Source organism: Carettochelys insculpta, chromosome 32 (assembly GCF_033958435.1).
Source record: "Carettochelys insculpta isolate YL-2023 chromosome 32, ASM3395843v1, whole genome shotgun sequence".
Lineage (NCBI taxonomy): Eukaryota > Metazoa > Chordata > Testudines > Carettochelyidae > Carettochelys > Carettochelys insculpta.
Genome location: NC_134168.1, coordinates 10167014 through 10237537, shown reverse-complemented (window position 1 = coordinate 10237537; position 70524 = coordinate 10167014). Strand labels below are relative to the sequence as shown.

General features: G+C 52.6%; 2 long non-coding RNA genes across 9 annotated transcripts; both read left to right on the top strand.

The window, feature by feature from the left end:
• The first annotated feature begins 21268 nt into the window (after positions 1-21268).
• Positions 21269-52328, top strand: LOC142005030 (uncharacterized). Of its 5 annotated transcripts, none has more exons than XR_012643049.1 (4): positions 21278-21317; positions 27195-27367; positions 34818-36100; positions 38206-38828. It is a non-coding gene; the product is annotated as an uncharacterized LOC142005030 (long non-coding RNA). The 5 variants fall into 5 exon arrangements; XR_012643050.1 differs by lacking the exon at positions 21278-21317 and adding an exon at positions 23899-24053 and having other exon boundaries at positions 24590-27367; XR_012643051.1 differs by lacking the exons at positions 27195-27367; positions 38206-38828 and adding an exon at positions 51617-52328 and having other exon boundaries at positions 21269-21317.
• Positions 52329-62706: 10378 nt separating this feature from the next.
• Positions 62707-68552, top strand: LOC142005089 (uncharacterized). Of its 4 annotated transcripts, XR_012643069.1 has the most exons (5): positions 62707-62905; positions 63191-63256; positions 63835-63974; positions 65719-65879; positions 66524-68552. It is a non-coding gene; the product is annotated as an uncharacterized LOC142005089 (long non-coding RNA). The 4 variants fall into 4 exon arrangements; XR_012643070.1 differs by lacking the exon at positions 63835-63974; XR_012643067.1 differs by having other exon boundaries at positions 62707-63256.
• The last annotated feature ends 1972 nt before the right edge of the window (positions 68553-70524 follow it).

Sequence of the window (70524 nt, the reverse complement as noted above, 5' to 3'; positions counted from 1 at the left end):
GAGGGACCCTCCACCCCCAGGGTGCAGCACGGGCAGTGGGACGCAGGTGGCTTGGGGGAGTGTGGGGGGGCGGGCAGCGAGACCGAGGGGTGTCGGTGTTTGGCATGTGGTTTGGGGGCCTGTGGATCGTCTGTGAGGATGGGGGCACCCATGGAGGCTGGTGGTGGCGTGCCCGGCTCAGATTGCCTGGGTTTTCAGGCCTAGTCCTGCAATCCCTGCACATGTGGTCCTCAGCAGCTCCATGGGGCTCCGGGGGCAGCCACAGCCAGAAGAAGAGTTGGAAGCTTTGGTGGGGACCCAGGGCACAGCTGGGCCATGAGATCAACACCTTTCTGGAGGGCTTGGGGCTGCAGCCATGCATGGCCAGGTGTGGAGGGGAGGGGGGACCTGGGGGCAATGAGAGCTGATCGGGGGCAGTGTGGTGAGGTGGGGGGACATGGGAGTGGATGAGGGACAAGGGGGCGGGGAGGGGGGATCTGGGGGTGATGGTAGCTGATGGGAGGCAGAGGGGTGGTGAGGAGGGTCCTGGGGAGGTGAGGAGGTCGTCAGGCCACGGGGATCTATGGGGACACAGGGTGTCAGGGAGGTGCAAGAGGTAGTGGGATCGTTACCCACATTCTCCATGCCCCACTGCCTTGTGGGTTATCCTGGGAAGGAGCAAGGCTAAGGGGAACAGGGATAATGCTGCCAACTGAACAGCTGAGTTTTGTTGACAAACTTGCAACAGAATGCTTTAACTGTGTAGATGTAGCCATTGAAACATTAGAAATTCTCATAAGATGGGATTTAATTTCCCCCATCAGCTCTGCCTTTACTGAAATAGTCAATAGTCATCCTATAGGAAAATACTCACAAATGGCAGTTTTCTGGATTTTCCGAATATCCTTCCCTTATCTTTCAAATTGCTCTGTGCACTGCAATTGCTGTTCTCGGTAGTGACGTATGGCACAACAAGGAACAATGGTCATTACTGGAGAAGAGCTAGGTTGGATATTAGGCAAAAAACTATTTTCCAAAGAGGGTGGTGAAGCACTGGAATGTGTTACCGAGAGAGGTGGTGGAATCTCCATCCCTAGAGGTTTTTCAGTCATAGAATCATAAAGCCGTAGAATTCTAGGGCTGGAAGGGACCTCAGGAGGTCGAGTCCAGTCACCTGCTCAAAGCAGGATCAACCCCAACTTAGTCATCCCAGCCAGGGCTTTGTCAAGTAAGGACTTAGAAAAAAAAATCAAATCCCCACCTGAACTACACTGCTATAGCTTGATTTGCATACAAGCAATGATACCCGCTGATGCCCTGAGGGTGATTGGGTCCAATGACATATTTATGCACAAAATCTCAGCAGATTTCAATTTCAAGCATCCTGAAATTAAGGAAAGCAGAAAAAATGTATTAGATTCACATCCACATTTTGATTTGTCTAATATTCAGTGTACTCCTTTGTCCCCTCCTACAGATGATCAGTTCTGAGAGCCTCTCTGGAGAGAACCAGACTAGCTCTGATGTGTTCATCCTGGTGGGGTTTTCAGACCTCAAACAACTGCAAATCCTTCTGTTTCTGGTGTTTCTTGTCACCTACCTGTTCACCTTGGTGGGAAACCTGCTCATTATCCTCCTCATAAAGCTAAACCACTCCCTCCACAGCCCCATGTACTTCTTCCTGGTGAACCTATCAGTCTCGGAAATCTACTACACAACCAGTGTGGTCCCTCAGCTGCTGGCTCACCTCCTGGTGGAGGAAAAGACAATTTCTACTGCAGGCTGTGCAGCCCAGATGTATGTCTTCTCTATCACTGGGCTTACACTATGCTGTCTCCTAGCAGCCATGGCCTACGACCGCTATGTGGCCATATGTCACCCCTTGCACTACACAACCATCCTGAGTGGCAGAGCATGTGCTCAGCTAATGAGTGCTTCATGGGTTATTGGCATCTTGGCGGCAGGAGCTCAGACCACATGGCTCTTCAGCCAGCCCTTCTGTGGCTCCAACCGCATCCACCATTATTTCTGTGATTTCCGAACATTAGTGAAGATGGTATGCAACTACACATGGGAGCATGAGGTCATGGTCTTATCTGCGCTGAGAGTATTTGTTATGGGCTCTTTTTTCCTGATAATCCTGTCCTACATCTGCATTATTGCCACCATCCTCAAGCGGCCATCCGTGGAGGGAAGAAGTAAAGCCTTTTCCACCTGCTCCTCCCACATCATGGTAGTGACTTCGATCTATGGAATAGGCCTTTTGACTCATGTGACTCCAAAGTCAAACTATACCCCAAAGAGTGATCAACTGATTTCTCTGTTCTACACCGTTCTCTCACCAGTGTTAAACCCTGTAATATACACTCTCAGGAACAAAGAGGTGAAGGGAGCCTTTAAAAACACAATCGGAAAGGCCATCTTTTCTCATAATCGGAGATGTTAGTGTATGAAAAGTAGAGTTAATTAAAACATTGGGAAGGAAGGACATTCATTAACATTTGGTTGGAGTCTCTCCAAATAAACCTCATTTTTTTAAGTGTGGTTTCCTTATGTGTGAAATAACAACAAGTTTTAAATCTTGTTGAGGTATGGATGCAGAATCATTGTCTTATACTGAGTGCCATCTTTCTCATATGTAGTCGATGAGGGTTCAGTTCCTTTAGGTCTTTCTTTCCATTGACTTTTTAATGGCCCATAGCAGCAGTAGGTCTACACAGCAAATTTATTTTGAAATAACTACCCTAGCATCTAAACAAAGCAACCATTATTTTGAAATAATTTCAAAATAGCAGTTGGCTTATTTCAAAAGTGGTAAACCTCATTGAACAAGGAATAGTGCCTATTTTGAAATGGGCACTTTTAAGATGGCTTCATCTACGTTAGCAAGTTCTTTTGAAAGATCCCACAGACCATCTATACACAAAGCGTTCTTTTGAAAGTAAATTGAAAGACTGTGGCACTCCTTCTGAAAGCACTCCTCCATTCCCATTTCAGGAAGAGCACCTTCTTTTGAAAGCTTTTTTGAAAGAAAATTTCTGTTGGCGCTCCACTGTGCCCTTCTTTCAAAAGAGCAGTCCTCCTGTCACCTGATTGTTCAATCCCTGGCCTGTTCTTTCGTAAGAGTGGGGCTGTGTGGATGCTGTCTTTTGAAAGAGCAGATCACGCTTTTCTTCTGCTTTTTTGTGTGTGGACACAATCCTTTGAAAAGTTTTTTCAGAAGATGTGTGAGCGAAGGTCTTCCTTCGAAAGCGCTCTGTGGTGTAGACGTAGCTGACAGGAGAGAGAGCCTAGTTTGAAACAAGCCATGGTGCAGCCAATGGCTTTATTTCAAACTGGGCTTGATGTGTGTAGATGTATTTCAAAACAGCTCAGTGCCATTTCAAAATGCATTTTTGTGTGTAGCAGTCTTAGGATGGCCTGATCGGTACCACACTTTGCCAGAAATCCCACTGATCGCTATACTTACCTACACGCTTCTAGCTTCCATCCTGCACACACAACAAGATCCATTTTTTACAGTCAAGCCCTTACATACAATTGTATTTGCTCTAATCCTACTGACAGATCAAAAACTACAATATCTTCACCAAATATTCATAAACCTGAATTACCCACTAGGAGAAATAAAAAAAAAAAAATCGACAGGGTCAGACGAATACCCAGAGACCAGCTGCTCCAAGATAGGCCCAAAAAAGCCAAGAACAGAACACCACTGGTCATTACCTAAAGCCCCAAGCTCAAACCACTGCAATGTATTATTAAGGACCTATAACCTAGCCTTAATCAGGATGCCACACTCCAGAAGGCCCTGAGTGACAGGCCTGTTCTCTCCTACAGACAACCTCCCAACCTCATGAGGATTCCTACCAACCACCACAGTCCATACCACAAGAACATCAGCCCTGGAACTTTACCATGCAACATAGCCCACTGCCAACTTTGTCCACATATCTATTCTGGAGATACCATCATTGGCCCTAACCAGGTTATTCTCGGAATCACGGGTATGTTCTCATGTTCCTCATCATATGTGCCATCATGTTCCAACGATGCCCAGATGCTTTGTATATTGGACAGACTTCTAACTCTCTTAGACAAAGAATTAATGGACATAAAACAGACATAAAAACACTCCTGATTCACAAACCTGTCAGTCACACTTTAAAGGAGTGGGCCATTCTATTAATGACCTGAAAGTTTGGGTCTTAGTGAAGAGGAATTTTTGCAGCCGTTTGGAAAGAGGCTGCTGAACTCTCTTTTATATTCAAATTCAACACATTAACACGTGCTTTGAACCGGGATGGCAATTTTCTAGCTTATTATAGGGGCTCTTTTACATACTTTGCTTTGTCTAATTCTTGACACACACACACCCCCACCACCCCTCTCCTCTCTGATTTGCTCACCTTGATAATATTTTTCAGATTTGTCAACCTTGATTACTATTTTTGGTTCTCTGTGCCTTAAATATTGAGTCTGTTCTGGTCTGGTTATGGATGGTCGGAAGAAATGTGTCTATCCCACGAAAGCTCATCGCCTAATAGATTATTTTGTTAGTCTTTAAAGTGCTACTGGACTGCTATTTTGTTTTGATATTATATAGACTAGCATGGCTTTCTCTCTGTTACTTTTTTGAAATAAATTATTCCAGAATAGCTCTTCTGGAATAGCTTATTTCACAATAAGGCTACTGTGTCAACACACTCTAATTCTGTCTACACTAGTAAGGTTGTTTGGTTTTTTTTTCCCAGAAAAGCCAGGTCTTTATAGAAAAAAAAACCCATGGAGTATCTTACATACAAAATACGGTCTTTCAAGGATGCGGCCCTTTTTCCAGTGGCCCCTTTCCTCTCCCAGCTGAGGAAAAGCACCTTTTTCTGAAAGATTCTTTAAAAAAAACACATATAGATGCTCCATGGTCCCGTCTTTCAAAAGAGCAGTCCTCATAGTGCCAGACTTTTCATGCCTGGCCTGCTCTTTTGAAAGAGCGGGGCCTGTGTGGATGCTCTCTGTTGAAAGAGAGGATCAATCTTTTGATCCATTTTTTTGTGTATTGAGGTGATCTTTTGAAAAGTTTTTTTTTTTTTTTGGAAGATCTTTTCCAAAAGAACTTCCTTCAAAGGATCACTGTAGTGTAGCTGCACCCTAAGATGCCAGTCAGTGAAGAACAGAGTGATAGATATCTGCAATCCTGATGCATTAAGAACCACAGGTTTTTGAATGATTGTGGAACTCCGTGGAGCTAGGTGTGTCATTGAGCATTTAGAGGGAGGTGGATTGGTAGGGAGAGGAAGCAGATTAATTACAGTGCATTTTCTCTTAGCCTGAGGGGAACCCACAAGTCATGCCTAATAAAAAGCGGTTACCACTCTTTAGAAGTTTAGGGGAATCTAGGAGCAGGTTATGTTTCCAGCTGATGCCACTTCTGTAACATTGGTTTCTGTAAATACACATTGGGACCTGACTTGTGTTAGACAAGAGAATTGTTGGATTATAGGAGGTCAGTATTGTCTAGCATCATTACCAACACTTTGACTGCTTATTGGGCTCTTAGACATTTGGGGTAAATTACAGCTAAATAACAGCACAGAACACCGAGAGCCAGGACTGGTGGCTGGAAACAAATTTTATGGAACCACAGGAAACCTGGCTGCACCCATGATAAGTGGTTGTCCAGCTAGCTAAAATCATGCCAGGTTATGGATGTTGCAAGAGAGTGTTGGATTAGAAAGGTTCAAACTGTACAGTCAAAATGCTTATTAATCCTTTTTTGCCTAATACAGCATTCTCTTTTTTTAAAACACAATACACAACAATTCAAACAATAAGATTTACAGTGTAAGACAAACAGCAAACACAATCCAACTCACAACAGTACTTCTGTGGTATTTTCTTAAGCTGGTACCAGCTCCTTCTGGTTTTCCTACAGACAAAATGAACATTTTTCTACCCCCTTGGGGGTGTCAAATTATATCTTAAAATACTTCTTTCTTTCAACCATATGCTTGCTGATTCCTCTCTTTGACTATAATTACCCCAATAATCTGCTGTACTGTTGTTCTATGGGAAGGCCATGTTTCAATGGCTTCTTGCTTTTTAGGGGCTTAGACTGAATTATCCACTAAATTCATGAGACAGTGTACCTCTGTTTCCTTACATACCTCAGATCAGGTGTGATTCCAATTACCAGTCCAGCACGCTTAATTTTTTTTGTTTTCAAAAGAGTATCATCTAAATCAGTGCTTCCCAACTAGCGTGGACCTCATTCAGACCCTCTTAACTCTTCGCAACCCCTCCCACCCTCCTGGCCATTGAAGCGAATTCTAGCCACCATATATACTTCATTAAATGAAAAAGGAAACCACAACATAGAATATCAGACAGCAATTAATCATTTAATCCAACAACCACCTCATCACATTGGGAGGGGATGACCTGGACGATGTGGAGCAGTTCACCTACTCAGGGAGTGTTATGGGCAGAGAGAGAGGAAAGGACAAGGATATCAGTGCCAAAATAGGGAAAGCAATAGCTGCATTCAAGACTCTCCATTCTATATGGAGTTCACAAATAATATCTGCAAAGGTGAAACAAAAGCTCTTCAACACACACGTGAAGAGTGGCTCTTGAATGGATGCGAGCCCTGGCACACTAAAAAGTCTTCAGATCACAAGCTACAGACATTCATAAACAGATGCCTGAGGAACATCCTTCACATCATACGGCAAAACTTGGTCACAAATGGAAGCTTTGGAACAGAGCAGGACAAAAACCACTTGATGTTCAAATCCAGAGATGAAAGTGGAGATGGTTAAGCCACACACTCAGAAAATGAACATCTATCAAGCTTGCACATGGAACTTGCAAGGAAAACACAAAGGAGAAGGACAACACAGAGATCTACACAGATTGAAAGACAAAAACTGGGATACACCTGTGGTGAGCTAGAAGGTTTGTCCCAAGACAGAGTGAAGTGCAGGATACTCTTGGATGGCCTATGCATCACACAGAATACAAGAGGTTTAAGCCAATTTATAACAATATTGGAAGATATTTAATTTAAAAATTATAAATTGATGGCAACTTTGCAATTTATGTAAAACTTATTTTCTACTACCATTTTTATTTAATTTTTTCACAGACCTCCTGCAATATCCTCAGGTCTGCAGATGCCAGGTTATAAACCCCTGATTTACATTATATATTATTTCAGGGTTGCTCATGAGCGTTCCATTTGACCCCATGCTAAACTGTAACTTTGGCATCAGATCTCTTCCAAGTGGGTGGTTATCTTGTAGCATTATGCCTTTTATTAAACAATATTTTCTTTGAGGCCAGTGTCTGCAGTGCTTTCTTGAAATCATTGCATAAGCTTTAATGTATCCATATTCCTGAGGTTCCCAGTATCCACCCCCAGATCCCAGCACTGTGCACACACAAAATGCCTACCCTTCCCACCCAGGGCCAACCTGCCTTCCTCCGGCATCAAAGCCCAAGAGCCACAATCTGAGCCCCTGACCTCATGCAGCAGCTCCATCCCTTTCACACCAGCCAGGCAATCTTCATCCACATGGCTTGCTTTTGCATTCAAAGCTGCAAGCAGCTCAGAGACCTTGTCTTAAAAGGAACCCAGTTAACTACCAGAGTTCTGATTGCCTTTCCCTTTCAAGGCCTGCTCCCACAACACACAGCCACCTGAAAAAGAGAACACAACCTACTGTGGCTCCCCTTTGGAGCCCCAACAGGAGTCCAATCCAGTAGTGCGTCTTGTTTGTTTTTCTTTTACCACTTCTACAATATATTTTGAATATTATAAGAAATGCATATTCCTTCCATAGTTTAACTTCCATAACATTACATTAGCCCATGTGAAGAGTTTATTCCCTTGTTTAGGTTGCATGCATTTCCTGATGTCCTGTACTTCCCCAGTTGGGTTACATGCCCTGTAGTAACACCTGGTGGGGGTGTCGGTTTCCCTCAGTTTCTCTAGGTCCAGCATCAGTGCGTAGTGGTCAAGGGAGTTTCATCATGATGACTTATTCTGCCATCCCTCACCAGTGAGAACAGCCCTTCTCCATCCTCTTTGGAACCCCTTTCAGGAAGTTGAAGGCTGCTATTAAATCACATCTCAATCTTCTCTTCTGCAAACTAAGCCCAGATCCCTCAACCTCTTCTCATAGGTCATGTGCTCCAACGTCCATATAATTTTTGTTGCCCTCTGCTGGACCTGCTCCAATGCACCCACATCCTTTCCATACTGGTTGTCTCAGAGCTGGATGCAATACTCCAGATGTGGCTTCACCAGTGCCAAGTTAAGGGGAACAATAACATCTCTGGATCTGCTGAAAATGCAGCTCCTAATGCACCCCAATATGCCATTGGCTATGGTCTGAAGAAGTGGGTCTGTCCCATGAAAACTCACCTAATTATCTTGCTAGTCTTTAAAGTGCTACCTGACTGCTTTTTGTTTTGATAGTGTATAGACTAGCATGGCTCCTTCTCTGTCACTACTGTCTTATGTGCAATTGGGGAATCAGAAGCCAGGGCTTCGCTAGACATTCAAGATGATTGTAGATACACAATTCTAGCTCTGGCACTTGTGTAGCTAGCACTGAATGATCTACAGCTGATTTACCTGGCCATCACCACAGGAGGTCAACAAGTGAAACTTTCCCATTGCCCTTAGTCCTGGTGGTATTGAGGGGCAGAGAGGTCAACTGTTGACCACAGATCACTTGATTTCATGTAACAGCAACGAAGGGTCCTGTGGCGCCTTATAGACTAACAGAAAAGTTTTGAGCATTAGCTTTCGTGAGCACAGACTCACTTCATCAGATGCTGGTCTTGGAAATCTTAGACCAGCATCTGATGAAGTGAGTCTGTGCTCATGAAAGCTCATGCTCAAAACTTTTCTGTTAGTCTATAAGGTGCCACAGGACCCTTCGTTGCTGTTACAGATCCAGACTAACACAGCTACCCCTCCAATACTTGATTTCATGTGTTCCTCTTAAGCTTGTGTGTGTAGCCCAGAGATAGAAGTGCATTGTGGGTAGGGGCTGTGGAGCAGGACTGAGTGAGACCAGCAGAGCACTGTTGGTGTGTAATCCAGAGATGGAAGAGCATTGTGGATAGCAGCTGTGGGTCAGGCCTGAGTAGCACGGGCAGAGCTCTGTTTGTGTGTGTAGCCCAGAGATGGAAGCACATTGTGGGTAGGGGCTGCTGGCCAGGACTGAGTGGGACCAGCACAGCTCTGTGTGTGTGTAGCCCAGAGATGGAAGGGCATTGTGGGTAGGGGTTCTGGGTCAGGACTGAGTGGGACCAGCAGAGCTCTGTAGGTTGTGGGGGGGGGGGCAGAGATACAAGTGCATTGTGGGTAGGAGCTGTGGGCCAGGACTGAGTGGGACGAGCAGAGCTCAATGGGTGTGTAGCCCAGAGATGGAAGTGCATTGTGGGTAGGGTCAGGCCTGAGTGGGACCAGCAGAGCTCTGTCAGTGAGTAACTGTTAGCCGGTGGCCGGGTAATGTGCGGTGAGGTACCAACTATGCCCTTGTTACCATCCGAGTCTTTAACCACTAGAGTGCAGGGCTCCTTCGCAGCGGGCAGCCTGGGCAAGGCTGATGGATGCCCCAGGGTCCTAAACACCCGAGTCTTTTACTGCTAGAGCAGGGAGCTCCGGAGCAGCGGGCAGCCAAGATTGACTGACGGGTGCCCCAATGGTAGCACTAAGAGCCTTTCCACACCCGAGACTTCAACTGCTAGGACGCACTGTCCCGTCGCAGCGGGCAGCCAGGATTGGCTGATGGGCACCCCAGGAGTCTGCCCCGTGGAGGTGGCACAACTCTACGCTAGGCTCTCAGCACTCTCACCTACGGCCAGGCTGTGGTAACCAAACGGTTAAAGTTCTTTTGATTGTGCGGGCTGTGTTGCAGTGACAAAAGGGTTAACAGCAGCCAGGCTTAGATCTGAACTAGTTACAAGTTTATTAAGCTACAGTTATAAGTGTGCAGTTACAAGATGCTATTGTCTACTTCTTATATGCTAGCAGAGTACAGGTGTTAACAGGTTAAGTTACAATCCAATACAACGACATCTTAATACAATGACATCTATCTATAGAGCTCTAATTCTTTAACTGTGCACACCAAAAGGAGACCTTAATATGGGTACATCTTACCCTCCTTGCATCTCTCGATACCAGCATAGCCAAGCCAGGATTGGTCACTCAATTCCACGGAAAGACGAATACGAGGTTGCGGACCTCGGGAGGCAATCACCTGACCCGACCAGCAGGTAGTTGGTGAAGATGCACTCAGAGTCAGTGCTGCTGGGCCCATCTTTATACCCCCTGGGTCACATATCCTCTTTCTTATCTATGGTGCCAAATCGTACTGGTCTGTCTTTTGTGACGCCAGTTTTTACAAGGGCAATTCTTACTTAATTTGCACTTGTAAGACAGGAGATAAAGCATTTGGGAGTACAGGACATTCTTTTACAAGGGCGGAGATTTCTCTTCTGGGATAACTGTGTGGGTGCATCACTCCATTAATGCCAGCCAAGGGCAGTTCTCTGAGGCCCTTTGTTAACGGTTAGCCTGCTATCCCTCTATCTGTGTTTTCAGTTCCTCAGGGTCACGATGAGCCAGCACATCTGGGCCCCTTTAGGAAGGCATCAAAGATTGTGCTGTTTAACTGCTGTTCAGTGCCCTGTGTGCTCTGAGGCACCTTAGAGGGGAGGCAAAAGCTGGTCTGTAGTGGGAAAATTTTGTCTGGCTACAGTAACCCAGAGATAGAAGAGCATTTTGGGTCGGGGCTGTGGGTCAGGCCTGAGTGGGATGAGCAGAGCTCTGTAGGTGTGGAGCCCAGAGATGGAAGTGCATTGTGGGTAGGGGATGTGGGTCCGGACTGAGTGGGATGAGCAGAGCTCTATGGGTGTGTGTAGCCCAGAGATGGAAGTGCATTGTGGGTAGGGGCTGTGGGTCAGGACTGAGTGGGACCACAGATCTCTGTGGATGTAGGAAGGGGGTCTCAGAGATATAAGTGTATTGTGTGTAGGGGCTGTGGGCCAGGACTGAGTGGGACCAGCAGAGCTCTATGGGTGTGTGTAGCCCAGAGATGGAAGTGCATTGTGGGTAGGGGCTGTGGGTCAGGACTGAGTAGCACAGGCAGAGCTCTGTGGGTGTGTAGCCCAGACATGGAAGTACATTGTGTGTAGGGGCTGTGGGCCAGGACTGAGTGGGACCAGAAGAGCTCTGTTTGTGTGTAGCCCAGAGATACAAGTGCATTGTGAGTAGCAGCTGTGGATCAGCACTAAGTGGCACTGGCAGAGCTCTGTGTGTGTGTAGCCCATAGATGGAAGTGCATTGTGGGTAGGGGCTGTGGGCCAGGGCTGAGTGGGACCAGAAGAGCTCTGTTTGTGTGTAGCCCAGAGATACAAGTGCATTGTGAGCAGCAGCTGTGGATCTGCACTAAGTGGCACTGGCAGAGCTCTGTGTGTGTGTGTGTGTGTGTAGCCCATAGATGGAAGTGCATTGTGGGTAGGGGCTGTGGGCCAGGGCTGAGTGGCACTGGCAGAGCTCTGTGGGTGCGGACGCAGAGGTGGAAATGTGGTGTTGGTAGATGCTGTAAGTCTGGACACTGAGGACACTAACAACACTGAGTGTCATGGCCTGGACTGCAAAGCCTGTCCCAATCCACACACACTGACTCATCTCTGCTACTGAGGCCTTGAATCCCAGAACTGCCTGTTATTCCCTGCTCCTGGAACCTGCTGCCCTGGCCAACCCAGTGAGAATCTCCAGTGTGTTTGTGTGTCAGTGTCACTGGAATCCACATGCCCACTGCTTCCCCTTGCTCGGTGGGACTGTGGTGTGTTTGTATGTCAGTTTCACTGGAATTCGCACACCCACTGCTTCCCCTCACTAGGTGGAACTCCAGTGTGTTTGTGGCCCCCATGGATGTAGAGGCCCTTTACACCAATATCCCACGTGAAGATGGACTCCAAGCTGTTAGGAACATTATCCCTGATGAGACCGAGGCACAAATGGTGGTGGAGCTTTGTGACTTTGTCCTCACCCACAACTATTTCAGATTTGAGGACAAGTTATACCTTCAAATCAGTGGCCCTGCTATGGGCACCCACATGGCCCCACATTATGCCCACATTTTTATGGCTGACCTGGAACAACACTTTCTCAGGTCTCGTTCCCTAGCGCCCCTCCTCTACCTGCGCTACATTAATGACATCTTCATCATCTGGACACATGGGAAGGAGGCTCTTGAAGAGTTCCACCGTGATTTCAACACCTTCCACCCCACCATTAACCTTAGGCTGGACCAGTCCACACAAGATATTCACTTCCTGGACACGACTGTGCAAATAAGTGATGGTCACATAAATACCACCCTACACCGAAAACCCACGGACGCTATGCTTAGCTACACACACCTCCAGCTTCCATCCAGGGCATACTACCTGATCCATTGTTTACAGCCAGGCACTAAGGTATAACCTTATCTGCTCTGATCTATCAGACAGAGAGAAACATCTACAAAACCTTTACCAAGCTTTCCTCAAACTACAATACCCATCTAAGGAAGTGAGGAAACAGATTGATAGAGCCAGTCGGGTACCCAGAAGCCACCTGCTCCAGGGCAGGCCTCACAAGGAAAACAAGAGAGCACCACTGACCATCACATACAGCCCCCACCTAAGGCCTCTCCAATGCATCGTTACTGATCTGCAACCCATCCTGAGCAATGATCTTTCACTCTCACAGAGCCTGGGAGGCAGGCCTGTCCTCGCCTACAGACAGCCGCCAACCTGAAACAAATCCTCACCTGCCACTACAAATCACAAACCAGTGACTCTAGGCCTGGAACCAGCCCCTGCAACAGTCCTCGCTGCCAACTCTGCTCACATATCTACACCAGTGACATCATCACAGGACCTAACATTAACCACACCACCAGGGGTTCCTTTACCTGCACATCTACTAATCTAATATATGCCGTCATGTGCCAGCAATGCCCCACTGCAATTTACATTGGCCAAACTGGACAGTCTCTCCGTAAAGAGAAGAAAGACATGAGAAACAGTAATGTACAGAAGCCTGTGGGGGAACACTTCAATCTCCCTGGACGCTCAGTGGCAGATTTAAGGGTGACAGTTCTGAAAGAAATTTCAAAAATCAAATGGAGAGAGAAATCTCTGAGCTGCAATTCATTTGCAAATTTGACTCCATTAACCAACGATTAAACAGACTGGGAGTGGCTCTCATCTTAGAAAACCAGCTTCTCTGCTCAAAGGCTCACATCCCCCTGTCTGGTCTGACTTGTTTTTTCCTCTTTTGATAAGTGCTGTTGATACTGGGCCATTTCCACCTTGCTGAATAGACCTTCTCAGCTCTGGCCCTCCCTCTTACTGGGACCCCACTTTTTAAATACCTCTCTGAAACCCCCCACCCCACTCCCACTCATGCATCTGATGAAGTGGGTCTTTGCCCACAAAAGCTTATGCTCCAAAATATCTGTTAGTCTAGAAGGTGCCACAAGACTTCTTGTTGTTCACACACCCACTGCTTCCCCTCACTAGGTGGGACTGTGGTATGTTCGTGTGTCTGTTTCACTGTAATCCACATACCCACTGCTTCCCCTGGCTAGGTGGGACTCCAGTGGAATGTAAGAATGAAGGGTTCACCATTCACAGGAGCTGCCTTAACTGTCCTGACCCCTTTTAAGTTACACATGGGGGGGTCCCAGCTATAGAAACAGTCCTTTTCCTTTCTTTGTCTAACTAGTCAATTCCTCTGATTTCTAATCAGCCCCACTGGGACCACTGCCTGCGAGCTGCATTTCCTAACAAAGATACCATTCTAACAGCCTCTGGTGGGACCCATTTAAACAAGTAACTTTGATGGTGCCGCTGGCTCTTAATTGGTTGAGAGGTGTGTCAGATCATCTGGCTCTTAATGAGCATCACATTTCTCAGAGTGCTCATTAAGACTTGAGAAGTTCTAACGAGCTGAGTGATCTCCTGTAAATCCCTACAGACCCACAGGTGCTGTCTGGCTCGTTGGAGAGATTTCCCTTTAGTAGCTGTGTTGCTAATGAGGATGATTTTAACGAGAGATAATGAAGCAGGGCTCCTAGCAGATTATTATTTTTATCCCAAGCAAGTGGCAATGAAATTAACATGTTGCAGATGACAGTGATCAGTGTTTGTTTGCAGGTCTGTGACCAGACCTATAGAAACAGATCTATCCTTAAGGACAAATATCTTACACACTATGGCCAAACTATTCATTTGCATTTTCTGACCAGCTGCTACTGACAGTGGTAGCTCTTGTTACAGTCTATCCCCATGGCACAGCCTCCCTTAGCAGGGTGTTACACTCACATAGCCCCTTGTCAGCTCAGGTTCCCACCTGCTTTGCCTGTGAAATTAGCTACAGATACAGCTGGAAGGAATGTGCATTTTAATTACCTAAAGTTCATGAGGTGTTTTAAAATTAACTTTAGTGTCCATGACTGAGAAAAATCAGCAGCTCCTGACAACTAATGTCCACTTCCCCTAGAGATGGGCTAGTTTGCAGCACATTAGAGAGACAGGAAGAGGGACAGTCAGAGGGAAGGAGGAAGGAAGGAAGGGCAGGTGATGTAGACTCCATCAGACAACTGGACAGAAGGACCCATTAGACAGATGAACAGATGACAAATAGAACACAGGTGACTAAATAATCAGGTGAATAAATAGCAAAGGGAGGAAAAACAGACAGACAGATGGACAGATAGACCACAGGATGGACACTTAGGTGGATGGACAGATGATTAAGGGGCTGGACTCAATGACCTCCTGAGGTCTCTTCCAGCCATAGGAGTCTGTGGTTCTACAGATGGACAATTAGACGTTGGACACTTAGATGGCTGGATAGGTAGATGTGTAGGAAAAGGAAAGAGCCTGAAGCATTGTCCCTAGTGCAAGGCCTCAGACCTGAACCAAAGTCAGCCAGAGTTACATTGTGAGTAACAGGCAGGTCCTGTCAAAACCAGACATTTGCCTGCATGTTAGTGCCTGGGACGTGAACTCAGCACTGCTGAAGCACATGGACCATGTCAGCAGGACAGTACAAGCATGCCTCCACCTAGCACGTGATGAACTAGTTTGACAAAAGTGACCAAGAGCGATATATTGTCTGAAACATAGAAGCCGTGTCTACACGTGCACGCTACTTTGAAGTAGCGGCACTAACTTCGAAATAGCGCCCATCACGGCTACACGTGCCGGGCACTATTTCGAAGTTAACTTCGGCGTTAGGCGGCGAGACGTCGAAGTCGCTAACCCCATGAGGGGATAGGAATAGCGCCCTACTTCGACGTTCAACGTTGAAGTAGGGACCGTGTAGCCGTTGCACGTCCCGCAACTTCAAAATAGCGGGGTCCGCCATGGCGACCATCAGCTGAGGGGTTGAGAGACGCTCTCTCTCGAGCCCCTGCGGGGCTCTATGGTCACCGTGGGCAGCAGCCCTTAGCCCAGGGCTTCTGGCTGCTGCTGCTGCAGGTGGGGATCCATGCTGCAGGCACAGGGTCTGCAACCAGTTGTCAGCTCTGTGTATCTTGTATTGTTTAGTGCAACTGTGTCTGGGAGGGGCCCTTTACGAGAGCGGCTTGCTGTTGAGTCTGCCCTGTGACCCTGTCTGCAGCTGTGCCTGGCACCCTTATTTCAATGTGTGCTACTTTGGCATGTAGACGTTCCCTCGCAGCGTCTATTTCGATGTGGTGCTGAGCAACGTTGAAGTTGAACATCGACGTTGCCAGCCCTGGAGGACATGTAGACGTTACTCATCGAAATAGCCTATTTCGATGTTGCTACATCAAAATAAGCTATTTCGATGTAGGCTTCACGTGTAGACGTAGCCTTTAAGTCCCAGCTGGACAAGGTCCTGGCTGTGATGACTTAGTAGGGGTTGATCCTGCTTGAAGCAGGGGGCTGGACTAGATGTCCTCCTGAGGTTCCTTCCAGCCCTGTGTTTCTGTGATTCTGTGAACTCAATGCTCCATTTGAAAGAGCTCTTCCATGCCTGTTTCAGGAAAAGTGGCTTATTTCAAGAGAAAATGTGTAGACACTCCATGCCCCCCCCTTTTTTTTTTGAAAGAGCAGTCCTCAAGGCACCAGATTTTTTGATCGCTGGCTCATTCTTTTGAAAGAGTGGGGGCTGTGTGGATCCTGTCTTTTGAAACAGCAGATCTTTTTTGATCCACTCTTTTGTGTGTGAACACACACTTCTGAAAAGTTCTTTTGGAAGCGATCATCCAGAAGGACTTCTTTCGAAGGATCGCTGTAGTGTAGATGTAGCCTTAGAGTGCATCTGTCTGTATGCAAGACCCTCTGTCCATGCCTGTCCATGCCACAAACCATGTGAGCTGGTTTGTTCAAGAATACCTCCTAAACGGTAAGATTTAGGACTATCAAATTTGGTTTGCAGCTTCCTCTTACTCTAAATTAAGCCAAATTAGGGTTTAGTTGTGCCAGGAAAACAGGAAGTGCCTGGAGTCCAGTGGTTTTCCAGAACATGAGAAGGGAGGGGCATAGAGAAGAGAAATGACATAGTTCAGACTCAGTACTATGGGGCAGTGAGCACACGGAACAGTGATAAGGTAGAATGACCACTGAGGGAAGCCATAGTCAGAACACTGTGGCCAGCTGTGGCTGGAATGCCACATGGTCAGCCACAGGAGATAGTAAGTGCCCCCCGGGCTCATCCCCCAAATCCACTGAGAACAATGGCCCTAGAGCCCCTGCCCTTTGCCTTAGCGCTCAGGCCAGAACAAGAGCAAGTGGCCTGTTCCCACCCCACATTTCACACTGGGACTAGGAAATATGGGCCAGTCCCAGCTGCAGCCCTGGCCTCCCAGAAGAGGCTGGGCCTGAAGCCACAGCATGTCCCACCCACCCAGTCAGGTGACATACTCTCTTTTAACAACAAGCTCAGCGTTAATTTCACTCTGGAGGCAATTCCAATTGATCACTGGTAAGAGGCCCAAGGGAGAACCCAGCAGCAGAGGTGGCTGGGGAAGGCTGCTTTCCCCAGTAAAGGCTGTAAGGATCCAGGACAGGGAACGTTACAGATCTGAGTCAATGAGACAGCGAGCCAGGCAGAAAGAGTGACCCACCCACCACAGCAGAATGCAGCTCTCTCCCCAGGAACTGAGGGGCCAAGGCTGTCTGTGAGACTTGATTCAGTTCATGTCGATGGAGCGGTCACAGCCTCAGGCTGAGGTTTAAAGGTGAGTATGACTGGTCTTGAGACACATCTCCAAATGCTTCCTCAGACTCAGACCATAACAGGAAGAATGCTCCTACTGGTCAGTGTCTTCACTACCTGGGAATCTTGCCAGAGTAAGAACTTTAGAACATGCTCATGATTCATTGCTAGAGAAACTGATGACAAAGGAGATCTGTCTAGCCCCCTCACCTAGCAGTCTCTCTAATCAACCCTTTATTCATCCCTCTAACCCCTTCTCTTTACTTCAATCTAGCCTCTCACACAAGCTTGCTTCCTGTCTTTTTATTTGTCCCTCTACCAACCCCATTCACATCTCTGTATCTCTCTTTCTGCTTAGACGTCCATAAATCTCACTATTGATTCCCTTACACATCTATCAATCTATCAGTCCCCATACACCGTATCTATCTATCCCCATTCACCATATCTAGCTAGCTAGCTATCTCCATACACTGTATCTATGTATTTATCTATCGCCATACACCATATCTATCTATCCCCATACACTTTATCTTATCTATCTATTATTGCCTTACACCTCTCTATTGCCATATATCAGAAGGGTAGCCATGTTAGTCTGCATCCCCAAAACCAATAAGGAGTCCTGTGGCATATTAAAAACCAAGAGTGTGTCTACACCACAAAGTTATTTTGGAATAATGGCCGCAATTCCGAAATAACTTTGTGAGCATCTACACAGACGACTGCATATTTAAATTTCAGAAAACTTCATTCTATAAGGAATAGAGCCTCTTCCAAAACAGATAGCTGGAAGAAGGGCAGTTTAGAAGGGAGGAATAGCTTATTCTGAAATACCACTGCTGTGTACACATAGCAGTAGAATGTTCAGGGGGCACTTATCCAAATTAGGCTCTATTGTGTGTGGATATGATGTTTCAGAACATTTTGCTTATTTTGGGGCTTCCCTGTAGTGTGGCGTTATTACTCAAGACTGGTTTATTTGAAATAACTCTGGTATATGCTAATCCAGAATAACTGCCCTGACAGAACAATATGGGCAATTCATGGGCAAAACCCCACTTTGACATTCCTGAAAAAGTGGGGTTTTGCCCAAGAAAGCTTACACCCACTGTGGCAGGGTGGGGCCAGGAGAGGGGGAGCAGCAGTAAAAACAGGGCAGAGATGGAGCTGACAATCAAAGTAGGAGCAGCTGAGGAGTAGGCTTCCCTAAATCAATTTGGGCCAGTGGATCCCACTCAGGGCTACCTTTAGAAGCCCTTCCCCATGCAAGGCAAGGGGCAGGGTGGTTAAGGAGAGTTTGGAAGGTGAGTGAGGAGAAGGAAGAAGACTTAGAGGAACACCAGAGGCCACAAAAGAGAAGAGGTGCCTCAGCACCCTGGGGGGGCTGGAGAGAGGTAGATAGATAGATGTGTAAGGGAACCAGAGACTGTGAGGAACTGGTCGGCTGAAGGAACCAAACAAAGGAGGGGACTTGCTGCCATGGCTACCACTAGCGGAAGGAGGTACCAGGGAAATCATCTGGGGGAAGTTGCCCAGGGAGAGGAGCTACAGGGGCCAGGGCGAGGGGAGTCAGCCCTCAATGACACACTCTCCTTGGTCTAGGGAGTTTTCCCAGCCTGTGGTCCAGCGGAGCTGCTTCTGTGGTAGGGGATTCTGCCTCTCATATTCAACTTCCTGTCTACCTCGCCTTCATCCAAAGGAACTGTTTCTGAGGCAGGGGGTATGCCTTTCACATTCGACTCCCTTATCACCTCTCCTTGGGCCAGAGAAGCTGTTTCTTAGGCAGGGGGTACACATGTCAGATTCGACTCCCTGAGTAAATCTTCCTAGTCCAGGGGAATTGTTTGAGGCATTGGATTCACCTTTCAGATTCGACTCCCCAATAACCTCTCCTTGGTCCAGGGAACTCTTTCTGAGGCAGGGGTTTATCCTATGAGATTCGACTCCCTGACAACCTCTCCTTGGTCCAAGGGAGCTGTTTTTGAGTCAGGAGTTTAACCTCTTAGATTCATCTTCTGACACGATTTTTCGTATAGCGGACTTATCCTCTGGTCCAGTTTAGCTATTTCTGAGAAAGAGGCTTCCCCTCTCTCTGATTCATCTCCCTGACAACCTCTGCTTTGTCCAGAGCAGCTGTTTCTGAGATATTGGGTCTCCCCTCAGATTCGACTCCCTGACAACCTATCCTCGGTGTAGGCGTGATTTCCCATCCTTTTGTTCAGGGGAGCTGTTAATGAGGCACGAGGTTCACCTCTGAGATTCAACTTCCTGACTACCTCTTCTTTGTCCATTGGAGCTGTTTCTGAGTCGGGGGATTACCTCCTAAATTCGAGTCCTTAACAACATCTCCATGGTCCATAGGAGCTGTTTCTGAGGCAGGGGTTTAGCTCTCACTTTCGATGTCTTGACTACGTCTCCTTCCTTCAGAGGAGTTGTTTCTGAAGCATTGGTTTGACCTACCATATTTGACACCCTGACAGCCTGTCCTTGGTCCAGGGGAGCTGTTTGAGTGGCAGGTGGTTCACCTCTCAGATTTGACTCATTGACAAACTATCCTCGGGCCGGGGTGATATTTCTGACACAGGGTGTTGACCACTAAGATTCAAGTCCCATCCTGTGGTCCACGGAAACAATTTCTAAGAGAGAGGTTCTCCAATCAGATTTGACTCCCAGACTACCTCTCCTTCCTTCAGTGGAGCTATTTCTGAGGCATTGTGTTCGGCTATCATATTTGACTCCCTGACTTCCTCTCCTTTGTCCAGGGGACCTGTTTCTAAGGAATGGGGTTCCCCTCTCTGATTCAACTCCCTGACAAACACCCCTTGTCTCAGAGGACCTGTTTTAGAGGCAGGGGGTTCTCCTCTCAGATTCGACTTCCTGCCAAACTCTGCTTGGTCCAGGGGCTCTGTTTCTGTGTAACGGGTTCACCTCTCATACTTGAGTCCCTGACAATCTGCCCTTCCTCCAGGCGAGCTGTTTCTGAGGCAGGGTGGTTCACCTCTCAGATTCTAACTCCTGACAGCCTCAGCCTGGTTCAGTAAATGAGAGAAATCCATGCTAATCTATATACTATCAGAACAAAAAGCTCTCAAGTAGCACTATAAAAACTAAGCAAATAATTCATTAGGTGAACTTTTGTGATTTACACCCACATCTTCAGATCATAGCCGTACCAGAAAAGACTCAATATTTAAGGCACAGAGAACAAAAAATAATAATCGTTGACAAATCAGAAAAAATATCAAGGTGAGCAAATCAGAGTAGAGGGGAAGAATTGATGGGGGAAGTCAGAATTAAATATAACCAAGTCTGTAGAAGAGCTCCTATGATGGTGCAGAAAATTGTCATCTCGGTTCAAACCATGGGTTAATGTGTCAAATTTGAATATAAAAGAGTTCAGCAGCCTCTCTTTCAAGACTGTTGTGAAAATTCCTATTCAGTAAGAACCAGACCACACCAGTTTATGGATCAGGAGTGTTTTTATGTCTGTTTTCTGCCCATTAATTCTTTTTCTTAGAGAGTTTGAAGTCTGTCCACTATACAAAGCATCAGGTTGGCACATGATGGCACATATGGTGTTATTTGCGGAACATGAGCCAGTGCCCATGATTCTGTGAGTAACCTGGTTAGCTCCAGTGATGATGTAGCCAGAATAGCTATATGGACAAAGCTGGCAGCCGGCTTTGTTGCTAGGAAAAGTCCCAGGACTGGTATTCCTGCGGTATAGACTGTGGCTATGAGAATCCTAATAAGGTTGGGATGTTGTCTGTAGGAGAGAGGCCTCTCACCTAGGGACTTCTGGAGTGTGGCATCCTGATAAGTGTAGGTTGTAGTTGCAGTGGTTTGAGTTGGCGGCTGTAGGTAATGACCAGCAGCATAAAGGTTAGCCAGAAACCTGGGAGTAAAAGGGTTAACCTCCTTAGCCAGGTGGGGTTGGCCTATAGGAATGTAGGTAAGAATTGAATTTTGGCTCCTCCCTCTTCTGTTCTCTGTTGTTTCTGCTTCTTCTTTGCAGCCATGAGGGAGAGAGACACAGAATATCTCCCTCCAAGAACAGACCCTCCAATCTTCTGTAAGTGGGGTAAAATTTAGATAGATCCGTTCAGCTTTATTGTTTTATGGTTTGGGAAGTGAGATCTGATGTCTGGGCACTTTTTAGAAATGTTGTTTTACTCTCCTTGTAACTAAGTTCTAGGCCCATGGTGGAGACTCCCCAAGTGTTTTACTTTGTGAATCTTCCATCTAGTTATGTTGCAAGCAACACCAATACTGTTGTCAAAATAAGTTTTCTTTTTCTTTTTATTAACTTGGTATTGGTCAATGTTTGTTTCCTGGTTTTTACATTTGGGGCTGAGATTTCCCAAGTCGTCTCTCCCTGGTTTCCTTATGATTACTTCGGTGGTGGCAGCGAATTTTATCCCCAAAATCTGAGGTTTTTAGGATTTTTGGGGAAAGTTTACACCAAAACCTGGTAGATGAGGTTTTGGTGGTACTTTTGCTGGCCCCCACTTCTGCATTTATCTTGCTAGAGTGGGGAAGGAGCCATGACATGGTGGCAGTGGTGTTGAGAACCCAGGATTTTTAAAAGGACACAAGTTTTTCTTTTGTGCTGCAAGATTTGCAATTTTTTTCTTTTCTTTTTTTCCCCTTTGTTTCTGTTGTTTTTGTTTTTGTGCTGCCTCAGGGTGGGGCAGACAGAAGGTTAACTTTTAGCCACACACAGACCATCCCAAAGAGTTGGGTTTTTTTCCTAGCTTTCAGGACAACTGGATGGTTAAGCTAGAAGAGGGCAGAGAAGGAGCCCAGTACGTGCTTTTGCAATCGGGCAAAGTAGCCCTAGAGAAACCAACCCTTCCTAAACAACACCCTGAGGTGGAAGCAGCCTCAGAGCAAGGCAAGATGTCCAGCTCCAGGGAAGATTCACACCCTGGAGAGGGGAAACAGGAGCATGTTCTGATGAGTCCAAGGGGAAGTGACCTTGAGGAGGCAGGAGGGGTTGGCAGCTGCCCTACTTCCCCCTCCCCAGCTCTCTCTATGTGGGATTATGCCTCAAGTGCACGCCGCACTCTAACTGACAAAGAGATGGAGTTCCTCATGCAGATGGAGGACAGGCGTGCACAAGTAAAGCTGGCCAAGAGAGCCGCAGAGACGAGGAGCGCGGAACTAGAGGCCCAAGTTGCACTGGAAAAAGCTAAGCAGGTGGATGTTTCAGGTACTCCACACAACAACCCCATCACCATTCTGCCCCCCAGGAGACTCCCCGTGTACCAAGTAGGGGATGATGTTGAGGACTTTTTCCTCAACTTTGAGAGGGCCTGCCATGGGTACAACATTCCTCCTTGTCAGTACGTGATGGACTTAAGATCACGAATCACTGGTCCTCTACTAGTGGTGGCAGCTGACCTGCCAGGGGGCCTGGCAAATGATTATGAACTGTTTAAGCAAGAGGCCAGACTCAGGATGGGACTCCCTCCTGAACAGGCCCGGTGTCGCTTCAGGGCCTCCAAGTGGACCCCAACCATACCCTTCCCCAAACATGCCAGTTGTGCACTACAAAAACTGGGAAACATGGCTCTCTGGAAAGAGAGCCCACACCCAGGAAGAAATATCTCTCCTGATGCAGAGGGAACAGTTCCTTGAGGGCGTTCCAGGAGAAATTAGAGGATACATCCTGGATGGAAAACCAAAAACCCTAAGAGGCAGGAATGCTCAGTGCCCAACGGATGGAGCTGAGGGGGAAAAGCAGCCAGGAGAGTAGTCCAAGAGGGACCTTCAACAACCGGGGACCATCCAGACCCCCACTTTGCAGGGAAGAGCCCGACACACCTCCAGCAAGACTCTGGGGTTCCCCCTGTCCCTCCATTCCATCCCCTGGGAACCTTCCCCGCTCCAGTGGCGCACCCATGGTGCGATGCTTTAAGTTGAATGAAATGGGGCATGTCAAGGCCAACTGTCCCAAGAGTACCAATGGGCTGCAGCTCATCACTCTGGGGTTGCCTCCAGAAGCCTCAGGCCCCAATGTCTCACAGTTCCCCCCAGAGCAGCGGGAGACTGTGAGTGTGGGAGGGCGGGAGATCGTTGTATGGAGGGACACCGGAGCACAAGTGTCAGCGATCCACCAATCTCTAGTGCACCCCAAGGCCATAGACCCACAGACTCTGGTCACCATTCAACCCTTCAAGGATAACCCCTTTGACCAGCCTACTTCCTTGTTACCAGTGCAGTACAAGGGCTGGTCAGGGACTTGGACTTTTGCAGTCCATGATGACTACCCTGTTCCTATGCTGCTGGCGGAAGATTTAGCCAACCATGTGAACCAGGTTAAGAGGGTGGGAGTGATCACACGAAGGAAGGCTAACCAGACCTCCACACCTAAAACCTCTCCTGAGCCCAACAGGGATCAGGCTGTACACCCAGACACCCTGGACCCTGCAGTAATGGTGCCTGAACTCAGACCAGTAGCTGCAAACACAGCCTGTGACCCAGTTCCTGAGCCCCAGGCCAGGTTGGCTCCAGACCCAGAGGGGGTGGTACAGCCAGTGTCCGGGTCAGAGTTGGTCACGGGGGACACCATGGAGTCGGCGGGGACAGATGAATCTACAATGTTCCCCCATGCACCAGAAGAAAGTGATCCCTCCTCTGTACAGGTGCCCTCTGCTCCTACATTGCCTCTTGTGGGACCTGATCTGACATCTCCAGCTCTCAGAGACCAATTCCAGGCAGAACAAGGAGGAGATGAGAGGCTCCAAGGATCTTGGACGGTGGCCAGAAATGACCCACTGCCTCTCAGCCCTTCGAACAGAACCAGGTTTGTGGTAGAAAGAGGACTTTTATACTGGGAGTCCCTTTCCCATGGACACCAAGAGGACTGGCATCCTCAGAGACAGTTGGTGGTCCCTACTAAGTACCAGGAAAAGCTCTGAAGCTTAGCCCATGATCATCCTAGTGGCCATGCTGGGGTAAGCCAAACCAAAGCCTGGTTGAGAAGGTCATTCTACGGGGAGGAGATGGGCCAGGAGGCCACTAGCTATGTCCGTACTTGTAAGATGTGCCAGTAGGTGGGGATGCCCCGAGACGGGATCAAGGCACCCCTCCAACCCCTCCCCATCATAGAGGTCCCATTCCAGTGGGTAGCTGTGGATATTACGGGTCCATTCCAGAAGAAAACCCCCAGAGGGAAACAGTTCATATTGACCCTAGTGGACTTTGCCACCCGATGTCTGGAATCCGTGGCCCTAGGCAGCATGACAGCTAGAAACATTGCCCAGGCACTGACAGATATCTTTGCCAGGGTAGGTTGGCCCTCAGAGATCCTCACTGATTCTGGGACCAATTCCCTGGCAGGCGCAATGAAACACCTCTGGGAAGCTTTTAACCAGCTCAAGATGGCTCTGATGTCTGAGCCTGTGCTGAGGACCCCAGACTATGATATGCCTTTCGTCGTCACCACAGATGCTTCTGAGTGAGGAGTAGGAGCAATTCTGATGCAGGAAGGAGCAGATCAACAACTTCACCCTCTTCTATTTCTCAGCAAAAGATTGTCTGAAACAGAAAGCCTCTGGTCTGTCTCAGAGAAAGAGAGCTATGCGATTGTATATGTGCTAGTTAAGCTAAGACCATATGTTTGGGGACGGCGCTTCCATCTTCAGATTGACCACTCTGTTCTTCAATGGCTTCATTCAGTCAAAAGAACCAACAAGAAACTCCTTCAGTGGAGTTTGGCACTCCAAGACTTTGACCTTGATGTCCAGCACATTTCAGGAGTCTCAAATAAGGCAGCTGACTCCCTCTCCCGAAAGGAATTTCTGGACTCCATTACAAAGGACATTGTCTATATCTGTGTTGGTACTCCACGAATGTGGAAACATTTTGTTATTTCTCATGTAGTTCCTAAGAATGTAAAGAGGGCTTTGTTGCAGGGAAAGGTTCCAGGACTGGTGTTCCTGGGGTATAGACTGTGGCTGTTAGTAAGGATCCTCATGAGGTTGGGAGGTTGTCTGTAGGAGAGAACAGCCATGTCACCCAGGGCCTTCTGGAGTGTAGCATCCTGATTTACGAATAGGTTGTAGGTCTTTAATAATTGGTTGCAGTGGTCTGAGTTGGGGGCTGTAAGTGATGAGCAGTGGTGTTCTGTTCTTGGCTTTTTTGGGCTGATCTTGGAGTAGCTGGTTTCTGGGTATGCATCTGGCCCTGTCGATTTGTTTTTTTACTTCTCCTGGTGGGTAATTCAGGTTTATGAATATTTGGTAAAGTTTTTTAGTTTTTGGTGTCTGTCAGTTGCATCACAACAAATGCGATTATACCTAAGAGCTTGACTGTAAAGAATGGATCTAGTGACGTGTGCAGGATGGAAACTAGAAGGGTGTAGATAAGTATAGCAATCAGTAGGTTTTCGGTACAGTGTGGTACTGATCAGGCCATCCTTGGTTAGTACTGTAGCATCCAGGAAATGTATCTCTGGCACGTTGTAATGGAGGCATAAGTTGATGGTGGGGTGTAGATTGTTAAAGTCTCTGTGGAATTCTTGTAGAGCCTCTGTCCCATGGGTCCAAATCATAAAGATGTCATGAATGTATCGTAAGTAGAGGAGTGATAATAGGGGACGAGAGCTGAGGAATCGTTGCTCCAGGTCAGCCATAAATATATTAGCATATTGTGGGGCCATGCGGGTGCCCATAGAGTTCCACTAATCTGGAGGTATAAATTGTCCCCAAAAGGGAAATGATTGTGTGTGAGAAGAAAGTAACAGAGGTCAGACAGCAGATTGGCTGTGGTGGCATCAGGGATGGTGTTCCTGATGGCTTGTGATCCGTCTTTATGTGGAATATTAGTGTACAGAGCCTCTCCATCCATTGTGGCAAGGATGGCGTTATCAGGAACTTTTCCGATGTTTTGTAACTTCCTCAGGAAGTCGGTGGTACCTCGGATACAGCTGGGAGCGTTGGTGGCATAGGGTTTGAGGAGGGAGTCCACGTAACTGGATAGTGCGGTGGTAAGGGTGCCAATACCTGAAATATTCGGGCGTCCAGGGTTTCCAGGTTTGTGGATTTTGGGAAGTCAAGAGAATAATCCAGGCTGCGGCTCAGATGGTGTGTCTGAGTGAATGAGGTCCCGAGTAGCAGCAGGGAGTTCCTTCCGTAGTTGTAATTTCCTTTGGAATTCCAAAGTGGGATCAGCGGAGAGAGGTCTGTAAAATGTGGTGTTGGAGAGTTGTCTGGCTTCCTCCTGTTCATAGTCTGCCTTCTTCAGGATGACAACAGCACCCCCTTTGTCAGCTGGTTTGATTATGATGTCTTGGTTCTTTTTGAGACTCTGGACAGCATAGCGTTCAGCATAGTTGAGATTGTCTCCTTTGGCATTGTTTGTGTATCATGTCAGACTGAGCACGGTTGCGGAAGCACTGTACGTAGAAGTCCAGACTTGCACTACCACCCTCAGGGGGAGTCCACGGAGAGTTGTTCTTCTTTTGTTGTTGGTAGGGGGGTTCGAGAGAGTCAGACTGTTGTTGCTAGGTGTGCTGGAAAAATTGCTTTCGATGGAGGCAGCAAAAGAAGGCTTCAAGGTCCCCACAGAAATGTATGAAGTTTGTGGGGGAAGTAGGGCAGAAGGAAAGACCCCGGGATAAGAGAGACTCCTCTGCGGGGCTGAACTGGTAGTTTGAGAGGTTAACAATGTTGTTGGTCGAGCTACTGTTGTTGTGGTTGAAGTATCCTGAGGACTGAAGTAAGGAAGAAAATGTATTCTCTTTTCTTTTTTGTAGCTAGAGGAAGTGTGTTTTATAAATACCTTGTCTGGCACTGGTAAAGTTTCGTACTGTGGGGTCTTGTGTGGATGCCTCTTCATTGATGATGATTTCAAGTTCAGAGAGAGAGTCCTGAGAACTGATTCTCAGGTCTCCCACTTCTTTGAAAGCTGGCAGCCTGCATGCGTGCAAAAATTTTCCTTTTAGATCTCATTCTTGCCTCGCTGCTTTGACCTCCAGCCTCAGACCTTTGGGGGACACTGTACCGCAGGGGAAAGTGGCTTCCCCGAAAACTGGCGCTGTGAGAAGGATGGCTTGGAACTCCAGCTGGAGAGGTCGACGATGAGGAACAGGATCGGGCCACAGCATTCATTTGAAGGGTAAGGGATCCATTTAAAATCCCCTGGTCTGCCTCCCTGTTCTCATCCCCGCCTGAACCAGCTGGCGGTAAGAGTCATCTTTTGTTCTTAAATTTTCTACAGGAGGCTTGAGAGAGATTTAAAACGTTGGGTATAGCTAACATAAGGTATTGGGTTGGTGTTGACTGACTGGTGGCGAGTCCAAGCGCATGGTTTTGAGTGAGTGAAATCCAGAACAGAACCGCAGCTGCACTGAGACTGTCAGTGCTACTGAACAGCTGCTGAAAGCAAGAGAGGTTTCGCCCTGGCGCGTAAGAAGTGTGATTGAAGCTGACAGTCTGTCTGGACTCCCACACTATCCTTGGAGAGGGTTGTGTTGCTGGACGCCTGTGCTGCCCTTTGAGAGGGTAGTGCTGCTGGGCTACTGTGCTGTCCTCGGATGGGTGGGAATCCAAGTGATACATGATACTGTGTTATCATGGGTGGGAATGCTCCCTCAAGATGGTCTCCAACTTAGGGGAAAGGCATCTCATAGCCTGGGACTCCCTTGTCTCAGATGATCAGAACTTACAGTGAGCTAGGGAAACTGCCAGCAGGTTTGAAACTTAGGAGAAAAGAAATTGATGAACATTTGGAATGGCTATGCTTACGGGAATGCCTGGAAACAGTGGCCACTAGAGTGCATTTTTGATTTGGAAAAGCTTGCCTATCTTAGAGGTTTCCTCGAGGAAACACATCTTAACCAGATGGAATATTGGTACCTCTGGGAGGATGTGGCAGAAAAGAAGAACCACCAAAGCATAATGGCTAGCCAGAAAGACTTTATAGAAAAGCTGCAGCAACAATTGGGTACTCTAAGGAAACAGCCCGATTCCCCAGAATCACCGTCTGTGCCCCCCACTCTACTCAGAAATGGCACAATTATATCCTCAGTTGCCTGAGAATAAGGCGACCCCAGCCCCAGTCCCTGACCTGCCAGAGGACCTTCTGGATCTGTGGACAGCTGGCTACCGCCACCCCTGCCTCCCACACATCCACCGCCTCCACCAGATCAGGCTTCTTCTGCACAAATAAGCCAGACACTGTCTAATCAATCAGAGCAGGCCCCATCTCTGCGCCAGAGAGAAGCACCCTTCACCCTACTTGAACCAGGCCATCCTGATATGATTTATGAACCCATTAAGCCCCTAAGGGAACATACTCTTCAGGAGTTGATTCCTAGCTTTAACCCTGAGTTGCTTAAAGCTGGCTGGAAGCCAACCGGTATTTGCACGGACACAAACATTGTTATAACTGCGAAGGGTGCTCACCGATTTGAAGTTTCCTTTCAGCAACTCTGCTTCCCGACTTTATGTAAGAACTCCCAAGAGTTGTCACCAGCCATCGATATTTCTGATGAGGGAAACTCATCACAAGTCATAGCGGCTCCCCTTAGTATGTTTCCAGGGGCTTCAGGAGAGGCTCCACAGCGGATCCACATCCCATGGGCTGCTGCTGACATTTTCAACTTGAAGAGCATTTTGCTTCCTGTCCAAGACGACCCCCAAGGATTCCGTGAGGAAATACAAAGGCTTCTCAACATTTATAACCCCGCTCATCGGGACATGGACTGGCTCTTCAGAGGTAATCTGCCTCCACATGACTATACAGCTTTAATTCGGCAAGCTCAGTTAGCAGCCCCACATCATGAGGTGCTCAACGGCCAAATGATCCTCTCCCTGGTCCACCCCCCACTAATGATAATGAGCAAAATGATTTGAACAATGACTTGAAGGGATTCCTTAATGCAATTACAGAGGTTGTCCCAGTGCGGCAGGACTGGTCAAAAATACAAGCTGTTAAGCAAAAGCCAGATGAACCTCCTGTCTCATACATTGAACGCCTCCTGTCTGCCTTTTGAAAATTTTCCCTTTGACCCAGAAGTGGAAGATAATCATCCCATAATTATCACAGTTATAGTGGACAATCTCGTCCCTGAAATCAGAGACAGGATTAAAAATAATGTTGTAGGCTCGAGAGAGCACACAATCCTTCACATTCAGGGGGCAGCAATGCAGTTTTGGGAAAGCTTACAAGCTGACAAAGCAAAGAAAAAGGAATTAGAAACAAGTCTCATGGCCATGCAAATAGCAGATCTGCCAAAAAAGCAGAATCCTAAACAGCGCCCAACTTATGCACCGTCTTCACCTAGAAGCCGAAACTTTATTCCATTTTCTGGCCGACTGAACTTTCCCCAACAACAACAGCAACACTCACTAGCTCAGCCCCAGGGACCCCAAAGAACTGGGCAGTGTCATTAATGTGGCAAAAATGGCCACTGGAAAAATGAATGCCACAAACACCAGCAGGACATGGCACAACAAAATCGGGGTCTCTTACAACACCAGAGACAGCTCAATCCTGCTGCTGCTCCCTGGCCTGATCCTCCGAGCAGCCAAGATCTGCTTCCACAGACTATCCCCACGTGTTAGCCACTTGGGAACTGACCAACATTATGCCTGTAATTATTAACAGTGCCGTGAGGTCCTCACATTACCCCTTTGGACTTCCCCACAAGTTCCTGAACCTTTTACCTCAATACCTGTGAACGGACAACCCCACACATTTTTCCTTGACACTGGAGCGACCCTTTCTACTTTTAGACCATCTGAAACCTCCTGCCAAAAAGCTTCTTCTGTGATGAATGTTGTGCGAATAGGAGGTCAGTGTATTCCCTCTCCAGTCTCAGAAACCACACCTGTGACTCCTGGGCCCTTGTCAGCTGAACATTCTTTCCTGTTCTCTCCCTGTTCTCCTGCAAACCTTATGGGATGTGACTTGTCGTGTAAATTGGGAGCAATGCTCTATTGTAGAGAGGAAGGGATATTTGTTGACCTTCCTCTCTATCAGACTCCAACTTTGGCATTACTACTCTCAGCGGAATCTCAGATGTCCCAGAGACATTGTGGACAGCTGACACAAATGAAGTTGGGTTGCTTGCCTCTGCAACACCAGTGCAAATAACATACAAACACAACATGCCTTTCCCAAGGGTACTCCAGGATCCGTTGTTGAGGGAGGCAGAAGAGGGCATTAAGCCTGTAATCTCTTCCCTCCTTGAACAAGGGATACTTGTTTACACAACCTCACCATGTAATACACCTGAAAGCTGACCTTGATTCCATATCTCTCCCCTGTGGATCTAAACTGGTTCAATATGTTGGTGATGTGTTGATTGCCAGTGAGACTGAGGAAGGATGTAAAACTGATACTCTGCACGTGTTAAAAACCCGAGCTGAAAGGGGTCACAAGTGTCAGGGATTTTTCATCCCTCGGGCATAATCGTCCCCGTGGGCCAGGGGAAACAAACCTTTGGCCTTTAAACATCATTACGGGGCAGGTAGACTCTAAAAGGTACATAGGCTGCCAGTTAGCAGCCCCCTGTAATGGTCACTCTGTGTCAGTTGGTTTCCCCAGTAACCTGAACTCACAAACACCTCAGAATCATGGATTTGAAATCCAGGCTCCTCATTGGATACAGGTGAGGCGGCTTCTAGAGGCTTCCCTGGCCCAGAGGACCTGTTTGAAAGCATGCGCTCAGAACTCTCATATGTAAATGGCCTCATGAATTATGTATAAGATCACAGAATATAAGGCGGCACCGCACAGTGCTCGCCGGCCCTTGGTGCGGATACGACTCCGCCGCCTCCATGGGGAGGTGCTGGCCCTTGAGGCGTCCACCAGCCCCTAGGCCAGCTGCCTCAAAGGTGAAGCCTTTGTGAAGAGCTCCGGCTAAGAAGCCTTTGTGAAGAGCTCCGGCTAAGAAGCCTTTGTGAAGATCCTTTAAGACAACACCATCTTTGCCCAGCAGGGCCCACCTGCTGTGGTGCTAACTGTACCTCAGCCCTAAGAGAGCAAAGGCAGCTCTGAGGTAAACTAGGCGAACTGGCCTCACCCCTAGGGTGAGGTGCTGCGCGCTTGCCTGTTAGAGCCCAGAGCCTGCCATCACTGCGGCACCCTCGACCTCGCCGCCAACAAGCAGCTCGGAGGTGGATCTGGTGAGTGGCAAACTGGCCTCACCCCTAGGGTGAGGTACTGCGCACACACCAGTTGAAGCTCAGAGCCTGCCACCTTTGCAGCACCTACACTCCCACCGCCCGCCATCTTGACATCTCTTCACCAGACTCGACTTTAACTGAACTGGACTTAGCACAACCGAACTGGACACGTAAACCTGCTTTACTTTTTATCTATACCCACTCCCACCTGGGAACTTGGGACCCTCTACGAGGGAACAGAGGGTTGCTCCTTCGTTGTTCCCTTCCCTGATGAGGGAAGGGAAGCACCCAGGGGCTCGACCCTCTGAGGCCGGGCCTGGACATCCCAGGCAGGGTTTACCACTGTAGCCAAATACCGGCACATATAATTAATAATTAGTGTTCATTGTTAAATGTAAGTTTAGGTTGCTATAGTTATATTACTCTCAATGTTTTAGGGTAAAAGTTTTAACTAACCTTTTCCCCTTTATCCTTCTCCCCGTATCCTTGTTCACCCGCTCTCAATACACTTCAGGAGAAGGCACTGCCTCCCTGCCTCCCTATTTGTTAATCTAATCCAGTGACCTGAGGGAGAGCACAAGCCTCCCAGGATCATTAGTTGGGCCCACTAAGAGGGTACTAGGGACCCCCACAATATAAAGGGACAGTCCCAACTGGCCTTCGGGTACCAACCTTTTGGGTCGGGCCAGGAACCCGACCCTGCACGGAGGTGGGGTTTAGTACCCCCACCCCGGCTCTGGAAGGAGACAGCAGGGATTTCTAAGAACCTAACAACCCTCATCCCTATATCCCTTTTTGCTCCTTCCCTTATCCCAGTAATCAAATTCCTTTTCTTTTGCGGTAAAATAAAATCAGTTCAAGATCTAAGAACAAGTTATCAAATGGATACAGTTGTCAAAATGAATGTACGTATCAATAGAACATAAGAAAGTTTGCATTTAAGAAACTGTTACTTATTATAGTGTTAATCTTGTTGCGTTCCTTAATAAAATTTTAGTTACTTTGTTTTTAACCTTCCACCCTTGTCCTAGTGTCATTGTCCCTGCAAGCCACTTCTTTCCAGGAGGCTCAGGGCGGAGTCCAGAGGCTTACCTGGGTGGGCATTATCCGGGCTGGGTTTCGCAGCAGGGATTTGGCCCGGGTCCCGGCGTCCAACGCATAGGGAGTCTGCTCGCTTGTTCACGGACTCGTTTAAATATTCTAATTACTTTCCTATCCAGAGAGTCCTGTCAACAAGGCCTCCAAAGCCAAATTGCAATTTGTAAAACAGGTTCAGTACCTGGGACATTTACTTTCAGGAGATGGCCGCCAGTTAACACCTGAGTGGATCTCACAAGTACTCTCCGTTCCTCGCCCATTAACCAAACGTCAGGTCCCCAAATTGCTGGGTGCTGCAGGATATTGCAGATGGTGGCAGGGGGAATGTTTATATTCTGTTCTCATAGAAACATTGTTTTGTACATGAATGCCTAGTGATGTTCCCATGAAATTCAATATTGTATTCAGCATTGTTAGTGAATCCTCCTTCATATTCTCATGAAATTCAGCATTGTTTTGTTAATGAAATCCTGTTCATGTTCTATACGACTGAATAACTCTACCTCCCTGTAACTTACCTTCTGTTAATAATCTATAGGAATTTTACCTCCTGCTCCATAGGGAATTACCAGAGCGGAATGTCACATGAGCAGTAGGAATTCAGTTTGAGCTGGAGGAGTGGATAAGGGAATTATGAGAAGCTCTCCCCTGGTTTGTTGGGAGGGGGGTGAACAAAGGAGGAGAGGAGGTATAAGTATTGCTCACTTCTTGTTGTAAGGTGGGCAGGCTTTGTGGAATATATCCCCCTGCACGCTATTTTGGAATACCAAATAAAGTACTTAGGTTAATCTCTTCCACTCTCGGTGTGTTATTGGGCCAGCGTTGCACACCAGGCATGAACTGCCACTGTGCCTCCTCGAGGAGGAGGCAACACAGACAATGGATTCCTAATTTCTCTGGACTCACCAGACCCCTTACTGTGCTACTCTTAGACTCAGCACCTGATCCTGTGAACTGGTCTCTGGATTGTGAATCTGCTTTCCTTTCCCTTAAAACCCTTCTCTCACAGCTCCCAGCTCTTGATTTACCTGACTACAGCAAACCCTTCACCCTATTTTTGTCATGAGCAGGACGGAATCGCAGCAGGAGTTCTCTGTCAACTCTTTGGGCCCACAGCCTGCCCAGTAGCTTATTTTTCAGCAACCCTGGACACAGTAGCCCGTGGGCTTCCCACCTGCCTACGAGCAGTTGCAGCTGCTGCTGAATTACTTGAACAAGCTCAACCTATCACATTAGGCCGAGCTGGCTTTTATATTCAAATTCGGCACATAACACATGGTTTAAATCGTGATGGGAACATTCTGAGTCACTATAGGGGCTCGTCTGCATACTTGGCTCAATCTAATTCTTGACCTTCCCCCCCGCACCCCTCCACTCTCTGATTTGCTCACCTTGATTATCTTTTTCTGATTTATCCTCCTTGCTTACTGTTTTTGGTTCTCTGTGCCTCAATATTGAGTCTGTTCTGGTCTGGCTATTGTCTGCAGAAGTGGGTTTGTCTCACGAAAGCTCACCTAATAAACCATTTTGCTAGTCTTTAAAGTGCTACTTGGCTGCTCTTTGTTTTGATTAGGTCACAGTGTTATCTTCCAGGTCCCCCATGTTGTCTCTGCTCGCTTGCAGCAACACCGCACCCAGCATCTGCCTGTTCAGAGGCAGAGCCATATGAGAATGTTCTCCTTTCTTCCCCGAATGTTGTCATTCAAACATGTAATGTACTTAACCCAGCGACTCTTTTTCCTTTACCGGCTGATGGTGAACCTCTCACCTATGACTGTGAAGAATTGTTTGAACACTGTGTTAAGCCTCGCCAAGATTTGTCTGACCAGCCCCTGGAAAATGCAGATCTGGTATTGTACACTGATAGGTCATGTAAAAGAATCCATTTGGTGAAGGAGAGGCTGGATATGCCGTGGTTTCAGATAAGGATGTTTTAGAAGCCTTTTCTCTTCCAGGTATTGGATCAGCTCAAGCAGCTGAACTTATCACTTTAAGCCCTGCTTGCCTCCTGGCTTCCGGACAGTCTGCTGCTGCTTACACTGACTTAAAATATGCTTTCTCTGTCTGTCATGCGACAGGACAAATTTGGAAACAACGAGGTTACCTTACCTTTTCCAGCTCTGCTATCTCCCATGGTCCCCTTATCTCCCAACTCCTTGATGCCATTCAGCTCCCCACATCCCTCTCTATTACCCATTGCCTGGTTCACACAGGTGCCACCGATCCTGTTTCTAGGGGTAACGCAAGTGCTGATGCTGCGGCCAGACATGCAGCAGCACATGGACCTCCGGCTCCCGTTCAGATTCTGGTCTCTCTCTCTCCCTGTTTGTTTGCAGGACCTGATAGAACTCCAGACAGCCGCTCAACCTGCACAGAGAAATCTTTGGGAGAAAGCAGGCTGCTCCTTATTCCCAGCAGGGATCCTGGTTGCACCTGATGGCCTCCACGTCGCTCCGAGATCTCTTACACGACAGCTTGCTCAGGTGTCTCATCAGATGACACACATGATCAAAAGGGGGGTGGCCTCACAGACCTGAAAACAATGGTACGCCCCAGGCATGCACATAGAAGCTGCAAGGATATCTAATTCATGTGTGATCTGTAAGCAGTTTAATGTTGCACGCGGAGAAACTATGGCTCCAAGCACCACCCCATGGCCAGAAGGACCATTGCAGTATTTGCAAGTCAACTTAATTGAACTTCCAAAATGTATGACCTACCACTATTGTCTTGTTATAGTGTGTTTGTTTAGTGGCTGGATTGAATGTTTCCCTTGCAGAAAAGCAGATGCCGTGACTGTAGCTAAGACGTTCTTGACTGAGCTCATTCCTAGATTCAGTGTCCCCTTACGAATTGATTCGAATCGAGGGAGCCACTTCACTGCATCCCTTACGACTGCCATCTGCAAGGCTTTGAAAGTCTCTCAGCAGTTCCAAACCACCCACAGGCCAGCAGCCACACAGAAGGAAGGAACCTTGACATAAAAGAATGGTTAGGAAAGATGTGTGCTGACACCGGACTGAAGTGGCCCGAAGCCCTACCCTTGGTGCTAATGCATCTTAGAAATACACTTCATAGAAAACACAACCTCACACCCTATGTAATAGTCTTTGGCTGACCCATGGCAGTGGGACTATCACCCCCTAGTGTTGTAAAAATTTTAAGTGAGGAGTTTGACTCTCTGGCTGAATTTGTTATCCAACTAACTAAGCTTGCTTCCAGCTTACATTTGCAGGTGAAGAAGCCCTCCCAGTACCTACTGATGTACCGTGCCACAAAATTCAACCAGGGAACTACGTGCTCGTGACGGAACATTGCAGAAAGAACTGCCTGGAAGCCCAGTGGGAAGGACCATTCCAAGTGCTGCTCGCCACCCACACAGCAGTGAAGGTGAAGGAGCACCCCTTGTGGAGCACGCAAGTCACGTATGCCGAACTGTGGACCCGGCAGAGCTGATTGACCCTGTCACCCAGGACCCCTCCCTGAAGGAATCGCCTGAGGACAAGGTTCAGCGGATCGAGGAGGCAGACTCCCAGGCCAGACTGCTACCAGACAGGCCTCCACTGGGAGCTTCAAAATATAACCTGAGAAGTAGGACTGTGTCACCAAAGACCTACAGGTGAGCCTAGCACCCTGTAATTCTCACAAAAAGGAAACTCCCTGCAGTATGGAGTGAATTAAGAGACTACGAAATCTCAGAGTGCCTGTAGAGGCAAGCCAAACAATACTGAATGACTGAGCTTTACTCAGGAGACTGTTGTGCTATTTGCTTCCAAGTTACTGTGCTATTACTATCCTTTCTATTTTTGAGATTTAAGATACTATAATAAGATGGGGATTGTTGTCCTTCTCCTAATAGTAAGACAAGCCCTAGCATATAACTTTCCCCATTCTTATCGGGAGGCCCTGCAGGAAAGTGTGTCCCTCACCAACGCAAGTGACTGGATATGTGAACAGCTTGGTGGAGGCTCATTACAGTTTGTCCCAACTCCCGCCTCCCTTTGGGCAAAATCCCTAAATTTCAGAATTACTGGTAATCGATATTCTAAAGGGTAGTGGGTGAATGCCCAGAATGAAACTGCACAGCGAGGAGTACATAGGCCTGGGGAAACAGGCAGATCTGGCATAAAAATCTGATTGCCTCAGGGATACCCCTAACTCAAGCACTACATCCATCCAGGACTGTGTATCCATTGCGTTTTGAAAAGAAATTGGCACTGGTAAGGACCTAGGGTGGGTCCCAGAAAATATATGTGGTCATGGCTAGAGTCAGATAATGATGGACAGCGGGTCACCAACCCAGCTGATTAAGGAAATTTCTCTCGGATACCAATCACCTTCCACATTACTCCTAGATATACTTCTTCTCTGAGCGGCATTACTATCAAACCCAGAGAGTTTAACTCCCCCTTATGGGTAAATGAGACCCGAGATTGGTGTAACCATTCCCTGTTTCTAATCATGGATAATGGAATCTGATTTAATCATTCCTGGAAAGCACCTGATTGCTCAAATAAACCCCTAATCTCTGGCACAGCCCTAGAAGAAATTCATCTTGTCACTTTTTCTGCATATAACCTGATGCAGGTCCATAATGTCTCTGGACGGCCCCAGTTCCATAGGCGGTGATCCTTTCTTCATAAAACAGGGCAAAAGGATTAAAGGCACCTAGTAGGCATCCTTCAGTCTGCATAGACTATGGATTGCATCCTTTAAAGTTTCAATTCAGGACTTCATTTACACCTGGTATAAGGATAACCTTTTAACTTTGATCCTCAGCAAGCCTGGTATGTTTTTCATTTGTGGAAACTTTGCTTACGAGGCCTTACCACCAGGGTGGAAGGGCAGGTGCACCATATGTTATGTGACCCCAGTAGCAGGATTAGTTTAACATTTCCAGGCAGATACTATAACAAATCAGGTATTATAGAACGAGATCTCTCAAAAATAAAATCAGCAATCCAAGTGTTTAAAAGGGCCGGTGAGGTCCAAACATAGGACCCATGGAATTGGCTCCCAGATGTTGGAGGATGGTTTGGAGGAAGCTTAAAAATCTTACTGTAATACCTGATAATCATTCTTGTTATATTTGTTATCGTGTATGTGCTCCTTAACTGCTGCCTTACCTGTACTAAGTGCACGATGAAACAATGCAATAAGAAAACCCAAAGATTTGCTCAGAACACAACCAAAGAAGTACTGGTGATGGTAGATTTAGAACATAAGGATGGGTTAAGCATCTTAGCAGAAGAAGAATAGCTGAGAATGTCCAACATAGAATTAGAGTGATACTCCTGATGAGCATCAAAGGCGAGATCTGTGGGGGAAAAACTGCTCAAAGGAGAGTTTTTTCCATACTCACCAGCCTCATTCTGTAAGGGGATACTAGAGGGGAGGGTCATCTGCACTTCTTTGAAGTCCCTTCCTTGTCACCACAAGACAATTTATCCTGTAGGCTCCTCTGTCTGGGTTATCATGTACCTTTCTCGTATAAAGTGGCCTCAAGAAGAGCTGGTGCTTGCAGACACGTCTGAGGGCAATTCTGCTGAGACTTTCATATGTGAAAGAAGACAATTAATTACTAAACCATCTAAACAAACTCTATAAAGACTCCTTGGAAGTGGTCCTCAGGGCTCCCACTTCTTTGGAATCTGGCAGCCTGCATGCATACATCATAAAGTTTCCTTTTAGATCTCACTCTTGCCTCACTTCTTTAACCTCCAGCCTCAGACCTCTAGGGGACACTGTACCCCAGGGGAAAGGAGTTCCCCAACACGGACTAGCAACTACCTCCAGAAGATGAGAGCAGAGGACGATGGAGAAGCATACCTTTTGGCCTTTGAGAGGATGGCCATACGGGAAGACTGGCCCCGAGACCAATGGGCCAGCATCCTGGTTCCATTCCTCTGCGGAGAGCCCCAGGAGGCCTACTTCCACCCACTGGAGTGGGCGACTGCAGATTACACCCAGCTGAAAGCCGAGATCCTGGCCCGGACTGAGGTGACAATGGCTGTCAGAGCCCAGAGGTTCCACAAATGGAAGTACCGGGAAGGAAAAGCACCGAGGGCCCAGCTGTTCTCCTTAATAAATCTGGCCAGAAAATGGCTACAGCCCAAGACTCGTGGCCCAGAAAAGATCCTGCAGACCATTGTGTTGGACTGGTACATGAGGGGGCCCACCACTGGAACTTCAGGGATGGGTCTGCCTGAATGACCCATCCTCATACGACAAAATGTTGGCTCTCGTGGAGAGACAGACAAGCACCCGAGCTCTCACACGACCCCTTGTGGCGGAAGGAAGGTGCGGCAATGGGGTGCCTCCCACTCCCTGGGCCCGGCTATTAAAGCCCCTAGGCAGGTATCTGAAGCCCATGATCTTCAGCTGGGGAGGGGGGATATGTGACAAGGTAAGGCTGGGAGGAGTAAGTACGAGAGGGAAGACCTATTGGAAGGCCAGGCAGGTGGGCGGGTGTAGCCCGCCCACGACTAAAAGGCTCCTCTCACAGAGGAGGGGAGCTACTGGATAAAACCAGCTTCAAATGACTCCAGGGAACAGTGAAAGAAAAAACAGGGATGGGAGTGAGGGTCAAAGGTTCAAAATAAGGGAGCCGGAGGGGCAAACCGAGCAGAGAACCCTGGACAGTGCTCACAGCTCCTTAAAGGAGTCGGTGGATGCTGCCCAGAGAAACTCTGCCCAGATTCATGACTGGAGGGAGGAACGAAATTAGGCCCCACAGTCGCAAGTCGCCCCCTCTGCCAGCCTCCTTTCCCGAGTTTTAGAGATGGCCATTTTGGCCACAGCCAGGAGGAGGCTGATGAATCTCCTTCAGCTGCTTTATCAACGCATACCGCCACCAGCTGCCCCCCCCAGCCCCCGGGTATAGTCGCAGCAAAAGAGCCGTGTGAGCACCTTTCCCAGATCCCACCACCACCGTGCTGAGGGAAAGGCACGCTGTTGCCCGCACCAGGCCAGCCAGAACTCCCGGAAGGACTCCATGAAGCCCACATCCTCCAGCAGGCTGTTGAAGTGCCAGTAGGCCAACCCCCCCCCTTCCCCCCCCCCTGGCTTCGCTGGTGAAAGGGAAGCTTTTATGACCACCAGATGGTGGTCCGAGAAGGGGGCCGGCCATATGCTGGAGGAGTGGGCCCGAGAGAAATGTTGATGGGTAATATAAATGCGGTCTAACTGGCAGTGTACAGATTTATGGCCCACCACCCAGATGTAGGTGAAAACGGTGTCCTTGTCGGGGTGGTGGCTGCGCCAGACGTCCACCAGGGAGCAATAGTTGATGAGCTCCCTGAGGATGTCCTCAGTGGCCTGGAAGAAGTCCCGTTGTTCGAGGGTGCAATTGAAATCCCCGCCAAGGACCAGGAACGTGTGAGGATCAAAATTGTCAAGGAAGGCCACTGCCTGCCGGAAGAAGGGTGTTCTCTCCGGGGGGGGGCAGGATGGGGAATCTCAGGACATAGACATTACCAAGGTGGAGGGGCAGCCCCTCCACCTGCACCCAGATACAGCAGGTGGCCCGGCACAACCTCAACGCTCCCCAGCACCTCGGTCTGCAGGTCTGGGGAGAAAAGGGTCACTACCCCAGCCCGACGGGCCGAGAGATGGTTCAAACGGACCCCCATCTTCCAACTCCAGCTGCCAGTTGGCTTTGGCAGCTGGGGAGGTGTGGGTCTCCTGCAGAAAGGTGACCAAGGCCCGTCCCCCCCACCTGCTGGAGGAAGAAGAGGACTCGGCACCTGCGGAGACCCAACCCGCAGCCCCTGGCATTTAGTGTAGCAAAGAGGATCGGCGCCATATGGAGGACTTTGGATGATCCTCGCTGGAAGGAATGCCAACGGTCCCTGGGGGGCCACACAGCAGTCCATGACCAACCCCGAAAGCAATCAGGGCATCATGGAAGCCACAGGCCTGTTGGTAGGCTGTGGCATCCCTCCTCCCAGTCCCTTTGTCCTCCTTCAGAAGGGCCCTGAAGTACTCAAGTATGATGTGGAAGTCGCCCCAGCGCTGGGGGGCGAGAGCAACCTTGTTCTTGGAGCCACGAATGTCCTCCAAGAACTGGTGCATCTCGCCCACTAGCACGGGGGGTGCTGAGGTCCCGGGGTATCGAGTAGCCGTCGCCTCGTTTTCTTGTGGGCCCCATGGCCAGAAAAAAGGTTCAAGCGTGGGATAGGGTCTGAGTTCGGTAGGGATGGGGGCTGCAGAGGGAGAGCAGCCACGGAAGTTCTGGGAGAGGCCAGTGCCGCAGGGGCCTCCTGTGCAACCACAGCCTTGGGGGCAGATGTAGATGGAGGGGGGTAAGAGGAGGGGTGGGGAAGATGAGAGTTTGAAGGGGAGGAGGGTCTTGGGGAAGGGGGGGTGGAGGAGGAACAGGGAGAGGAAGGGGAGGGAGTTGGGGAAGGGGGACGTCTGAGGGGAGGGTTGAGGGTCCTGGGGTGGAACACTGATTGGAGGAGGGAGTAGGGTGAGGGTGAAGGCGGGGGCCAAGTTGGGAGAAGGGGGCAGAGATGGGATTGGGGGGGGGGGTCTTCCATAGGTGGGGGGGGGGGGTTAAGGGTGAGGTGCCTGTGCACTTGGCAGTGGGCACCGGCAGAGCAAGGGGAATGGTGTTGGTGTCTTTGGGTTCAAGAGGGGACGGGGGGTATAAGGAGAGCACGAGCTCCTCTGGGACATCTAGGGGATAGCTAACCCCCCGCTGGGCGGTCATCTCTGGCTGGGGCGGGGGGGGGGGGGCGCTCCCTGCGACGTCCCAGAACAAAGTGGGGGTGACGGTTAGGGTGTTGATGGTGAGTGGGGAGAAGGAAGACGAGGGGAGTGGGGAGTCGACGGATAGCCCGCAGGCCTCCAATAGAAGGCCATCCACATCCAGGGCCGCCGGGCTGAGTCCTAGGGCCTCGACCTCCTGCGAGAGGAGGGCGAGGCCAAGGCTTTCTTCCTCTGGATGCTCTGCAGCTTCAAGCTGGGCAGCGGCCGGAGGGGTGTCAGAGGAGGGCGAGGGGGCAACAGAGGCCGTTCCCACTTTTTGGAGTACTGGCTCCGGGACAGAAGGGGTGGTATACTTCACAGCTGCTGCGGCGGCCTCGGTCACTCCCAGCAGGTGGTCAGTGGCCAGGGGTTCAGCGGTTGGGCTGGGGCTAGTGGCCCTTTTGGGTGCCTGGCGGGGCACATCCACCCCATCTTCCGAGGAGGTGGAGTGCCAGGTGCATGCACTCCTTTTCTTCCCCTTCCCCCACGCTAGCCCCCAGTCCTCCGAGGAGGGGGCTGGGTGGTAGAGGAGGAAGGGCGAGGGGACTGAGGCAACGAGGATGGAGGGAGGGAAAGAGATGGCAGGGCGGCAAAGGAGAGGGACAGCTCACTCTGGGGTGAGCCCTGACCAGGTCCTGCCATCAGCCGTACCTCCCTCTCCTCCGTGGGCCTGGCTCTTGTGCCCGCTCGGGTGCCAGCGTCCACGTCTTCGTGCCCTGCACCACGCGATCAGGCTCCCTCCGACGCCCGAGCAAAGATGGCTCCGTCTGGGGCAAGAGGAGGAGGGGGCGGTTCCAGGGCCTGTTGCGGTTGGGGCGCCGCCGGTCTCATGGCTGGCGCCACCCAGGTCAGAGGAGGTCCCGGGCTCCTCTTTGTGCCAGGCCAGGGGGCAATCCCTCCAGACATACCCCACCGCCCAGCGCACAAAGCACTGGGCCTCCCCCAGGGTGCAGAAGACCCAGTACTGGGCCCCTTGATAGGGCACCAGTATAGCCCCCTCCTGGGCTACCTTGCCTTGTGCTGCTGCTGGCGCCAGTTGCACACGGACCTGCCGGCGGAAGCAGAGCACATGCCATATGGCAGGGTTCTTGCAGCCTAGGGGTAGGGAACTCAGGACCAACAAGGGCCGGCCCAGAGATATAAGGAACAGAAGAAGGGCGGAGTTGGGGAGGAAGGGTGGGATAGAGGAGAACACCACCAATATGCCCAGGTCTTCAACAGGCTCCCGGGGCACAGGCATGCTCCCGACCACCAGGTCCCTCTCCACCATCTCATGAGCGGTGGCCTCCAATGCCAGGAAGAAGACAATCTTCCCGAGCATCCAGGAGGCCACCACCACGGCCGCGGGCCCCACCACCTGTGCCAACGCCTGCACATACGTCTCCACGTGCAGTGAGGCAGCCACCAGGAGGCAGCGGATTCTGTGTCTCATGATGAGCGTGGGGAAGGGGCCGTGACCATCGGGGGGTGGTAGTCTTGGTGCAGGCGGAAGGAGCAGGGTGCGAGGCAGCGGCTGCCACCTGGGCGTACGACCTGGGGGCGGAGGAGTCGGAGACCCCAGGATTGGTGGAGGGAACAGAGGGACAGGGAGAAGGGGAAGCTGCGCTGGGTGTTTGGGCAGCTGGGGTGAGAGCCTCGGCCACGGGAGGTTTGGCCTTCCAGGTGGGCTCTTGCCTTTTTTGGTCCCCTGCCCTTTCGGGGGGTGAGTTCAGAGCGTCAGTGCTGGAAGACGCCGCGGCGGGGGCAGCAAATGCCCTGCAGCCTCCACTTGGGCTTTCGACTGACGTGGTGGCAGAGTTCCCAGCAGTCCTGGACGAATGGGCCACCTTTTCAGGGGTGGAAAGGGTGGCAGTGGAGGGGAAGGGGGCATCGCTGGAAGACCCCCCAGTGAGCATGTAGGCCATAACAGTGGGTGTAAGAGGGAGGGAATTTGTTGAGGGAGGGGACCTTTAAGAGAGAGCAGGGGGAGGGGAGAAGAGAGGAGAAGGAAGGAGGAAAGTAGCTGCCCCCTCCCACTCCACTGGTTGGGCTGAGGACCCAGTCAGGTGGGGGAAGGGAGGGGGCGGGAGGAAGGGAAGTGAGACCAGGGAAAGGGGATCACAAAAGTGGCCACAACTCCCAGCACAAGATGGTAAGATGGTTCCTTTTTCTGAACTGGGACATGGGGATGGGGGGGAATTCAGAGAACGGGCATGTGTGGGGTTGTGAGTGGGGAGTGCTCAGGCACCTAACAAAGCGAAAAAGGGGGGCCCGCAGGCACACAAGAGGAGGTGGGGGTTAGGGGGAGGGGTGGCAGAGCCAACCCACGGGGGGGGGGGTTAAGGGGGAGAGAGTGTGCCCATGGGCGCCTGAGAGGTGGGCCCACAGCAGCTGCTGCAGAGCCTCACAGAGCAAGCGGGAGGAGGAAGGTGCAGGTGGATGGGGGGGGCCCAGATATGGAGGGCCCCGGTGGCAGCTGGGTGTGGAAGGGCAGTAAGGGAGGCAGTAGCTGTAGGGGTGGGGCAGGGACTGCACCCTAACACCCCACCCCCCAGCTATGCTGCAACCCCTCTGCAGCCCCAATGGGGAGGGGCCCTGCCCAAACACACCCCTCCATCAAACCACCAGCCACCGCCTGAATAAGTCCCTTACCGCTTCCAAAGCAGTGAGGGTGCAGCAGCTGCCGGATGAAAGCGTGGGCCCAAATACGGGGCCAGCAGTCTCCCCCCAGGGGATGGAAGGGAGGTGGGGGGGCCCTCCTGCAAGGGGCAGGGGGCAAGAGTCCCCCACACTCCACCCACCCAGCAGCTCTAGAGGAAACTAGCTGGAAAGGGTGGTGGAGTCGGGGGGAGGAAGGAGCAGCCTGCCCGAGGCAGGAGGGAACCTGGCCCAAGAAGAAGCGGGGGGGGGGGGGGGGGGGGGGCAAAAAGACAGCCCCATGGGAGCTTGAAGCATTCAAGGGACGTCCACCCCCCCCCCAAAACCAAACCTCCCAGTTGTGGGGGGGAGGGTGCCAAGGGGGATCCCACGGCAGCCCTACAGGAGCCGACCATGAGGCCTAGAGGACGAGAGGGAAAACCTGTTGGAGGCCGAGGAGGGACCTGTGAAAAAAAACGGCCCCAAGTGAGTTCGGGGGACAACAAAAAGAAAACACAGGTATGTGAGTGAGGGTCAGAGGCTCAAAATGAGGGAACCAGAGGGGGACACCGAGCAGAGAACCCCAGAGAGCGCCCACCGCTCCTCAAAGGTATCGTGGGAGTGGGTGGACGCCGCCCAGAGGAACTCTGCCCAGATTCGTGACTGGAGGGAGGAACAGAAGTAGGCCCCACAGTCACCAGTTGCCCCCTCTGCCAGCCTCCTCTCTCTAGTCTTATAAATGGCCATTTTAGCCACAGCCAGGAGGAGGCTGACGAGGTGGTCTTGCGACTTCGTAGGGCCACGGATTGGGTGTGAGAGGATGAGAAGATGTGGGTAGAAATGCAGCCAGACCCTCAGAAGGAGGTTCTGGAGGAGTCGGAGGAGGGGCTGCTGCCTTGGCGCATTCGATGTAAATGTGCGCCAGGGTCTCCCTCATGCTGCAAAAGGTGCAAATGTCTGGGGTGGGGGTGAACAGCGCCAGGTACCTGCCCGTGCTCACCGCTGCATAGAGAACTCCAGCTGAAGCCCCTGGCAGGCCGCAGAACGAATGTGGAATAGAGGCTGGCCCACCGGGGCTCCCCACCCTCTGAAGGCATTGAGCGGTCCTGTCGTTTATGATCAGGGTGGGACACGAGGGTGGGGAAGTGGAGTGTGTGAAGCATGAGCGTGTACAAGAGATGTCTAGGAGTGGTTTGGAAGGGGACCGGCTGCAGGGTATGCAGCCGGCTGGGATGATGAGGGGGAGGAGGGAGTGTGGGGGTGCGGGGCCCACAGAGAGGTGCGGAGGGCAAGGAGTTAGAGGGGCAGGGCACACCCTCTCACAGGACTCGCCCGAGGTAAACGTGAGCAGTAGGCGTTAGGGCGGCCTTCACCTCCTCGAGTAAGTGTCGGGGGGAGCGTAGGGTGGAGAGTCCCATGCGCAGGGCGAGTGCCAGGGCTACCGTCCAGTCCCCCTGGTCGTAGTCCAGGGGGTCTCTGACCCTGTTTATTCCACCTAGGACCAACCTCCAGCGCACTGCGGGTGACTCTGCTGCCTGCACACGAAGGTAGGAGTTATGTAGCAGGGGCTCTGTGAGGAGGTCTTCCCCTGCAGCAGCCCCTAAGGACCTGGCAGCTGTGAGCAGCCGCCTGGCACGGAGGTGGTCCTGGTAGAAGGCCGGCAGCTCCGAGAGGCCTTGCGGATGGTCTCTCAGGGATAAATAAAGGAGCTGCCGCTCATATCAGAGCCCTCGGTAACAACGGAGAAAAGTGTGTGCCCATGTGCTCCATGCCGGACTATCTGCATTGTTGGTGTTTGTAATGACAAGTGCCTACAGGGCCTGGAGGCGGAAGACGTGGACCTGAGTGCACAAGCAAGTCAGGCCCTGCCATCCCTCCTCTGGGGGAAGAGGGAGAACCCCTGCAGAGACCCAATGCAGTCCTGGCCAGAAGAACTCCAGGGCTGACCTCTGGAACTGGGCCAGGAACTCCGGGGGCAGGACCAGGGTGTTGAGATGGTGCCAGAGCATGGACAGGATCATCTGGTTAAGCACCAGTGCCCTCTCACGCAGGGAGAGACACCGGAGCAGTCGTGTCCACCTCCGCATCCGCTCAACCACCCTGCTCATCCAAACTTGCCAGTTTTCCGGTGGAGAGGGATGAATGGCGGATAAAAAGATGCCGAGATAGAGCAGCGGACCTGCGCTCCATTGGGTGGCCTGAAGCATGGGTGGCAGGCAGCCCTCCTGCCATCCAGTCCCCACCACCAGGCCAGAACTCTTGACCCAGCCGACCCGGGCAGAGGAGGCTGCCGAGTAAAGAGCTTGGCAGGCCTCCAGGCGCGCCAGGGCTCCTGGATCATGAACCACAAGGAGCACGTCGTCGGCATACGCCAACAGGACCAGCCGCAGCCTCGGCTATGGAAGCACCATCCCTTCAGCGAAGGAGGCATAGGAAGGGTTCGATAGCCAGGGCGTAGAACTGGCCTGAGAGGGGGCAGCCTTGTCGTACTCCTCATCCGAAGCTGACCGGGGTGGTCTGGGTCCAGTTCAGCTTGACCATGCACTCTGAGGCAGCGTACGGCACCCGGAGAAACCTGAAAAAGTGAGGCCCGAAGCCGAAGGCCTACAGGTGCCCAGGAGATACCCGTGGTCCACCCTGTCAAACGCCTTCTCCTGGTCTAAGGACAGGAGGGCGAACCACAGGCCATCCCTACACCCAACCTCAAGGAGATCCTGGACCAAATGCAGATTATGGAGGATGGTACAGCCCAGGACGGTGTAGGTCTGGTTGGGGTGAACCACGTCCTGCAGCACGGACCCCAAGTGGCGGGAAATGACTTGAGCGATGATCTTCTAGTCCGTGCTGAGGAGCGAGATGGGACGCCAATTCCTGAGGTCGCAGGGGTCCCGGTTCTTGGGCAGCAGGGTGAGGACGGCTTGCCTGAATGATAGGGGGAGGACCCCGCTTTGCAAGGACTCAGAGCAGACGCTGAGCAGGTCTGGGCCGAGGACGTTCCAAAACACTAGGTAAAACTCCAAGCTCAGCCCATCCATGCCCAGGTATTTATTGGCGGGCATGAGACGGAGGGCTTCCGAGAACTCAGATAGAGTGAGAGGAAGCTCCAGCCGGTCCCGGTCACCCATGCTGACCGAGGGGAGTTGGTCCCAAAGCACCCTGAAGGCGTCGGCATCGGTCAGATCTGGGGAGAAAAGGGTGGCATAGAAGGCACGGGCCCTCTCGCGCATCTCTGCCGAATCCGTAAGATGGGTGCCATCCTCTGCAAGAAGGCAGAGGATATGTTTCTTGCCAACCCTCTTTTTCTCCAGGGCATAAAAGAAGCGGGAGCCACGGTCCACTTCCCAAAGGAGTTGGATTCGCGACCTCACCAAGGCCCCCTGTGACTGAAAGGTGTCGAGGACCCTGAGCTCATCCCTCTTCTCCCAGTACGTGCCGTGGAGGGATGGATCTCTGGGGCTGGCAGCTAGGCGCCTCTCCAGCTCAAGAACCTCCCGCTCCAGCTACCCTATCAGCGCATCCCGCCGCTGGCTGGCCTTCCGGGTATAGTTGCAGCAAAATAGCTGCGCGCGCACCTTTCCCAGATCCCACCACTGCTGTGCCGAGGGTGAGGCACACCGTTGCCCGCGCCAGGCCAGCCAGAACTCCCGGAAGGATGCAATGAAGCCCACATCCTCCAGCAGGCTGTTCTTGAAATGCCAGTAGGCCGACCCCCTCTTCCCTGTGAAAGGGAAGCTTTTATGACCACCAAATTGTGGCCCAAGAAGGGGGGCCGGCTGCATGCTGGAGGAGTGGGCCCAAGAGAAATGTTGACAGGTTATATAAATGCAGCCCAAACAGGAGTGTACAGATTTATGGCCCACCGCCCGGACGTAGGTGAAGATGGTGTCTTCGTCCGGGTGGTGGCTGCGCCAGACTTCCACCAGGGAGCGATGGTTGATGAGCCCCCTGAGGATGTCTGCAGCAGCCTAGCACTGCTCAGTCCCCGTGCGGTCCCGTTCCTGGAGGGTGTAATTGAAATCCCCACCAAGGACCAGGCACTCGCAAGGATCAATAGTGCCGAGGAAGGCCGCCACCTGCCGGAAGAAGGGTGGTCTCTCTGGTGGGAGTGTCGGGGCATGGAAGTTAAGAGGGTGAAGGGGCAGCCCCTCCACCCACACCTGGAGATACAGCAGACGGTGCAGCAAGACCTCGGACACTCCCCAGCACCTCGGGCTGCAGGTCTGGGGAGAACAGCGTCGCTACCCCAGCCCGGTGGGCCGAGAAATGGCTAAAATAGACCCTGTCTCCCCACTCCAGCCGCAACTTGGCTTCGGCAGCTGGGATAGTGTGGGTCTTCTGCAGAAAGGTGACTGAGTACCCTCCCCCCCCGGAGGAAGGAGAGCACTTGGCACCTGTGGAGACCCGACCCACAGCCCCTGGCATTGAGTGTGGCAAAGATGATCAGCACCATTTGGAGGGCTGGGGAGGATCCCCACCAGACGGAGCGCCGACGGTCCCCCGGGGCCACACAACAAACCGTGACAATTAGGGTGTCAGAGAAGCTGCGGGCTGAGTGGTAGGCTGTGGCGTCCCTCCTCGGGGTCCCCTTGCCCTCCTTCAGAAGGGCCGTCATGGACTCTAGGCTGGAATGGAAGTCACCCCCGTGCTGGAGGGCGAGAGCTACCTTGTTCTTGGAGCCGCAAACATCCTCCAAGAACTAGCGCATCTCGCGCAGCAGAGCATGGGGGGGCCGAGCCCTTGGGATCCTGGGTACGCATTGGCCTTGTGTTTTTCTAGGGCCCATGTATGGAAAAGAGATCTAAGCAGGGGCTGGGGTTTAATTTTGGGAGGGATGGGGCAGCGGAGGGAGAGCAGCCCCAGAAGTGCTGAGAGAGGGTGATGCAAGGCGGTCCTCCCGAGGAGTCGCAGCCTCGGGGGCAGTTATTGATTGGAAGGGATGTGGGGGAGGGGTGGGGAGAGGAAGGGTGGGGACAGGGAGGATGGAGATTACAGAGGGAGGGGGAGGGTCGTGGGGAGAGGAGGGAGGGAAGGAAGAGGAGGGTCTGGAGGGGGTAAAATTGCAGGGTCTGGAACAGGACATTGGTTGGAGGAAGGAGTAGGGGTGGGAGTGAGGGGAGGCGCTAAGGTGGGGGGGCAGGGGATGTGAATGGAAGGGGTCTCGGGGGGGGGGCTTCCTCAGGTCGTGGGAGAGGAGGAGGGGTTAAGGGCAAGGTGCCAGCGCACTCAGCGGCAGGCACCAACAAAAGTGGAGGGGTGGGTGTCCGGGTTTTCAGCTCCAGGAGGGGAAGTGGGGTACAGGGAGAACGCTAAGTCCTTTGGGGCATCCAGGGGCTGGCCAACCCCCGCTGGGAGGTCACCCCTCGTTGGGGGGCGGGTCGCACCCTGTGATGTTCTGGAGCAAGGGGGGTGGTAGTTGGGAGGTCACTAATGGGCAGGAAGAGAAGGAGTGAGGAGAATGGTGGGAAGTGAATGGACGGCCCGCAGGCCTCCACTAGTGGGCCGTCTGCGTCCAGGGCCGCCGGGGTAAGAGCCAGGGCCTCGACCTCCTGCGAGAGGAGGGCGAGGCCAAGGCTCACCTCCTCCGGACGCTCCACAGTGGCAATCTGGGCTGCTGCCAGAGGGGGGCGAGGGAGCAAAGGAGGCCATCTCCACTTTTTGGGGTTCCGGCTCCGGGGCAGAAGGGATGATATCGTTTGTGGCCGCCACGGCGGCGGCGGCGGTCACCCCCGGCAGGTGGTCAGTGGACAGGTGGATTTCGGCTGGTGGTCTTGGGCTAGCGGCCCTTTTGGGTGCCTTGCGGGGCACATCCACCACGTCCTCCGATGGGGTGGAGTGCCAGGCATGCACATTCCTTTTCTTCCCCTTGCCCCGTGCTAGCACCCAGTCCTCTTTGTGCCAGGCCAGGGGGCAATCCCTCCTGACATGCCCTGCCGCCTGGCACACAAAGCACCGGGCCTCCCCCAGCGTGTAAAAGACCCAGTACTGGACCCCTTGATAAGGCACCAGTATAGTTCCCTCTTGGGCTACCCCGCCCTATGCTGCTGCCGGCGGAAGTTGGACATGGGCCTGCCGGCGGGAGGAGACCACATGCCGAAGGGCGGGGTCTTTACAGCCTAGGCCAAGGGGACTCAGGACCAACAAAGGCCGGCCCAGGGCAGGAAGGAATGGCAGAAGGGCGGAGTTGGGGAGGAAGGGTGGGACGGAAGAGAACACTACCCACTTACCCAGGTCTTCTAGCGGCTCCAGGGGCACATGAACGCCCCCAACCGCCAGGCCCCTCTCCACCGCCTCCTGGGAGGCGGCCTCCGACGCCAGGAACAAAATGATCTTTCCGAACATCCGGGAGGCCGCCACCACGGCCACGGAGCCCACCACCCATGCCAACGCCCGCACGTAGGTCTGCACGTGGGGAGAGGCAGCGGACGCCGTGCCTCCTGGCGAGTGCGTGGAAGAGGCCACGACCATCAGGGTTGGTAGTCCTGGCAAAGGCGGAAGGAGCAGGGTCCGAGGCAGTGGCCGCCACCTGGGCGTACGACTTGGGGGCCGAGAAGTCAGAGCCCCCCAGGATTGGTGGAAGCAACAGGGGGGCAGGAAGAAGGGGGAGCTGCATCGGATGTATTTGCAGCTGGGGTGAGAGTGCTCACTGTGGGAGGTTTTGCCTTCCAGGCGGGGCTCTTCCCTTTTTTGGTCCCCTGGCCCTTCCTGTCCTTTCGGGGGGGTGACTTTGGGGCAGGGTCACTGGAGGACACTGCCGCGGTTGTGGCAGGAGCCCCGGAGCCTGCGCCCTCAGCCGCCATGATGGTAACAATCCCGGCAGCTCTGGACGAGTGGGCCACCATTTCATGGGTGGGATGAGTAGCAGGGGAGGGGAGGGGGAGGTGGAGGGGGCATCACTGGATGACCCCCCAGTAGGCACGGAGGCCATGATGGCAGCTGTAAGAGGGAGGGAATTTATTGAGAGTGAGGGTCTTTAAGAGAGCGGGGGAAGGGGGAGAGGAGAGGAGAGGAGAGGGGAAGGAGGAATGTAGCTGCCCCTCCAACAGTGGCCAAGGACAGCAGTGCCATGTCCCTCACAGGAGTGCATCAGCCCCTCCCACCCCCCACAGCACGACAGTGCCATGCCCCATCCCCGGTGCTGGAGGGAGCGGAACCTCTAGGGTCCCCTGGGAGGAGGAGGTGGGCCACCCCGCAGCAGCAGCAGCAGCAGCAGCATGTGATGGAGTGGGGGGAATGCAAATGCAAGTCTCAGGCTAGATATGGGCAACAAGCTCAATAGCTTCCAGTGGCTAAGGATGATCCTGGGGCTACAACTGGCAGGTTACACGTCTGCCCTGAACAAAGAGGAGGGAGGAGCCGAGCTGGGTTTGAACTGGGGACCGCGGGTAGAGGCGAGGGGAGGGGAGAGCTGGAAGGCAGCCAGCCTGAGGAGGGGGAAAGCTACACCCCAGAGGGGCACCCCTTGGGGTCTTCTCCCCAGGACAGGTTGGAAGGGCTGTCTCTGACTGCTGTACTGTCACTTCTGGGAGAAACTGGGCATCTGTTGCCTAAGAAACCTCTCCTGTCAGACCCTGCTGAGTGAAGTGAGAGTCACTCCCACCGGGGGACGGGGTGCAGTGCAGGGGGACCCTTGAACCCCATCACAGCAGCATCCCCCGGGGACGGGGATGCGGAACCTGCAGCACAGCGGTGAGGGGACAAGGGCCACGGCTCGGGGCCCACACTAACGCCTGTCTCCACTCTTCTTCCACCGCCCTCCTGTGTTCCACAGCTGCACCATCGGAAGGACCGGAGAGTGCCGGCGAGGCTTCAGTGGTCCCGGAATCCCCTCCGGGGCCATCGCTCCAGGCCAGCCCCTCGGCAGAGGACCGACCGGCCCCATGGCAGGCAAAACGGTGGACCCAGCACCAGCCACCGCCGACGGATCCCCAGCTGCTAGCCCTCCACCGCCAGCAGCTGGAGGTCGCGGAGCAGCGCCTGCGGGTGGAGTAATGCCGCCTCCATCTCCAGGAGTGGGCGCTGGCCTGGCGCCAAGAGGCATGGGGGGCCTACATGGACACCTTCAACAGGCTAGTGGACGACCTGGCCCCCCATGCCGTGCTGGCTGCCACTGCGCCTGCCCTGAGTGCTCCACCCACCGCGCCACCCACTGCTCTGCTCGTCGCCACGCCGTCCGCCGTCGCCCCACCACCCGCCACCGAGGGCCATTCCGCCAAGGGACACCTGGGTCCAGCTGAGACTCACCGGATGTATCTGCCGGTCTGCCCGGCCCCCAGCCAGCCCCAGACAGGGCTGCAGCTCTGGCGGGGCTCCCGGCTGCCCACCCCCAGTGCCGGACTATAGCGGTGTGGGGCCCAGGACATGCCCCCCCCCTTGTATATAGTTTGGATTTATTTATTTGTGCCCCCCGTTTGCCCAGTCTGATCCTTCCCCCCGCCCCATGTAAATAGTTCTCCCCTTCCTTGTAATCCCTGGTTTTTTTGGTTAATATATGCATACTTATTTAATATTCAATTATAGTTAGAAGTTCTTGTATATAGTTTAGTATTAGTTAAAATAACAGTTCAAAGAAAACCAGTGTGATTTTACAAACAAGTGCGTGCTTTTATTTGTCCAGGAAGAGTGGGGTGTGTGTGTGTGCTGTTGGGTGCTCCGTGGTGTGGGCGTAGGGGCAGGGAGTGTTGTGGAGGAAGGGGGGTGTGCAGTGGGGGGCCTGCCAGCATTCACCCCGCGGCCTCATCGAACTGGGCCCACAGGGCCTCCTGGACCCGGGTCCCTTCGGGGTCCACCTGGTGACTGGGGACAGCGGGTGGCTGCACGTCGGCCCTGCCAGCCTCCACAGCCCAGCCCTGAAAGGAGGCCTCCCCCTTGCTCTCCACCAGATTGTGTCGAGCGCTGCACGCACCCACAATCTGGGGGATGTTGGTGGGGTCCGCATGCAGGCGGGTGAGGAGACATCTCCAGCGCCTTTTGAGGCGGCCAAATGAGCGCTCCACCACCTGACGCGTGTGTTTCAGGTGCTGGTTGAAGCGCTCCTGGCTGGCAGAGAGATGGCCCGTGTACGGGTGCCTGAGCCAGGGCCGGAGGGGGTATGCCACATCTGCGATGAAGCAGAGGGGCATGGTGGTGTCCCCCACAGTGGTCTCCCGCTGGGGGATGTAGGTCCCCGCCTCCAGCCGGTGGCACAGGCCTGAGATCCAGAAAACCCGGGCGTCATGGGTGCTGCCAGGCCAGCCCACATAAACGTCCTGGAAAAGGCCCCGGCTGTCCGCCAAGGCCTGGAGGACCACTGAGTGGTAGCCCTTGCGGTTTATGTAGCGTCCTCCACTGTGCACCGGGGCGCGGATGGGGATGTGAGTCCCATCCAGAGCCCGAAGCAACTGGGGAAGCCCAGGGTGGCAAAGCCCACGATGGTGGCATCTGGGTCCCCCAGCCTCACGAGCCTGTGGAGGAGCATGACGTTGATGGCGCGCACGACCTGCAGGGGAAGCACATGGGAGAGCACCAATGAGGGGTGAGCAGGGTGTGCGTGGCCCTCCCCTGCACGGGCCCCCCTGCCCTGTCAGGCCTGCCTCCCCCCCTGGGTCCTCTTACCTTCATGAAGACAGCCCCGACGGTGGCCTTGCCAATGCCAAACTGCTGTCCCATGGATTGGTAGCTGTCTGGAGTGGCCAGCTTCCAGACAGCGATGCCGACCCGTTTCTCCACAGGGAGGGCACGCTGCATGGCGGTGTCCTGGTGCCTGAGTGCGGGGTGAGCCCCTAGCATAGCTTCACAAATGTCTGCCAGCTCATCCTAAAGTTCCTGAGCCAGAGGTTGTCGTCCCACTCCTCAAGCACCAGCCGCTCCCACCAGTCGGTGCTGGTGGGGTAGCTCCACAGGTGGTGGTGTGTGAGGCGGGGGCGGGGGCGGGGTGCTGCAGGGTTGGGGGTTGAGTCCTCCTCCCCTGCAGGCCACTCCTCCTCCTGTGTTGGAAGGAGGTGCTCAGTTGCCTCCCACATGGCATGGAGCAGGGCTCACCCTGCTCCTGCAGGGGCGGCTGGGTGGACCTTTGGCGGCTGCTGCTGGTCCATGCCTGCGTCACTTGAGGTGTGCGTGCCTATGGCTCTGCAGACCGCGTGCTGTGCAGGCTGAGTGTGTCTGGGAGGGGCCCTTTAAGGGAGCGGCTAGCTGTTGCCCCGGAAGCAGTAGTCCGCCCTGTGACCCTGTCTGCAGCTGTGCCTGGCACCCCTATTTCGATGTGTGCTACTTTGGCGTGTAGATGTTCCCTCGCTGCGCCTATTTCGATGTGGTGCTGTACAACGTCGATATTGAACATCGACGTTGCCAGCCCTGGAGGACGTGTAGATGTTATTCATCGAAATAGCCTATTTTGATGTCTCCACATCAAAATAGGCTACTTCAAAGTAGGCTTCACGTGTAGATGTAGTTCTGGAGCCCCGGTGGAGAGGGACCCCACCCAAACTCACTGCTCCACAAACCACTGCACAGGAGGCTGTGGAGGGGAGCACAACTGCCGCTTTAAGAAAGCCCCTTACCTCCTCTGAAGCAGTGAGGGTGCAGCAGCTGCCAGATGAAAGAGTGGATCCAAACGGGGCCAGCAGTCTCCCCCCAAAGGATGTAAAGGGGGGGACCTCCTGCTAAGGGGCAGGGGGCAAGAGTCCCCCACACTCCACCCACCCAGCAGGTTCTGAGAAAACTAGCTGGAAAGGGTCGGGGAGTGGGGGGAGGCAGAAGCAGCCTGCCTGCTGGGGCAGGAGAGAAGCTGGCCCAAGAATGGTGGGGGGTTGTCCCAAGAAGACATCCCCATGAAGTCTTCAAGCAGCCAGGGGCTGCCCACCCCCCAGCACCACGCCTGCCCACCATTGGGAGGGTTCCCAAGGCGGGGGACAGACCCCACAGCAGTCCTGCAGGTCTCCTGCAGGGTGTGAGCACCTATTGGAAGGCTGGGTGGGTTGGCGGACGCAACCCGCCCACAACTGAAAGACGCCTCTCAGAACAAGGAGGGACCCACTAAAGGAACCGCGGCTTCAAATAGACATGGGGGACAACAAAAGAGAAACCAGGGCAGGGGTGAGGGTCAAAGTTTAAAATGAGGGAACCAGAGGGGGACACCGAGCAGAGACCCCCGGACAGTGCCCACGGCTCCTCAAAGGTGTCCAGGGAGTTGGTGGACGCCGCCCAGAGGAACTCTGCTCAGATTCGTGAGCAGATGGAGGAACGGAAGTAGGCCCCACACTCGCAGGTTGCCCCCTCTGCCAGCCTCCTTCTCCCTGGTTTTGAAAATGGCCACTATGGCCATGGCCAGGATGAGGCCGACGAGGAGGTCCTGCAACTTTGTGGCGCCACGGATAGGGTGTGATAACATGAGGAGGTGTGGGAAGAAGTGCAGCCAGAACCTCAAGAGGAGGTTGTGGAGGAGCCGGAAGAGGGGCTGCAGCCTGGTGCACTCAGTGCAGATGTGCACCAGGTCCTCCCTCATACCGCAGAAGGTGCAGGTTTCTGGGGTAGGGGTGAACCGCGCCAAGTACATGCCCGTGCTCACCGCTCCATGGAGAATCCTCCAGCTGATGTCCCCGGTGGGCCACGGAATCAAGGTAGAATAGAAGCTGGCCCACCCTCCGATGGTGGCAACCGGTCCCGCCATTTATGGTCAGGGTGGGACACGATGGTGGGGAAGTGGAGCGTGTGAAGCACGAGCATCTACAAAAGATGTCTAGGTGCAGGTCGGAAGGGGACTGGCTGCAAGGTGTGCAGCCGGCTGGGATGATGAGGAGGGGGGTGTTGGGTGGGGTGACGAGGCTGGGGGCCCACGGAGAGATCCGGAGGACCAGGAGTAAGAGGGAGGCGTGGCGCACCCTCTCGCAGGACCCAATCGAGGTAGACATGAGCAGTGGGCGGCAGGGCAGCCTTCACCTCCTCGAGTACGCTCTGGGGGAAACGTAGGGTCGAGAGCCCCATGCGCCAAGCGAGTGCCGGGGCCTCCATGCAGTATCCCCGGTGGTAGTTCAGGAGGTCTCCGACCCTGGTGATTCCACCGAGGACCAACCTCCAGTGCACCGTGGGAGACTGATGCCTGCACATAAAGGTAAGGGTTGTGTAGCAGGAGCTCCATGAGGAGGTCTTCCCCCGTGGCGGCCCCTAAGGACCTGGAGGCTGCGAGCAGCCGCCAAGTGCGGAGGAGATGCTGGTAGAAGGCCAGCAGCTCTGAGAGGCCTCATGGACAGTGTCTTGGGTATATAAAGAGCTGCCGGTCGTATTGCAGCCCCTGGTAACGGTGGAGGAAAGCATGCGCCAGCGTACTCCATGCCGGACTATCTGCACTGCTGGTGTTGAGCAGTCCCTGAAGGGCCTGGAGGTGGAAGATGTGGACCTGAGTGCGCATGCAACTCCTGCCCTGTCCTCCCTCCTCCAGGGGAAGATGGAATACCCCTGCAGGGACCCAGTGAAGTCCTGGCCAGAAGAAGTCCAGGATTGACCTCTGGAGCTGGACTAGGAACTCAGGGAGTGAGACCAGGGTGTTGAGGCGGTGCCAGAGCATGGACAGGATCAGCTGGTTGAGAACCAGTGCCCTCCCGTGCAGGGAGAGACACCGGTGTAGTTCTGTCCACCTCTGCAACCGCTCAGCCACACTGCTCCCTAAACCTTGCCAGTTTTCCGGCGGGGAGGGATGCATGGTGGATAAATGAACGCCGAGATAGAGCAGCAGACCCGCGCTCCACCAGATGGCCTGGAGCACAGGTGGGGGGCGGCTTGTCTACCACCCAGCTCCGACCACCAGGCCAGAGCTCTTGACCCAGTTGACCCAGGTGGAGGAGGCTGCCAAATAGATGGCTTTGCAAGCCTCCAGCCGCTCCAAGTCTCCCGGGTCCTGAACCACGAGAAGCACGTCGTCGCCGTACGCTGACAGGACCAGCCGCAGCCTCAGCTCTCAAAACACCAACCCCGTCAGCCTTCGACGAAGGAGACAGAGGAAGGGCTCGATGGCCAGGGGTAGAGCTGTCCTGAGAGGGGCAACATTGTCGTACTCCCCGACCAGAGCGGTCAGGGTCCAGTTGAGCTTGACCATGCACTCCGAGGCAGCGTACAGCACCCGGAGACACCTGACCAAGTGGGGCCTGAAGCCAAAGGGCTATAGGGTGCCCAGGAGATACGCATGGTCCACCCTGTCGAACACCTTCTCCTGGTCCAAGAACAGGAGGGTGAACCACAGGCCATCCCTACACCCAAGCTCCAAGAGATCTTGGACCACGTACAGGTTGTGGAGGATGGTGCGACCTGGGACGGTGTAGGTATGGTAGGGGTCAACCACGTCCTGCAGCACGGACCCCAAGTGGCGGAAGATGGCTTTGGCAATTATCTTGTAGTCCGTGCTGAGGAGCGAGATGGGACACCGCTTCCGAAGGTCGCGGGGGTCCCCTTTTTTAGGCAGCAGGGTGAGGACAGCCCACCTGCACGACAGGGGGAGGACCCCGCTTTGCAAGGCCTCAGCCCAGACGCTGACCAGGTCTGGGCCGAGGACGTCCGAAAACGCGGTAAAACTCCACGGTCAGCCCCTCCATGCCCGGGTATTTATTGGCAGGCATGAGATGGAGGGCTTCTGAAAACTCAGCTAGAGTGAGAGGAAGCTCTAGCCGGTCCCGGTCACCCGTGCTGACCGAAGGGAGTCGGTTCCAAAGCACCGTGCGGGCGTCGGCGTCAGTGGGATCCGGGGAGAAAAGGGTGGCGTAGAATGCGTGAGCCATCTTGCGCATCTCCGCTGGATCCGTAAGAGGGGTGCCATCCTCCGAAACAAGGCAGAGCATATATTTTTTGGCACCCCTCTTTTTCTCCAGGGCTTAGAAGAATCATAGAAGCCATTATCCATCTCCCGAAGGAGGTGGATTCACAACCTAACCAAGACCGCCTTTGACCGAAGGGCGTCGAGTGCGCTTAGCTCATCCCTGTTCTCCCAGTACGTGCCGCAGAGGGATGAAGCTCCAGGGCTGGCAGCGAGGCGCCTCTCCAGCTCAAGAACCTCCTGCTCCAGCTGCCCTATCAGCGCATCCCGCTGCCGGCTGGCCCCCCGGGTATAGTCACAGCAGAAAAGCCGCGTGTGCAACTTTCACAGATCCCACCACCACCGTGCCGAGGGAAAGGCATGCTGTTGCCTCCGCCAGGCCAGCCAGAACTCCCGGAAGGACTCCATGAAGCCCACGTCCTCCAGCAGGCTGTTATTAAAAAGGCAGTAGGCCGACCCCTGCTTCTCCGGAGAAAGGGAAGCCTTCTCGGCCACCAAATGGTGCTCCGAGAAGGGGGCAGCCGCACGCTGGAGGAGTGGGCCCAAGAGAGATGTTGTCGGGAGATGTAGATGCGGTCCAACCGGGAGTGCATGGATTTGTGGCCCACCACTCGGACATAGGTAAAGATGGTGTCCTCGTCCGCGTGGTGGCTGTGCCAGACGTCCACTAGGGAGCGATGATTGATGAGCTCCCTGAGGACGTCCGCAGCAGCCTGGAACTGCTTGGTCCATGTACGGTCCCGCTCCTCGAGGGTGCAGTTGAAATCCCCACCAGGACCAGGCACTCGCGAGGATGGATGGAGTCAAGGAAAGCCACCGCCTGCTGGAAGAAGGATGTTCTCTCCGGGCCGGATGTCGGGGCATAGACTTTGACCAGGTGGAGGGGCAGCCCCTCCACCCACACCTGGAGATAGAACAGGTGTCCCGGCACAACCTCGATGCTCCCCATCACCTCGGCCTGCAGGTCTCGGGAGAACAGGGTTGCTATCCCGGCCCGACGGGCCGAGAGGTGACTCAGGTGGACCCCGACTCCCCACTCCAGCCGCCAGCTGGCTTCGGCGGCTGGAGTAGTGTGGGTCTCCTGCAAGAATGTGACCGAGTACCCCTCCTGCCGGAGGAAGGAGAGCACTCGGCACTTGTGGAGACCTGACCCGCAGCCCCTGGAATTTAATCAGGCAAAGATGATCGGCGATATTTGGATGGCTGGGGAGGATCCTCGCCGGAGGGAGCGCCAACGGCCCCCATGGGGCCACGCAGCAAGCTGTGAACGATGCCGAAAGCAATTAAGACATCACGGAAGATGCAGGCCCATTGGTGGGCCATGGCATCCCTCCTCCCTGTCCCCTTGCCCTCTTTGAAAAGGGCTCACGGACTCGAGGATGGCGTGGAAGTCACCCCAGCGCTGGAAGGCGAGAGCGACCTTGTTCTTGGAGCGGCGAACGTCATCCAAGAACAGGTGTATCTCACCCACCAGCACATGGGGTGCTGGGGTTTTGGGGTGCCGAGCACCCATGAGCCCCGTTTTCTTCTGGGCCCCGCGGCCAGAAAAAAAAGTCAAAGTGTGGGGTGGGGTCTAAGTTCGGGGGGGTGGGGGCGGTAGAGGGAGAGCAGCCCCGGAGGTGCTGGGAGTGGGTGGTACAGCAGAGGCCTCCCAGGCAATCACAGCATCGGGGCCAGACGTGGGTGGACAAGTGTTGAGGGGAGGGGTAGATAGGGGAGGGGGTAAAGGTGTGGAGGATGAGGGTTGAAGGGGGAGGGAAGGGGTCTGGAGGGGGTGGGGTAGCGGGGGAGGAGGAAGGGGTGGGAGTGGCGGAAGAGGGGGAAGAGGAGGGTCTGGAGGGGGGAGGGATGCAGCTTTTTGGATGGGATATTGATTGGAGAGGGGATCAGGGGTGGGTGTAGGGGCTGGGATGGGAGCGTAGGGGATCTTGGGAGGGGGAACTTCCACGGGTGGTGGAAGAGGAGTTGGGGTTAGGGACAAGGTGCCCACGCACTCGGCGGCGGACATCGACGGGGTGTGGGGAATGGTGGTAGGGTTGTCAGGTCTGAGAGGGGAGGGAGGGCATAATGGGAACACCAGTTCTCCCGGGGCGTCCGGGGGCTGGCCGACCCCCGCCGGGAGGTCATCCCCGATTGAGAGTGGGTCCGCCCCCTGTGACATTCTAGAGCAGGGAATGGGGGCGGTTAAGGGGGTGCTAATGGACGGGGAGGGGGGGAGCGGGACGGCACGCAGGCCTCCAATAGTCGGCCGTGGGCATCTAGGGCTGAAGGGGCGAGACCCAGCGCCTCGACCTGCTGCGAGATGAGGGCAAGGCCGAGGCTCACCTCCTCCAGATGCTCCACAGGGGAAGCTGGGCAGCGGCCTGAAGGGTGTCGAGGGGGCGACAGAGGGAGTCTCTGTTTTTTGAGGCTCCGGCTCCGGGGCAGAAGGGGTGGTGTCCTTTATGGCCGCCACAGTGACCCCAGTCACCGCCGGCAAGTGATCAGTGGACTGGGGCTGGCGGCTCTTTTTGGTGCCTTTCTGGGCACACCGACCCTGTCCTCCGCTGGGGCGGGGCGCCGGTCGTGCGCACTTCTTTTTTTTCTTTTTCCCTCTACCAGCACCCAGTCCTCCAAGGAGGGGGGCTGGGCGGCAGAGGAGGAAGGGCCAGGGGGCTGAGGCAACAAAGAAGGAGGGAGGCAGGGAGGGGCCGGGACAGCAGGGAGAAGGGACGGCCCACCCTGGGGTGCGCCCTGCCCAGGTCCTGCTGCTGGCCCTGCCTCCCTCTCCTCCACAGACCCGGCTCTTGTGCCCACTCGGACACCAGCGTCCGCTTCTTCTTGCCCGGCACCACCGGTTTGGGCGCCCTCCGAGGCCCGAGCAGCAATGGATCCGTCTGGAACGAGAAGAGGAGGGGCGGTCCCAGGGTCTGTCGCGGTTGGGACACCGCCGGTCTCGTGGCTGGCACCCCCCAGGTCGGAGGAGGTCCCGGGCTCCTCTTCCTGCCAGGCCAGGGGACAATTCCTCCAGAGGTGCTCCGTCGCCCGGCACACGAAACACTGGGCCTCCCCTAGGGCATAAAAGACCTGATACTGGGCCCCTTGGTTGGGCACCAGCATAGCCCCCTCCTGGGCTACCCCGCCCTGCCGTGCCATAGGGCGGGATCCTTGCAGCCTAGGGGTAGGGGGCTCAGGACCGACAGAGGCCGGCCCATGGCAGTGAGGAAAGGCCGAAGGGCGGAGTTGGGGAGGAAGGACAGGACGGAGGGGAACACCAACCGCACACCCAGGTCTTCCAGCGGCTCCAGGGGCACGTACATGCCCCCTATCGCCAAGCCCCTCTCCACCGCCTCCTGGGCAGTGGCCTTTGAAGCCAGGAAGAAAACAATCTTCCCGAAAATCCGGGGGCCGCCACCACCCGTGCCAACGCTCGCACGTAGGTCTCCACGTGTGGCAAGGCAGCCACCAGGAGGCAGCGGACTCCGTGCCTCCTGGTGAGCACGGGGAAGGGGCCGCGACCGTCGGGGGTGGTAGTCCTGGTGGAGGTGGAGGGAGCAGGGTGCGAGGCAGCAGCTGCCACCTGGGCATACGACCTGGGGGCCAAAGAATCAGAGCCCCCAGGCGCAGTGGTGGGAACAGTGGGGCAGGGGGAAGGGGGAGCTGCACCGGATGTTGCAGCAGCAGGGGTAAGAGCCCCTGCCACGGGAGGTTTAGACTTCTGGGCTGGGCTCTTGCTTTTCTTTTTCCCCTGGCCCTTCCTACCCTTTTGGGGGGTGGGGTTTGGGCTGGGTTCGCTGCAGGATGCCGCTGCAGGGGCGGTAGGAGCCCCGGAGCCTACTCCCTTGCCCTTGGCCAACAAGATGGTGAGGACCCCAGCGGCCCTGAACGAGGAGGCCGCTATTTCAGGGGTGGAGGGGGTTCTAGTGGCTGTAGAGGCCATGATGAGGGGTGCAAGGGTGAGGGAATTTATTGTTGGGGCACTTTAAGAGAGTGGGGGAAGGGAGGAGGAGAGGAGAAGGGAGGAAGGAAGTGGCTGCCTACCCCTCCCCCACTGGCCAGGCTGAGGACCTGGTCAGGTGGGGGCGGGGCACGAGGAGAGAGGGAGGTGCAAGGAAGGCCACAACTCCCAGCACAAGATGGTAAGCGGCTCCTCCGAGTGCTCTGGGATGTGTGTGGGGTGGGTGTGTGGAAGGGGAGGGGCTCAGGCACCTAACAGAAAGAAAAACAGGTGGGGCCGTGGGCACAAGAAGGGAGGGCAAAATGGAAGGGGGGTAGAACTAGCCAAAGGAGGGGGGGTTGGGGGGAGGAGTGTGCCCACGGGTGCCAGAGGGTGGGCCCACAACAGCTGCTGCAGAGCCTCACAGGAGCAAGTGGGAAGGGGCAGCTGGTTAGAGTGGGGCTTAGATGGGAAGAGCCCCAGCAGTGGCTGGGTGTGGGAAGGCCAGTGGGAAAGGCGGTGGCTGCAGGGGAGGGGCAGGGACCACACCCTGACACCCCACCCCCAGCTATCCAGTGACCCCTCTGGAGCCCCCATGGAGAAGGACCCCGCCCAAACTCACTGCTCCCCAAGCCACTCCACAGGAGGCTGTGGAGGTGATCCCTACTGCTGCTTTAAGAAAGCCCCTTACCTCCTCCCAAGCAGTGAGGGTGCAGCAGCTGGCAGATGAAAGCGTGGAGCCAAACAGGGGGCCAGCAGTCTCCCCACAAAGGATGCAAAGGGCGGGGGCCTCCTACTAAGGGGCAGGGGGCAAGAGTCCCCCACACTCCAGCCACCCAGCAGCTCCTGAGAAAACTAGCTGGAAAGGGTGGGGGAGTGGGAGGAGGCAGAAGCAGCCTGCCTGCTGGGGCAGGAGAGAAGCTGGCCCAAGAAGACAGCCCCACAGGGGCTTCAAGCAGCCAGGGGCTGCCCACTCCCAGCACCACACCTGCCCACTTCCCGGTCTCCAGTATGTGGGGAGGGTTCCCAAGGCGGGGGGGGGGAAGGACCCCACAGGAGTCCTGCTGGTCTCCTACAGGGTGTGAGCAGCTGGGGAGGGGGCTGCACTGAGAGAATAGGGAACAGCTGGTCTCACTTAAGCTTGCTTTTAGCAGAACAGAACAGAACAGGAGGAGGAGTTTTCCAGAGGCAGCAGGAGGAGGAGAGCAATGCTCATCCACAAGGGGCTAAAGTGCTGCCCAGGAGGCCCTGGGATTGGGGGAAAGGCTAAGCCGGCTCAACACACAGGAGCAGCCAAGCCAGAAGGAAGAACAGGCGGCGGCTGCTGCTGCTGCTGCTCCTGCCACGGCCACTACCTGGAGAAGGTACAGGTGGGAGGACTGGTCTAGGGAAGTGACCCAGGGAAGAGCTGCAGTGCTCATAACAAGGGGAACCCTCCCCACCCACCAGCAGCCACACAGGCCCCCTGGGTCAGAACTGGGAACGAGTGGGGAGGGCCTGTGTCATGAGCATGAGGGTTAGCCAGCAGCCTGGGAGTAAAAGGGTTAACCTCCTTTGCCAGGTGGGGTTGGCCTATAGGAATGTAGGTAAGAATTGAATTTTGGCTCCTCCCTCTTCTGTTCTCTGCTTTCTTTTCTTCTTCTTTCCAGCCATAAGGGAGAGAGACACAGAATAGCTCCCTCCAAGAACAGGCCCTCCAGTCTTCTGAAAATCAGGTAAAGTTAAGATGGATCTGTTAGGCTTGATTGTTTTATGGTTTGGGAAGAGGGGTCTGATGTCTGGGCCCTTTTTAGAAATGTCCTTTTACTTTCTTTGTAACTTTGTAATCTAGTCATGAGGTTTGCAACACAAATACTGTTGTCAAAATAAAAGTTCTCTCTTTTTCTTTTTATTAACTTGGTATTGGTTAATGTTTGTGTCCTGGCTTTTACTTTTGGGGCTGAGATTACCCAAGTCGTCTCTCCCTGGTTTCCTTATTATTACTTGGGTGGTGGCAGCGAATTTTATCCCCAAAATCTAAGGTTTTTAGGATTTTGGGGAAAATTTATACCAAACCCTGGTAGATGAGGTTTTGGAAGTACTTTTGCTGGCCCCCACTTCTGCATTTATCTTGCTAGAGTGGGGAAGGAGCCATGACATGGTGGCAGTGGTGTTGAGAACCCAGGATTTTTTTTTTCTTTTTTCCCCTTTGTTTTTTTTGTTTTGTTTTTGTGCTGCCTCAGGGTGGGGCAGACAGAAGGTTAACTTTGAGCCAGACACAGACCATCCCAAAGAGTTTGTATTTTTTTCCTAGCTTTCAGGACAACTGGATGGTTAAGCTAGAAGAGGGCAGGGAAGGAGCCCAGTACATGCTTTTGCGATCGGGCAAAGTAGCCCTAGAGAAACCAACCCTTCCTAAACAACACCCTGAGGTGGAAGCAGCCTCAGAGCAAGGCAAGATGTCCAGCTCCAGGGAAGATTCACACCCTGGAGAGGGGAAACAGGAACATGTTCTGATGAGTCCAAGGGGAAGTGACCTTGGGGAGGCAGGAGGGGTTGGCAGCTGCCCTACTTCCCCCTCCCCAGCTCTCTTTATGTGGGATTATGCCTCAAAGGCAGGCGGGACTCTAACTGACAAAGAGATGGAGTTCCTCATGCAGATGGAGGACAGGCGTGCACAAGTAAAGCCGGCCGAGATAGCTGCAGAGATGAGGAGCGCGGAACTAGAGGCCCAAGTTGCACTGGAAAAAGCAAAGCGGGCGGATGTTTCAGGAACTCCACCCAACAACCCCATCACCATTCTGCCCCCCAGGAGACTCCCCGTGTACCAAGTAGGGGATGATGTTGAGGACTTTTTCCTCAACTTTGAGAGGGCCTGCCATGGGTACCACATTCCTCCTTGTCAGTACATGATGGACTTAAGATCACGAATCACTGGTCCTCTACTAGTGGTGGCAGCTGACCTGCCAGGGAGCATGGCAAATGATTATGAACTGTTTAAGCAAGAGGCCAGACTCAGGATGGGACTTACTCCAAACAGGCCCGGTGTCGCTTCAGGGCCTCCAAGTGGACCCCAACCATACCCTTCCCCAAACATGCCAGTCGTGTACTGAAAAAACTGGAAAACATGGCTCTCTGGAGAGAAAGCCCACACCCAGGAAGAAATATCTCTCCTGATGCAGAGGGAACAGTTCCTTGAGGGGGTTCCGGGAGAAATTAGAGGATACATCCTGGATGGAAAACCAAAAAACCTAAGAGAGGCAGGAATGCTCAGTGCCCAACTGATTGAGCTGAGGGAGAAAAGCAGCCAGGAGAGCAGTCCGAGAGGGACCTTCAACAATCAGGGACCCTCCAGACCCCCACTTTGCAGGGAAGAGCCCGACACACCTCCAGCAAGACTCTGGGGTTCCCCCTGTCCCTCCATTGCATCCCCTGGGAATCTTCCCCACTCCAGTGGTGCACCCATGGTGCGATGCTTTAAATGGAATGAAATGGGGCATGTCAAGGCCAACTGTCCCAAGAGTACCAATAGGCTGCAGCTGATCACTCTGGGGTTGCCTCCAGAAGCCTCAGGCCCCGATGTCTCAGATCTCCCCAGAGCAGCGGGAGACTGGGAGGGTGGGAGATTGTTTCATGGAGGGACACCGGAGCACAGGTGTCAGCGATCCACCAATCTCTAGTGCACCCCAAGGCCATAGACCCACAGACTCTGGTCACCATTCAACCCTTCAAGGATAACCCCTTTGACCTGCCTACTTCCTAGTTACCAGTGCAGTACAAGGGCTGGTCAGGGACTTGGACTTTCGCAGTCCATGATGACTACCCTGTTCCTATGCTGCTGGCGGAAGATTTAGCCAACCACGTGAACCAGGTTAAGAGGGTGGGAGTGGTCACACGAAGGAAGGCTAACCAGACCTCCACACCTAAAACCTCTTCTGAGCCCAACAGGGATCAGGCTGTATACCCAGACACCCTGGACCCTGCAGTAATGGTGCCTGAACTCAGAGCAGTAGCTGCAAACACGGCCTGTGACCCAGTTCCTGAGCCCCAGGCCAGGTTGGCTCCAGACCCAGAGGGGGTGGTACAGCCAGTGCCAGGGTCAGAGTTGGTCATGGGGGACACCATGGAGTCGGCGGGGACAGATGAATCTACAATGCTCCCCCATACACCAGAAGAAAGTGATCCCTCCTCTGTACAGGTGCCCTCTGCTCCTACATTGCCTCTTTTGGGACCTGATCTGACATCTCCAGCTCTCAGAGACCAGTTCCAGGCAGAACAAAAAGGAGATGAGAGGCTCCAAGGATCTTGGACGGCGGCCAGAAATGACCCACTGCCTCTCAGCCCTTCGAACGGAACCAGGTTTGTGGTAGAAAGAGGACTTTTATACCGGGAGTCCCTTTCCCATGGACACCAAGAGGACTGGCATCCTCAGAGACAGTTGGTGGTCCCTACTAAGTACCAGGAAAAGCTCTGAGGCTTAGCCCATGATCATCCTAGTGGCCATGCTGGGGTGAGCCGAACCAAAGCCTGGTTGAGAAGGTCATCCTACTGGGAGGGGATGGGCCAGGAGGCCACTAGCTATGTCCGTAGTTGTAAGATGTGCCAGTAGGTGGGGATGCCCCGAGACCAGATCAAGGCACCTCTCCAACCCCTCCCCATCATAGAGGTCCCATTCCAGTGGGTAGCTGTGGATATTACGGGTCCATTCCAGAAGAAAACCCCCAGAGGGAAACAGTTCGTATTGACCCTAGTGGACTTTGCCACCCGATGGCTGGAAGCTGTGGCCCTAGGCAGCATGACAGCTAGCAAAATGGCCCAGGCACTGACAGATATCTTTGCCAGGGTAGGTTGGCCCTCAGAGATCCTCACTGATTCTGGGACCAATTCCCTGGCAGGGGCAATGAAACACCTCTCGGAAGCTTTTAACCAGCTCAAGATGGCTCTGATGTCTGAGCCTGTGCTGAAGACCCCAGACTATGATATGCCTTTTGTTGTTACCACAGATGCTTCTGAGTGGGGAGTACGAGCAATTCTGATGCAGGAAGGAGCAGATCAACAACTTCACCCTCTTCTATTTCTCAGCAAAAGATTGTCTGAAACAGAAAGCCAGTGGTCTGTCTCAGAGAAAGAGAGCTATGCGATTGTATATGCGCTAGTTAAGCTAAGACCATATGTTTGGGGACGGCGCTTCCAACTTCAGATTGACCACTCTCTTCTTCAATGGCTTCATTCAGTCAAACGAACCAACAGGAAACTCCTTTGGTGGAGTTTGACACTCCAAGACTATGACCTTGATGTCCAGCATATTTCAGGAGTCTCAAATGAGGCAGCTGACTCCGTCTCCCGAAAGGAATTTCTGGACTCAATTACAAAGGACATTCTCTCTATCTGTGTTGGTACTCCACGAATGTGGAGACATTTTGTTATTTCTCATGTAGTTGCTAAGAATGTAAAGCGTGCATGTACTTGTTTTCTATGTCTTCTGTCAGACCTCCAGGTAGAAATCACAGCCAGTGTGGCCAGAGGCTGTCCAGCACTGTGTGTGATTTGGAGGGGCGTGTGATGATCATGAGGGTTCTCCAGCAGCCTGGGAGTAAAAGGGTTAACTTCCTTAGCCAGGTGGGGTTGGCCTAGAGGAATGTAGGTAAGAATTGAATTTTGGCTCCTCCCTCTTCTGTTCTCTGCTTTCTTTTCTTCTTCTTTCCGGCCATAAGGGAGAGAGAGACAGAATATCTCCCTCCAAGAACAGGACCTCCAATCTTCTGTAAGTCGGGTAAAGTTTAGATAGATCCATTAGGCTTGATTCTCTTATGGTTTGGGAAGTGGGGTCTGATGTCTGTGCCCTTTTTTGAAATGTCCTTTTCTCACTTTGTAACTAAGATCTAGGCCCATGGTGGAGACTCCCCACGTGTTTTACTTTGACTCTTCCATCTAGTCATGAGGCTCGCGACACAAATATTGTTGTCATAATAAAAGTTCTCTCTTTTTTTCTTTTTATTAACTAGGTATTGGTTAATGTTTGCATCCTGGTTTTTACTTCTGGGGCTGAGATTTCCGAAGTAGTCGCTCCCTGGTTTCCTTATTATTCCTTGAGTGGTGGCAGCAAATTTTATCCCCAAAATCTAAAGTTTTTAGGATTTTGGGGGAAAGTTTATTCCAAAATCTGGTAGATAAGATTTTGGAGGTACTTTTGCTGCCCCCTATTTCTACATTTATTTTGCGAGAGTGGGGAAGGAGCCATGACAGCCTGGGTTTCCTCCAGGCCACCATCTTCCTCCCCTTCCCCGATCTTGAGGGCAATGGTGACCTGGCCGGGGAAACGTGGACAAGCAGAGGCCTGGAGCCCGGGAACCACGCCAGCCCCATGATGATTTGCATAATGGGAGAATGGTCATGGAAGGCCAGATAGGGGAGAAAAGGTGGAGGAGGAGTTGCGCTCTGTGTGAGGGAGCAGTATGATTGCTCAGAGCTCCAGTATCAGGAAGAAGAAAATCCAGTTGCGTGTCTTTGGGTTAAGCTTAGAGGTGGACGTTAGGGAGGTTATGATGTTGTGGTTGGTGTCTGTTTCAGACCGTCGCATCAGGGACAGGTGATAGATGAGGCTTTCTTCAGGCAGCGAAGTGAAGCTTCCAAATCACAGGCCCTGGTTCTCATGAGAGACTTGAATGATCTGGACATTTGTTGGAAGCCCAATAGATCAGCACGCAGACAATCCAGGAAGTTTTTGGAGAATGTTGGGGATAACTTCTTGGGACAAGTGCTAAAGGAACCGACCAGGGGCTGTGCGCAATTTGACCTGCTGCTCACAAACAGGGAAGAACAAGTAGAAGAAATAGAAGTGAGAGGGCACCGGGGCTGCAGGGACCATGAGATCGTAGATTTTAGGATCCGGACAGAAATAGGAAAAGTGAGCAGTAACACACAACCCCTTGACTTCAGAAGAGCAGACTTGGACTCCCTGAGAGACTGGCTGAGCAGGATCCCTTGGGAAACAAAGATGAAGGGAAAAAGAGTTGAAGAGAACTGGAAGTATTTTAAAGGTGAGCAAATGAGAGAGTGGAGGGGTTGGGGGAAAGATCAAGAATGAGACTGAGTTAAGTTTGCAGACGAGCCCTTAGAGTGACTCAGAAAGTTCACATCCCGATTTAAACCATGTGTTAATGTTCCGAATTTGAATATAAATGTCAATTTGTCCGCTTCCCTTTCTACAAAGGAGCAATAATTTCTTTTCAGTAACACACATACCTTGAGGTCATTGACAGAATGGCCCATGCCATTAAAATGTCGACTAACTGGTTTGTGGATCTGGAGTGTTTTAATGTCTGTTTTGTGCCTGTTGACCCTTTGTCTAAGGGAGTTAGAAGTCTGTCCAATATACAAAGCATCTGGGCATTGTTGACACATGATGGCATATAGGATGTTAGTAGAGGAGCATGAGAAACTGCCGGTGATTCTGTGAGTAACCTGGTAAGGTCCTGTGGCACCTTATAGACTAACAGAAAAGTTTAGAGCATGAGCTTTCGTGAGTTAACTCACTTCTTCAGATGCACAGATCCAGACTAACACGGCTACCCCTCTGATACTGGTAAGGTCCAGTGATGGTGTTTCCAGAGAAGATGTGTGGACAAAGCTGGCAGCGGGCTTTGTTGCAAGGAAAGGTTCCAGGACTGGTGTTCCTGGGGTAGAGACTGTGGCTGTTAGTAAGGATCCTCGTGAGGTTAGGAGGTTGTCTGTAGGAGAGAAGAGGCAAGTCACCCAGGGCCTTCTGGAGTGTAGCATCCTGATTAAGACTAGGTTGTAGGTCTTAAAGAATTCGTGGCAGTGGTCTGAGTTGGGGGCTGTAAGTGATGAGCAGTGGTGTTCTGTTCTTGGCTTTTTTGGGCTGATCTTGGAGGAGCTGGTTTCTGGGTATGCGTCTGGCCCTGTCGATTTGTTTTCTTTACTTCTCCTGGTGGGTAATTCAGGTTTATGAATATTTGGTCAAGTTCTTGAAGTTTTTGGTGTCTGTCAGTTGGATCAGAGCAAATGCCATTATAACTAAGAGCTTGACTGTAAACAATGGATCGAGTCACATGTGCAGAATGGAAACTAGAAGGGTGTAGATAAGTATAGCATCAGTAGGTTTTCGGTACAGTGTGGTACTGATCAGGCCATCCATGATTAGTACTGTAGTGTCCAGGAAATGTATCTCTTGCATGTTGTAATGGAGGCATAAGTTGATGGTGGGGTGCAGATTGTTCAAGTCTCTGTGGAATTGTTCTAGATCCTCTGTCCCATGGGTCCAAATCATAAAGATGTCATCAATGTATCTGAAGTAGAGGAGTGGTAATCGGGGGTGAGAGCTGAGGAATAGTTGTTCCAGGTCAGCCCTAAATATATTAGCATATTGTGGGGCCATGGTGGTGCCCATAGCAGCTCCACTAATCTGGAGGTATAAATTGTCCTCAAAACAGAAATGATTGTGTGTGAGAAGAAAGTAATAGAGGTCAGACACCAGATTGGCTGTGGTGGCATCAGGGACGGTGTTCCTGATTGCTTGTAATCCCTCTTTATGTGGAATATTAGTGTACAGAGCCTCTCCATCCATTGTGGCAAGGATGGCGTTATCAGGAACTTTTCCACTGTTTTGTAATTTACTCAGGAATTCGGTGGTATCATATGAACATAAGAATGGCCATACTGGGTCAGACCAAAGGTCCATCCAGCCCAGTATCCCGTCTGCCAACAGTGGCCAATGCCAGGTGCCCCAGAGAAGGAGAACAGAAGACAATGATCAAGTGATTTATCCCCTGCCATCCATCTTCTGCCCCCGTACTGAAGGCTAGGGCACCATACTCTACCCCTGGCTAATCGCCATTTATGGACCTAACCTGTAAAAATTTATCGAGCTCTTTTTTAAACCCTAATAGAGTCTTGGTCTTCACAGCCTCCTCCGGCAAGGAGTTCCACAGGTTGACTGTGCACTGTGTGAAGAAAAATTTCCTTTTATTAGTTTTGAACCTAT